The sequence below is a fragment of the Haliaeetus leucocephalus genome, unplaced genomic scaffold (assembly GCF_000737465.1).
Source record: "Haliaeetus leucocephalus isolate CR32 unplaced genomic scaffold, Haliaeetus_leucocephalus-4.0 Scaffold849, whole genome shotgun sequence".
Taxonomy (NCBI): domain Eukaryota; kingdom Metazoa; phylum Chordata; class Aves; order Accipitriformes; family Accipitridae; genus Haliaeetus; species Haliaeetus leucocephalus.
Genome location: NW_010973285.1, coordinates 5,204 through 68,152, shown reverse-complemented (window position 1 = coordinate 68,152; position 62,949 = coordinate 5,204). Strand labels below are relative to the sequence as shown.

General features: G+C 39.9%; 1 protein-coding gene across 1 annotated transcript; it reads left to right on the top strand.

Moving 5' to 3' along the window:
• Positions 1-15,530: 15,530 nt before the first annotated feature.
• On the top strand, positions 15,531-54,302 carry SLC1A1 (solute carrier family 1 (neuronal/epithelial high affinity glutamate transporter, system Xag), member 1). Its single transcript, XM_010582861.1, has 11 exons — positions 15,531-15,684; positions 34,509-34,601; positions 36,503-36,617; positions 38,875-38,917; positions 40,632-40,739; positions 42,146-42,330; positions 44,385-44,492; positions 49,230-49,352; positions 49,881-50,075; positions 50,591-50,725; positions 53,943-54,302. Exons 1-11 carry the CDS (start codon positions 15,531-15,533, stop codon positions 54,187-54,189), a joined length of 1,506 nt encoding a protein of 501 aa, XP_010581163.1. The 3' UTR covers positions 54,190-54,302.
• The last annotated feature ends 8,647 nt before the right edge of the window (positions 54,303-62,949 follow it).

Here is a 62,949-nt window from a genome sequence, read left to right as displayed (position 1 = left end):
CCTCCCACGGCGGCGCGCAGGCCGGCTGAGGTGCTCCGCTCCGGGGCGTCGCGTATCCGTGGCCGCGGGGAAGAGGTCCGCGGGGGCACGGTGTCGTGGCGGCCGGTCCGAAACGGGGTTTCGCGTGGGTGAACGCAGGGCCCCCCGCCCCCGAGCGATCGGGTCGGCAGGGGGGTGCTGAGACGCGGGGTGCCCGGGTTGCTCTGGGCCGGGCCTCCCCCCAGCATGTGTCTCTCCAGCCGGTGTGACGAAGGTCTGGTAATTAGTAAGGTAAAAAAAACGTGTTACGAAAAATCAGCAAGTACACGGGATGGCTGTGAGCCCTTCGTGCACGGGTGCTGCAGGTCTCCGCGGCCGCCAACCCACGGCGGGCTGTGCCCTGGGCTGCGTTGGCACACCCTGGGGGGGACCGCAGCATGCCGAGTCGGGACTGACCACGGGGGAACAGGGCGGACTCGCGGCGCCTTCGGTTAGTCTGCAGGTTGGAGCTCCGCTGAGATGGAGGCTGCTGGGCAGGAGAGCCTTGGTAGTGGCTTTGGGGCGCTTCTGATGGCCTAAGCGAGCAGTGCAGCTGGAAAAGTTTGGCACTGCCATCCAGCTTTCAGTGGGGTTTTCAGGGGTATCATTGTAAAGACAGGAGGGTTTATCCTCTGCTTGTTGACAAGTTTCTGAAGGAGAAATGAGTTGAACGCCATCTTGCTAAGAATAGGTGGGCAAGAGGGCGAAGAGAAGCTGTCCCATGACTTGGCCAAAGAGACTTTTCCATGGGACGTAATTTTGGTCGTAGTCACACGCCCTTTTAATTTTCTCCTGGTGATTATTTTGATGCTAAGCAAGGAGAGCTTCCTTCACATTACAGCTCCTGTAGAGAAGTGCTGCTTTTAGTACATCATTAACAGCATTTGCTGTTTGGTGGGTCTCTTTCAGATGAGTTTTCTGCCGATTTGAATTTTGGCTGGAACTTATCTATTTCTGTGCATGTTTGTTCAGGAGAGAATTACTCTTTTGGAATTCTGGCCAGCTATTTATAAGATCAGAGGTGTACTTATATATACATGTGTGTTTTCCTCCATGCATTCAGTACTTGACAGTTCTCAGTTCTTTTTCACCTCTTTAGTAAGTGGAAAGATTTTTGTGGAGTGTGTGTATGTGTTTGTGTTTGTGTGCATACAATTGCTTTTTCATGCGCTCCTGTCAGGTACACTTCTGTGAGTTGACATACTTACTTCCCAATTACAGAAGTGGTTTAGAAATATTCCCCTGTCATTATCTTCAATGAATATAGGTAGAACTGAAGTGAGTGATGTGATCCTACAAGCTGATCATTCTGAAACAAGATTTCCCTGAGAGCCACAAAGCCTGGCAATGTGGGAACTGTAGGGACAATTTGACCCCGGTCCCCCTAATATCCAATGGGAATTCACAGTGAGGGAGCGAGAGGCACCCAAATACCTCCTGAGTCTTTGGACTTCTCTAACTGCTACGCTGTAATTAACAGTCCAGAACTCAGGGGAGCTCTGTAATATGGCAAATAGAGTCTTCATAAATATTCCTTGAGCTTTGGACCAAATTACATTTTGCAATTAGCTATGTATCTGCTGCATTTTCCGTATTTCTTGGAGATGAAGTAAGTTATGCAAGGAGAACAGTAAAACCCTTGTAAGGGTGGCCCAGTTGAGCTGTATCTTTTTATTACAGCTTGAGGAACGTTTGTAATATACCTGGAGTCCACAAAACCTTCATAATTAAATTTATGTATTTATTCTTTTTTTTAATATACACTAGGAAATTGAGGTTTATTAATCTACTTAGTTTGGAGGAACAATTTAGCATTCATGAACAGAAGAGTGTTGCTTATCATTTTGAAGGCAGAAAATATGTTTAGACTTTTCAGAAAAGTATGCATGAGTGAGGAGTGGAAATAACGAATGCAGCAAGCTGTGGAAATCTACTGTGAAAGCTGTCCAGCTGTGCTGCAAAGTGCCTGACATTCCAGCACTATCATATGGAATCATGATTTTGCTCATCATTATCAGAGCCGTGTTTAGCATCCTAGTGAAATATGCTTATCTTTGCTGGTACCCTTACTAAGCTGAAAAATTTTCCTGATTAGTTGTTGTGTGCATCTCTGACAAGAGGAGAGAGAAGCAGACAGAAACCTCTCAGAATTCCAAACACTTCTTCCTTCAAGAGTAATTATTTTGTGTGTTGTATTTGAAGCATTCAATCATTTGCCTGTCATTTGCATTTCCAAAAACATTGCAATTTCTTTCATAGCAATTGGGGGATGGGGAGTGGAATTATTTAAAATCTGTACACAAAATATCTTTAGAATGTCACATCTTTTTGGTGAAAACACCTGTATGTATTATTCAAAGAAAACAAAACTTGAGACTCGAGAGGATATTTTTCTTACCTTAGTAGAGATTCTGATTCAGACCACCAAAGGGCTAATTCTGAGGCTTGCGGTTTGTATAATTTCAGTGATAGGTTTGCCTGAATACTGGGCCTGAGAAGCGAGTTCATCATTCATTAGTTCTTGGTGTGTACTTCGGGCATGCGGTCCGTCATCTCTGCTGACCAGAGGAGAGATTTGGGCTCATCTGCACCTTCCCTGCCTCACTGCCCTTCTCCGGGAGGCAGAGGGGCAGGCAAGTAGCAGCCTCAGGTAGGTAACTGCGAAAGAAGGGGTATCTTGCATCTTTTTGGTCCGCTGGCCTTACTGAGCCCAAAGCGGCCAAGCTAAGAAAAGGAATTTAAAAGTCAACTTACTTCAAGTGCTTCTTCAGCCTTTAATAAAGAGAGTTATATTGCTTCCACTTTGTACAATCAAGTCAAAATAAACCAGAAATATCCCTGAAATCTACTCACCCTGAAACAGATTTCCAAAGGACAATTGCAAAGGGAGGGTTTAAGTCACACTTCATAGAGCATCTATTTTTTATCATCACTTTGTCTCCAAGAGGTCACTGCTGCAACACAACCAAACCAGTCATGAAGGTAAAGGGCTGATGATGTGTAAATACTTACTCATTCATTAGTCTGTAGGTCATAGCCTAATAGTTTGTAGTCCTGGTCAATTCTTCAGCAGAACAGCTTTCTTCTTACAGTGGAAGTTAAAGTGTAAGTGATTGGAGTATATACGGTCTCGGGCACTGAGTTGCAGTAGCACACTGTACTAAAGCAGAGATCTTTTTACGTACTCAGAGAGTACACACAAATAGGTTGCTTTTTTTTTTTTTTTGAGTACTTACATTTTTCAAAACGATTAGACCAGTGTCTTTTTGTAATGGTTCTGTGGTTGGGGAACGTGATTCTGAGAGATTCAGTTTGCATAAATGTGCAGGTCACAAGTACTTTTTTTTGGTCGCTTAATGGGGTGTCTGTCTGTCACTTCCTAACCAAGTTCAGAACTTCAGATACCTGTGAGCCTGCCTGTGACCCTGAAGGTTTTTTTTTTTTCAACAGCACATGTGTGGGACACTGAAATTGTTCAGATATTCACGAGGGAGATACGAGAAATGCAATATTTAGATTGATAGAGCCACCAGTCACCAGAGATTGTGAATGGCAAGTATCCTTTCTTCAGGCAGCTGTAAAGCCTGTTTACCAAAGGTGTATAAATGCTGTTTCGGTGTGAGGCGGCGATGAACGTTTTTGCGCTCTGCCATTAACTTCCTGCTTCGTTCTCCTCTCCACGGGTATGCGTGGCTCTCGGCACTCCGCTGTACGTCTCGGACCTTAGGAGAAACGGGGCTTTGGTGCCACGGCCAGCGGGCGGGGAGCGGCGGGAGCTGTCCGAGGTGGCTGCGGGGGGAGCCGGCGACGGGGCGGCCGGAGCGCAGGCGGAGGGCGGAGCTGCGGGACTCGGGAAGCGGCGGTGTGAGGCAGCCGGGAGGTGACCGGGGGAGGGAGGGCGTGGGGGACCGCCCCCAGCGTGCCCCGATGCCTGATTTTTGCACCTCTGAAGTGAAGCTTATTCAGTCTCTGCGGGATCAGACATCTCGCCTGTGCAGTTCCCAGGTTGGAAGATTGAGGCTGGCCTCAGACCTCCTTTTCTCCCAGCATTTGAGAGTGACGTTAAAATATACGTAGTTCCTATCTGTAACACCAGCATTGGAGAAACTTTGAGTGGTGTGGCTATTGCTGTTTGCCAGGATTTGATGAGTGCAGCAGCCACTGGAGCTTCTGTTTTGTGCTTTATGGTATCACCGCAGCAGTCCATATGCCAAAAATTTATTCTCTTTAATTTTAATGAAAATTATTATTTTATATTGTAGTGTTAAGTAGTAATATCTCCCCACAAGAATACTTTTTGTTCACAGGTCTGTGTTGAAAAAAAAAATTGTCAGGTGCATTCACAGCTGCTAACTGAAAGGTTAGGCTCCCTCTGTAAACAAGTATGAGGGGATTTGACAGCTGCTTTTAAAAGCACTAGCGCCTTTAAAATTCATCCATGTCAGAGTAGTGTCAGCACATGCTAGCATTCCTGGAAGCACACTAGTGCATTCTTACACAAATGAATGTCTCACAGGGCGAAAGCAACAACAGAACAATTAGTAACCTATCACTCTGTTGACAGCCTCTCACCACGCAGAAGGCCACCCTGAATCCAGGGAGCTCACCATACTCCTGAGGGTGGGAATTACCAGTTGCAAATGTAGCCTGCAGCCTCTAAACCCCATAAACCTATAAAGTCTTTCTCCCAGTAAGTTGTTTCTGTCTCTGACAAGTGTAATTTACAAATAAAAATCCCAGTCTGGATATGGAGTAAGGCTTCACTATTTTTCATTTCCACCTCCTCATACCTTTATGGAAAAGTGGCCTATTAGCTTAGTTTAGGCTGCCTTTGCTACCATTTCCCTTTGCTTGCACAATACAGGGTGAACGTTGCAAACAATGAAGCAGATTAATTGCCCTTGAAATACACTAGCAAAACCAGACCTCTTCACAGCAGGAAAAAAATTAAAGGAAATATACTGAAGCAAAGGAATTATTACCGTGTCAGTTTGTGACAAGTATAGTTGGAAAGCAAACATGTGATTCCTTTCTTGAATTCTGAAGCATAACATTTTATTAATTTGGAGTTTATGACAAGTGAAGTCCTGACATTCCGAATCAACTGTGCTAGCATGGAAATTTAACAGAAGACTCTGGTTTCTTCCTGGTGTGATTTAGAACAGCACAGGTGGTACTTGTGACTTTTTATGCCTCTTTAGACAGTTGTGATGCTTATCTGTCTGTTTTGTCACACTGCATACAGCTCGGTACAGGATGGGATCTGTTCAGAAATGTGTGAAACCCAGCAATTCTGAAGGAATGGCTGAATTTAATTTTAAAGACAGGAAGTAAAATGCAGAATGGCTAACAGTTTCACCGGAGAGTTTCACATACTAGTGAGGATCTAAAATGCTCTGAGCCAGAAACTCAGCCAACAAAAGAAACCAAAGATAACTGAAGTTAAGCATGGTGCCTCTTTTGCTTTTGAGATGTTTTGAAGCAAAGAAAACCTAACTTTTATTTGTTCTTCTGGCATGTAAAGTGTTTTCCTGTTATCCATGTGTTTTGTGTCTTGTTTTAACATAAAGCCAGGGTTTCACTTTATGTAAATGAAGTGAAACTACTACTAGAGCTGAACTTTTAAATAAAGGGAGCTGTGGAAGGAGTGAGCCTGAGGTCAGTTTACACTCCACAAAGGCCCAAAGCTACCAAAGTCAATGAAATATTTCTTTCCATTTGAAACAATAACACCAATACTAATACCAGCAAAATATTTACTGTTTCTAATTTCCCAGTATTACTTAAGGGAAAATACTATAATGTAATTACAAAAATATTTTTTGTTTTCTGTTTATATCTTACAAAGCATAAAGACACTTTCTTCTTATAAACCCCAACAAATAGATAATGTTCAGGTTGAGACTACTCACAAACAACACTTGCACTGTTTGCATAGCTACCTTTTTTTTTTTATGAAAGCCTCATAGGATTTGTGGAAAGCATTCTTACTTATGGCTGCACAACAGTATCTCATGCTGTGAGATCACATCTCTATCATATATTATGCTGAAGATCAGGGCTGAATTGTATTTAGTGTTCCAGATTTATTCTTCTGCCTACCATTGTTCCACATATTGCACATTCCATGACAACCCTATCGCATGCCAGAAGATTAAATGTGACATGATAACAATTTCTATGGATTATATATAATCTAAGTATATTTATGGTATATTGCAAAACACCCATTTCTTGATCCTTTCATGCTTTTGGAACCACAAACAACCTGGCCTTGCTTAATCTGAAGTAATTTTCTAGGTCATATCTCTGATTTCTCAACGCTTTGATGTCTTCATTAGTTTCAGAATAATGATGTTTCTGCATGTCACTATCTGTCTCTCTTTAGTTGCCACTATATTGCCTTTCTGGCTGCTTATCTCAATTTATTACAGTCAGAATCATTCCACTGCCCTTCTAGCAAGGGAATAGCTAGAACAGTATGTCCTGTTTACTGTCCTTTCCTCTCATCATAGTTTAAAACAGAAGCTGTAACAAGGGTGAGAATCTGGCAGATATTCCCAATTACTAGCCTTTTACCTTTCTTATACCATTGCCAACCATTTAGTTTCTGGTGTGTTTCAGGGCTCTTAAATGAAGAGGTATTTTTCCTCATGTGCTCTATTGAGCTAATATCTCTTGGGCTATACAGGATGTACAAAGGTGCTCATATAGCTTTGGGATAGCAAGCAAATATTGTGGGAAGAGAACAGAAGATCAGTAGGCTTTTATAAGAAAGGATGAGAAGCTCTAATTTTTTTGTCTAGCATTGGAATGGTGCCATTGGTGTTGTAATATGTTAGGCCCTGTGAGCAAAATGTTAGACACTAGGAACACCAGAACTGGGGACACGACAGTGTCTGAAATGAGTGACAAAAGGGGTCCAAACGAAAGTACTATTTTGTAAAATTGAGTGGATTTGGAGACATGGAGGAAGCAACAAGACCTGTACATGTCTGGATGACTACAGAGGAGAGAGGTCACAATTAAAGAAGGCTCTCAAGTTGCAGATGGGTGGGGTGAAGGAGAATGGTAGTGGTTTTACGAGTCACAGCTGAAAGGGGTCATGGGGAAGGTCTGCAAAAGAAGAAGGGCAAGTTATCATTGTCATGTTACATTTCAATTTTACTGTAAAACACAGGAACATGAGATAGAAAGATACCTCCTGGGTTATCACATCTGGTCTACTGCTGCTTCAGGTTACATGATTTTAGATAAAGTTCTGTAACACACCATGCTCCACCTTAAAGCTGGATAGGCTTCTTGGTGCTGCATATCCTCCTAGGAAGCTATATTAATCAGTCTGATTGTTGAAAGCCTTACAATTTCCAGTCTAAATGCATTCAGGTTCAATATGCATCCATTTGTTAAAACACTGCTCTTTCTCTGCCGTTCAACCATCTTCTGTATTTCTAGCTCACTCATCCCTGTTGGACAAGCCCAACTCTTTAATCTCCTTTCAGAAGGTAGGCTCGTCATTCTTTTCATTGCTCTACAGACCTTCTTTGCCTGTGTTCCAGTTTGAGTTCACTTTTTCTGAAGCCTTAACAAGTTTCACACAGTATTCCCCAACAGAACAGGTGCTTTCACCAGGACACATCCAAATTCATGAGGACATGCAGATTGTATAGCTGCTGGGAAAGAACTGTCATTTTCCTCAGATTACTTAATTTATGACATAATCTTGATAATATGGTGTTTATTATGTTAAGGTTGTAAGTACTTAACTTCACAAATCTAATGAGTCACTGAGTTGCTGAAAAGCTGTAAAAGAGGCAAATTTTATCTCTGATACGACTTAATTTATCTTAACAGACTTAAGGACTTACCAAGGAGAGCGTTCTTCACAATACCTGTCTGTATTTTTTCTGTATGTTAATGGGCTGTTCCTGTAGGTGGGTTCTGTACGGCAGTTCTTGCTAGTGTACTAAGATACATATACAGATGAAGCATGATCATAAACTTTTTTTCTTTCCTTCAACTGAATTCTTTTATCTTGGCTTTCTCAGGTAGAATTTACATCTGCATACTAAAAATATTTGGAAAATACATACACATGAAATTAATCTACAGCATATTTAAATAAATGAGAGGAAACTAACAGTCTAATAGGAGACACTGTTAAATTATCAAACTGCTTAGCCATCTGCATGTTGCTGTTCTGGGGGAACACTGGTTCAGCATTCAGCAGAACTGTGGTCACTCATAGTCAGAGGAGAATGGCCATTATTTCCCTTTTCCTGGCTGAATGAAATAACTGCCCTTGGTTTGATTAAGGGTGGGGTGGGTCCTGTGCAGGACAGCATTGCAGAGAGGCCGCTCTGTGTTACCAGTGGCTGCTACAGGTTGCTCTGTGTTATAAGCCCTGCTACAGGTACCCGTGGCACAGAAAGTAGCAGGAGTTACATGACCTTGCCGGTTGCAGCAGCCTTCATGCCTGCTGTGAGGAAGGGGAGTACCCCACACTGGAGAAGCTGGTTTTTCCCCCTCTGGTCAGTGCTCCACCTTGCCTTCATTCCTGAAGGTGCATCACAGGGAGTCACTGTCCACCCGAACTTCCCTCACACTGCAGTCAGATGACAGCGTGTCATTGGTGTGAAGGAATTTACAACCGCTGCACCCTCAACAGGTTAATCAGAGAGAGGACACAGCGGGTCTCACCACAGCAGAGGAATGAGCACACCTTCCTCCAATACATTCCTACTAAATATTTTTCAGTAGACCAAGATCTGACTTAGGAGCTCTCTTCTGGAAGATTTCTGGAGAACTTTTCTTCACATACCTTTGTAAGCAAGCTGGTAGTCTGGGCAACACCAGCATCCAGAGAGTTAAGAGCAGTTGCGATGCAATTGTACCCCAGAGACTCTAAGTCCTACCTCAGCAGTTGCCTGCAGTTTTCTAAGAATCTTGTTTTCTTCAGTCAACATCAGTATGTTTATTGGAAGGAATATTAATTGTCAAATAGAGTGTAAAACAGTAAAATGCGTAACATTAAAAATATTAAAAATAATGCAAAGAGAGCTGAATTAATAAGCTGAAATAATAAGTTTATAAGTAATATTATACATAATAATTTCTCCTACACCCTCTATTTTAGTGTTTTGTAGGTGGCACAGTGTATTTCTTTGTAGTTAAGAGACAGCCAGTGATATTACAGAAGCTCTAGAGAGAACAGAATCAAAATGGATTTTATAAAATATTACTAAAGGACTCAGACTATATCAGAGACTGCAAAAATCTTGCCTGCCTGTCCTGCAATTTGACATGTTTATATTGAATGTTTTGTATTGTGTTTCAGATCAAGTCAGTGAACTTTGTTTGCCGGCCTTGTCAGTTCCGTGAATCATCTGCTGACAATCCAATTAAGACACACCAATATGATGGAAGTAGTTGTATTTTAGTCTGTTACATGAACAGCACGTGAAATTTTGAAGAGCTTAATTATTTTGTTAATAGCACAATCCATGTTGCTACAGTACAATTAAATAATATCAGGTTTGAACCATGAGACATGCCCACATTTTTTCTTCTTTCAATGCCATATCAAAACAAAATTCCTATAATTCCCCAGGTGTCTATCAGTATCAGCCAGAATCACTAACTCTGCTCCAGTGAAACGGAGTTTCTACATGCTAGAATTATATGAAAACAGGAAAAATAAACATCACTACTTTTTTCAGAGAGGGACATGGTATAATTCAGAACATATAATTTTACAAAACAGATTATTTGTTCTCAAAAAATATATGCTGGATTTCTTTTCTCATTGTCTTTATGGTTAATTCCTAAGGATCATTCCCATAATAAAGTCAGCAGGAGTTGAAGGCGATGTGCTGTTTCTGCGGTGTCATGCACACGGAGGGAGTGAGAGCTCCCTGCCAATTAACATCGTGCATCCCCTATCAGTGTTGTCGTCCATGAGTGCAAATAACATGTTAGGGAGTCCTACCTGTTAAATAGCAATTTTATCTGGTTTATATTCTCTTTCAGTGAGAAATAGGACAGGCATGTCTATGTGTACACTTCAGTTACTTGTTTCTAAATCGTGGTTTGTTTTACCAGTGAATGAAGGTAAAGAAAGTAAAGGTACGTAATATCATGCCATCTTGTTATCAAAGATGTAATTATGTTATGAAGACCAGCTAACCCACAGTGGTAATGATGTAAAGCAAGTAACTAGTCACATCATACTGCATGTCCTGAACTGATTCAGCTACTCAGGGGTTCTGAGTTTTCAAATTCAAGATCTGAATTGTGTTTACCACACATAAGTATACAAAAATGGCTTAAGGATTTAGCCATCACTCCCTGAAAAATTGTAAATAGTCTCCACATCTGGTTGCTCAGGTGGCTGCTGAGAGGGCAGCACATTTTTACAAGTTTACAATAGCTGTAGGACAATCTGTGACACTCCCCATGTGTGCCGGTATAGATAAGCCCAGAGATTATGCAAATTGTTTGAACAGGATATGTGTTTCTTTTCTTACTCATTTCCAAATCTGTTCCAAACTGCAGCACACTACTTGAAGAAAAATGTAGTAGCCCTGTAGTTGTTCCCATGCAAATAATTTGCCTTTTTCCTTAGGCAACATTTCAGAAACAACAGCAATATGCCAAAAGACATACTCTAGATGTAGGGCAGATTGTGATTGTCCTGGTTTCAGCTGGGATAGAGTTAACTGTCTTCCTAGTAGCTGGTACAGTGCTATGTTTTGAGTTCAGTATGTGAAGAAGGTTGATAACACTGATGTTTTCAGTTGTTGCTCAGTAGTGTTTAGACTATAGTCAAGGATTTTTCAGCTTCTCATGCCCAGCCAGCGAGAAAGCTGGAGGGGCACAAGAAGTCGGCACAGGACACAGCCAGGGCAGCTGACCCAAACTGGCCAACAGGGTATTCCATACCATGGGACATCATGCCTAGTATATAAACTGGGGGGAGTGGGGGCGGGGGGAATCACCGCTCAGGGACTAACTGGAGGTTGATCGGTGGGTGGTGAGCGATTGCACTGCGCATCATTTGTACATTCCAATCCTTTTATCATTACTGTTGTCATTTTATTAGTGTTATAATTATCATTATTAGTTTCTTTTCTATTCTATTAAACAGTTCTTATCTCAACCCACGAGTTTTACTTCTTTTTCCCGATTTTCTCCCCCATCCCACTGGGGGGCTGCGGGGGGAGTGAGTGAGCAGCTGCATGGTGCTTAGCTGCTGGCTGGGGGGTCGTGGTTTAACCCTGCTCACACTGGGGGTAAACCACGACAGTGATAAATGAGTGTTCACCAGATACCCAAATGTGACAGAGTTAGCTTTGCAGATATGCAGAACCTAAAAGATAATGGTTTCCCAAGGCACATTTTATCTGATTTCTGTGGTTCACTCACAGCACAGACGTACATAGGCCAGACTGGTTCTGCCACCTTATTACACACAGCCATCATCTCCTAGGCCCTGGAAAGCCTCAGGCTTGGCAGATGTCAAGTGCTACATGCAGTGCAGCCAGTTGCAGGTGCTATCCCCTTGCAGTAATTCCTCCTGCCCTTTCTCTGGGTAACACAATAAAAAATGGGTCATCCCATACAGAGGAAGCATGTATTCCCTCTAACTTTTTATGCTGGGACTCCTGGGACTACCTGAAAGATAAGTGCCAACAGATTTCTCTTGGTATGCTCATTTTCAGCTATTTTCTTCCACTCTGTTTTTCTTCTCTTGTTCTTCTCACGCTCACACCTCACTTCTCTTAGTCTGCATTTATGGCCTTCTTTGAAGGATTTTCTGTCTGTTACCAAGCTTGTAAAAAGACTATGTGCTACCTGGGAGAGTAATGTCAAGGAGTCAAGGCATGTGTTGTTTCATATGGGTTCAGACAAGAAAATTGTCTTGTGGCCTATTCATGTGTTGCTGTCCCAGGGACCCAGGCTGCATCTTTTGCTTTCTGTCTCAGTGGCTGCTGGGAGAGAAAATGTAGACACCATGCTATACAGTGTACAGGATGTGCTGTACTATGCACAGTTGCAAGGAGATATTTGCCTTAGAAAATTAAATTAAAGACATGGGATTATACTGGTTTTTCCACCTTCATTCTTCCCTTCTGCCCAGTATTGCAGAAACCTGGACCTTAAGCGGTACTTGCCATTGAGCCATGAGTAGAGGATTGCTCTTGTGGTAAAATTCATAACCTAACTTAGCCATGTGGGCAAGAATGAAAAGCAAGGAGAGGGGATGGAAAAGAAAGAAAAACAATTTGGCATGGACAAGATGAAAGGAGGAATGGTTGAAGCTGAGGAAGGAGGAAGGGGACAAGCAGGAAAAGTGATGTTTTACTCTTTGAAAAAAAGCAGAAGTAACTTAGTCCACAAATGAAAAAGAGAGAAATGAAAAGAAAGGAAAAATCCTAATATACAATAGAAGCCTTGCCTACTGTAGGGTGTTTTGTGGTTGTTAGAAGTAATTGCACATGTAAGAATTAGTTTCAGAGATGGTGGAGTATTAGTAGCATTCATGTAGAAAAAGTAACATTTCATAAGACTTTCATCTATACTTGCTTAGGACCGCTGTAATCATTGTGATGTTAAAAGCACTGGTGACTATATGAAATATGTTTATGCTGGGCCACACTTCTTTCTGTGCGTTGTAATTCCCAGGAAGAAAAATCCAGTTGAACTTGGTTATTGAGAGGAGGATCAAAAAGTTCTATATATGTTCATTTCCAGTACATAAGTAAATTAATTCTGCTAACTTTCTAACCTTCTCTTGTTACTGTTACAAAATAAAGTTTCTTCTTATAATCCCATGCTAAATTCAAGCAGCATATGCTAGATGCTAGCTCAAATTAAAAGGTGGCTGCATTTTACTGTATTTTGGCATGCTTCACAAGTTAATATGGATATAAGTGCTGTGTCTGGTAAAGGAATAGCATGGACAAGGAAGTGAAAGCAATGATGCAATTTCAAGAGGTTGTTGGAATGAGGAAATCTATTCTCAGTTACTGCCACTAGATAAATAATATCCTTTTTAAAAAAAAAATAAACTAAATATCTAAGTGAAAAAGCTTAAGGAAACCCTGCTAAAATTTTGAGAGCATGTGGGACGTTTTTGTAGTGAAATCTAAAGAAGTGGAAAAGAGAACTCCGAAGAATGAAAGTGAGGGTGAATCTTTCTACCTGCTAGTAATCCTGCTAAATGTACAGTGATCAAACTTCCCAGCTGGTCAAACAGGTCAGTCACCACCTGGAATGAAAGGCACATTGATTAGAACATGTCCTAGTCACACCTGCTCAAAGTACAGTGGCATTACACAACTTTTAATAAACATACAGTCCTGTCTTGCTGCAATTTAAGCATATGCCTACCCTAAGTTGTGTGAATAGTCCAAAAACATGGAGATTACCTGCATGCTTAGATTCAGCTATTTGCGTTGGTGTTTTCAGGATCAGAGCTTTAGCAACTTACTTCAATACATGTAACCATTTTATAAACAGAGATTTATTTAGCTTGGTGACTTTATCTTAAAGTGTAGACTAATTATTTTCAACATATTCAGTTCAGTCACTAGATTAAAAATGGAGATCATTGTCTCTTATCATTCACTGATGAAGGGCTTTTACATAATATTGCAAATATCTTCCAGGCTATTAAGTTTCAAGATTGTTGCAAGAAATTTAAACTGTCTGTGTTCACTGGCACAGATGACACCTAAATCAGAAATCTTAATAGTTGCTTAGAGCCGCCTATTTGCATGAAAGTTAACTTGTTCATTTTCCATGTCTTTATTAACAGGAAAGACTTAGTAGGAGTTTATAATCTACCTTTATCTTCTTTCAGCTTGTTTTGGCAGGTACAGATAGAGCACAGAAAAGAGTGTTCATTATCTTTTCATGCTCTCAGAGGCAAATTCTGTGAAGGTAGCTAGAGGTTTACATGTTTGCATCAACTAACATCCAGATAGCGTGTGAACTAGGACAAACCACAGCCATGGTGAATCTTTAGGGAGGATTTTTAAAAAAATCCTTACTTTCTAGAAGAGGATGTTAATGAGTTTCTTGTTTAGTAGAGAATTGGATATAGGATCTCTGTCTGTTTCCTTCAGTATCAACAGTAAGGACCAGTTTTCTGTGGATTTGCCTAAGTCTGGTTTCAAACCTGCTGGCATTGTCTGCCACCACTTCAATCACTTAAAATAAGGAACATATCCTATAAGCTTGTTTAGTCAAACTTTACACCAGCTTCTTGAGCAATATCTAACTTTAATGCCGTCTATACCATTGAAAATAAAACTGGGGGAAGAGGTACATTTGGCTTGGGCACTAACAGCTTTCCTGGCACCCTGCAAGTTTATGTGAGCCACAGAGCCTGGTAAAGGTTTACTGGTAGCACCTTCTTGTGCTGTTGTAACAATGCTGCTGCAAAATACACACCACTGATGTCACTAAAATACCACAGGATGTAAATAATTCCATTAACTTCAGTGAGGCTATTCACATGAATAGGACCTTTCAGCACTCAGTGGGTAATGAAGGGTTCTGAGTTGCTGTGTCTCTTACTGAATCCAGTTAGAAATTGGATCTCTCACTACTCAGTTTAGCCAGGACTGAAGCATTACAAAGTTTGTATGTGAAACAACAGTCATAATGCTTTCTGAACACTGATGAACACATTTCCTATACCAGTGATTTTCATTTGAAAATCATGTTGAAATGGAAAGTTAAGGTATTGCCTGTCAAACTGAAGAAATTTGTCTTTTGGCCTATGATTTATTTTCTTTTGGTAGAAGTCTTATCTGTGACTTGTCTCAGAAGCTAGAACTACCTGATAATTCATTTAATCCAAAGATAGGAAGTACAAAGGTGCCTTGTGCCATCAATCACTGATTAAACTTACAGTCTCGTATTTTGTAGGTCGGTCATGCAGTGGAATGAGTGTGAAATAAGCTGAGTGTATTTTTGTCGATTAATTTCCTGGAAATTATTAAATTAATTTAGTGATTGTAGTCACACTCTTTTCTAATTATGTAGAGCAGCAATTACTGAAAGTATTGCACTGGGTAGACATACTTTTGCCAATACAAATTATTTAAAATATTTATATTACATCACTTTATTTAATGTTTGCTAGTGTTTATATATTATATTGATTTTTTAAATGCCAGTTGTGGGTCTTCTAGAGCTAGTGAAAGCAGGTAAAAAGCCACTGCTGAACTGGACTGAAAATCAGAGGGCATAATCAAGATTTTTCCAAAAACATTCCTAAAGACATCCTCCAAGTTCAGAATTGTATGTGTTACTACTGTGCCTATCATCAATATATAGAACAGAAAAGGAAACATCTCTTCTCTAATTTGCTTTACAAGTTCCACCATGGCTGTGAAAATGTGTCTATTGCTTGCTCCTTTTGTTCTACTGTTCTCCTACTTTTCTTCCTTTTTCCCCATGTCTCTTACTATAAATTACTGCTAATTTTTGTCACATTTTTTATGTGCCTTTTAGGTATTGGAGTCGGCATGCTGGTACGGGAATATGGCAAACTCTCTAACTTGGATAAATTCTACTTTTCCTTTCCTGGGGAAGTGCTGATGAGAATGCTCAAACTCATCATTCTACCATTAATCATATCAAGTATGATCACAGGTATGACTGGAAATATACTGTTAGCTGATGAGATTATCATTGTGGTTTAGCTTTCTTTCTAAAAGAAATAACCTTTAAAAATGATTTGATGGAACTCTATAATGAAAAGTATAGATTACATATATTTAGGTTAAGCTTTTCTATATATAATGAGAATGAATTTCAAAGGATTAGCATCATTATCTGGTAATTAAGTTATAAAGACTTGTGAGATAATAACTTACATGTTTATAGATTCTTATATCTCTCCCTGTTTTCAGCAGTGGGTTAAACAGTTGCAAATTGCAAGCCCAAAGCTGCAACTGCGTATTCTCAGGTACAGAGTTAACTATTGTGAGTAGTCTCGTGCTACCATTTCACAAGAAAGGGAGAGCTGATCTCATAGCTTACTGTCATAAAAAGAGGAGATTCCTCACCTACACTTCCCTAGTCTCATCAAACTCCCATGAGGTACCTTGCATGAGCTCTGGTGTTTGCTAAATCCTTCTGTGAGTCCATTCAATTCAATCACCTGACAAAAAACTATATTGGGGGAAAAAACTAATTTGGGGGGAAAAAACCCAACCATCTGTTTGGTATGCTTAGTTCAAAAGAGTTTTGGAGAAGTGCAAGAGAGTGGGGAGGGAGACTGTGTGGCCAGGAAGGGGTTATGTAAAGCAGAGCAAAGCTTCCCTCTTTTGGAAGAAGCAAGCAATCTGTTGGCTGGAACCCCGCCATGGCATGCTAGAATTTGTTAACAGCTCACCCGGTAGGAAAGATTTGGAAAGAGTTGCCAGAACAAACCCAAAGCGAAGAAACAGAACTGAATGTCAAATAGCCTTTCTGGAAAAAAAAAGAAAAAGTAAAGCAAGCCAAACAAACTTGTCTTTATTCTTTAAGCCTTTACTGGGGGAATAAGGGTTGTGACTATTTTCTTTTAGCTTCCTACAATGAATCAGGACACATTTGTAATTATACTGTCCCCTTACATCGCCACAAAGCCTCTACATTGGGAGTGTATTCATGTCCAGGTGTTTGTTGTTTGGTTGGATGGTCATGGAAATACATCAGACATTTGACTGCAGAAAAGGAGAGCATGTTCTGATCAGAAAATGAAAGGGGATTTTCAATCATGCTATGAAAGTGCTTTCAAGAATAGGATATTGAATACAAACACCAAAGCCCCTCAAAGTTCATGGCCAAAAATACCACTAGTTTCAGCAGCACACCCTAAAGTGGGCCTATGACAGGAAGAGCCTAAGAGAAGCTGCCAAGGCCTTTGGGGCATATCTGTAATGCAGGGTGATAGGAACCCAGTGTTAGAATTGAAATGGAGAATGTCAAGAGCTGCAAGATGAAGATATCCAGAAAGGAAAGCTGCAAGAGGCAGAGTGAGAAATGACAGCAGAAAATAGTCAAGGGCTGTGTCCAAAGGAATCAAGGGAGGTGAAACAGGTGTTAGTACATAAAGGAGAGAAGAACAGAGAGAGGAATAAAAAGGGCTTGGGTGTTTTAATTAATATACAGGACAGCATCATTTTTATATAGAGGAGGAAATCAGACAGAAAGCAAAGGAAAACTGAACTCTACTTTTCTCATATTGAACTTTAGTCTGTGACAGGAGATCCAGGAAAAGGTGCCAAGATAAGACTAATACATTTCTTTTTTTTGAACAAGCTTTTATTTCTGACTGAAGTTGGGCCTGTGTCTTCAGAAATAAATGATGTCATTAGGATAACCATGAAATGAATTATTTATTAAATGTATCCCTGTCCAGCACTTGCAAGGGGAAACAAGAATCATGCTGTTAAAAATATTATGCTGCTATTTAATGTTTAACATTCCAGTATGAGTAAACTGCATTTGTAACTAACACAAGCTTGGATTTTAAAGATTGCAGATTACAGGAGTTAAATTCATACACAGAGATGAGAATAAGATGCTCCGATTCTGACCTTGGCATATCCAATTCACATAGAAAAAATAAGCCCTTCTTTTCTACACTTCCATGTTAGGTTTTTAGGCAAGAAAAAGGAAACAAGAGTGAAACAGAACAGAAGCTACTTCGATGGAATATAGCTTTGTGACTCTTGAAGGCAAAAGCACTAGCTGCCTGTGTGCAAGTAGTGCTGAAATGTGTGGCAAGCAAATGGACTAGGCGTGTCTGTGCATGATGGTTTTCACTGTTCACCTGCATCCTTCTTCAGGACATTGATGAGATATTTTGCCTCTTGTAAAATAAATATGGTAACCTTCCAAGCATCAGAAATGTGCATTTGAATTGAATAAGTAGGCTTGTGTATAATCATAAAGCACACGAGTCATTTTTCCTCTTTCACGCAGAGTCATACAGAATGGTTGAGGTTGGAAGGGACCTCTTGAGATCATCTAGTCCAACCCCCGGTGCTCAAGCAGGGTCAGCTAGAGCAGGTTGCCCTGGACCATGTCCAGTCAGGTTTTGAATATCTTCAAGCACAGAGACTCTACAACTTCTCAGGGCAACATGTTTGACCAGCCTCACAGTAAAACAGTGTTTTCCTGTTCTGATGAAATTTCATGTTCTTTAATTTTTGCTTATTTTCTCTTGTCTTGTGTCTGGGCATCACTGAGAAGAGTCTGGCTCTGTTGTCTTCATTCCCACCCATTAGGTATTTATAGACATGAGTAAGATCCCCCTGAGCCTTCTCTTCTCCAGGCTGAGTCCTGGCTCTCTCAGCCTCTCATCATGTGAGACATGCTTCAATCCCTTCATCATCTTTGTGGCCCTTTGCTGGAATGACTCCAAGTCCATCTCTTTCTTGTAGTGGGGAACCCGGAACTGGACACAGTACTCCAGGTGTGGCCTCACTGGTGTTGTGTTTAGGGAAAAGATCACCTCCGTCCACATGCTGGCACTGCTCTTCATAATGCTGCCCAGGAGGCTTTTGGCTGCCTTTGCTATCAGATGTTGCTGTCCTATTGTCAGCTTGTTGTCCACCAGGACCCCCACGTCCTGCTCTGCAGAGCTGTTCTCCAGCCAGTCAGCCTCCAGCATGTACTGGTGCCTTGCATTATTCCTCCCCAGATGTAGAGCTTTGCATTTATCCTTGTTGATCTTCATGAGATTTCTCTCAAAAAAATTCTCCAGCCCATCCAGGTACCTCTGAATGGCTGTATAAGCATCTCATGTATCAGCCGCTCCTCCCAGTCTTGTATCATCTGTGAACTTGCTGAGAGAGCACTCTGCCCCATCAACTGGGTCATTGATGAAGATGTAAAACAGTATTGGCCCCAGTACTGACCTCTGGGGTACACCACTAGTGACTTGCCTCCAGCCAGACTTCTGCTGGTGATCACAAACTTCTGGGCCTGGCCATTCAGCCAGTCTTCAATTCACCTCACTGTGCAATTATCTAACCTATGCTTTGGCAGTTTTTCTGTTGGGATGTGACAGGAGACAGTGTCAAAAGCCTTACTAAAGTCAAGGTAGGCAACATGACCTCTTTGCAATTCTGAATTTTAGCACAAAAGCAAAATTCACACTTTCAAAAAATACTTTCAAAAAAAGAATAGAATAAGGGGGGGAATGAAAAATTTAAGGAGGATCCAGGATGTGTCTTCAGCCATGTCTGTAAACAAGACAAGCACTTCACTGTTAGTGGCAAGGGCACATGTCTCTGCATTTGGCTGTGAACCTTCCCTGGAATGAGACACAAAAGCATTTTGCTGAAAACTAACCTCAACTTTATTGACTAAACGCAGGATATACAAGGATAGCACCACAACCTGCAAGCTGGCTGTCTTTGGTGGGACTAGGTGTGTTCTGAGTATGCCCAGCTCCTCAGGATTTGCATATTATGCAGAACCCTATAGGGCTTATACCTGATGATCACAACTGTCAGACCTGTGTACATGTTCACATGCTCAGTGGCAGACATTTAGGGCCCCAATGCATATGAAGTTTCTGCAGTAAAGCTAGTGACAACACATCAGCTGGGCCTGAATGACTCTTTTTAGTTCACAAGCTAAGGGGATGGTACTTAACTCACTGTGAGAGAAAGTTAAACATTAAGTCATGTTATTGTGCCTTTGCTGCAGGCTAAGAGGGTGCACAGAGACAATTGCAACGGCTTATTTGATGCATAATTGTAACCAGACCATGATGCTGGGTCCAAAGTCATCTAGGAAGTTTTGATGCTTACAAAAGGTTATTTTGTGAATGTATGTCATGTCAGAATAATGGATTTTGGTGACTAGTAACATTTTTGTACAAGAATCACCAAGACGTTATTGAACATAGAATCTGTAGTTTTCTTTTTTAGGATTATAGTGTCTTAAAAGGTAATGTCACACCCTGAGAAGCATCAACTTACACACATGCTTTTGAGACAGTGAGCTATGCACAAATACATGTCCCATGACCAGATCCCTGTCCATTTGGACATAAATAAATCAAGCCCAGAGCAAAGACAGTGATGGTGGACATCACTCCTTGAGATTGCAGGAGTTTCTGCAAAATTTAAACTATTAATAATGTTAACTTTGGGGAAGAAATCCTATCTTAGTGGGAAAACTCTCACTGACTTCTTCAATTAGAGGAAGAATACAGTCTATTTTCAAACTGAAAGGCAAAATTCTCCCTCTGGTTAAATGGAGGGCTTTGTAGAATGTGGTTTTCCTTCACAAACCCAGTTCCTCAGAGTATAAAAGAGGAAAGGCATTGTTTATGTACTTATTTTACATAGCGTACAAGTTGCAATTTGTGGAATTTTTCCACTGACCTGCCTAGAGGCTGAACTGTAATGTAATAAAAAACTAACATAAGCGCTAAGCATTTATTTGTTTGGAAAAATTTGAAAAGAGTGTTTAATAGGTCCTTGCTTTGTGGACAGAAGAGTGTGAGTAGTGCCATGCTCTTAGATTATTCTTAGTCTACCCCAGAGCCGAATTTTAATTGTTCTTTTCTTCTCATAATTACTTTAATGGATGGCAGATGTAAGTTTAATTTACTCTGACCCATAAGCCCACTACTGATAATTCAGTTCAAAATATTTAGCTCTTTTGGATCTCCATGAGATTTCTATCCCTTAAATTAGCTAATAGTACACTAATGCATCATTCATGTGAAGGAGTTATTTATATTTTCTGTTTCCTGCTGTAGTGGCATAGGAAGATTGAAAATGAAAATCAAAAACCTAGAGCGTTACTCAAGACCATTGCTATGACATCCAGACCTACACCTGTATTGAGTGTAATAATCCACACTCCAAATCCACTTCTTTGAAGTAGTGCTCTAAAAGAATAAATTAGTAGGCAAATACCAGAAATATATTATTTTTAGGAGCCCTGCAGGGAGAAAGAATTGAGAGGGATCTCTTGTGTGCTTCCTGGGAGTTTTGAGGCTTAAATCTAGTAATTCTGGGACTGCTTAAAAGCCTATAAAATGTCCTTGAAAGTCTTGGAAATCCACAACTCTAATGTAATTCAGAGAATGAAAATTCTCTAGAATTGTGCAGTATATTTCATCACATGTCTGCATACTGGGCAGACTAGTCCACTTTAATCACTTTTAGCCTTCTTTTTCATGAACTGAGGTTCACAGGATATGTAATGGCAGTAAATGTTGGCAAATCTGTTTTCTGTCTAGACTGCAACAGCACTTAGGCTGGAGACAGCTGTCCAGTTTCCTGAACAGTTGTTCCCCTCTACTTGGATACAAGCTGAGGAAAATTACATGCGCAGCTTGGAACTACTTAATCCACACAAAGTGTCTGGCCTTCTTTCCCATCAGTCCCATGTTAGTAGCTAGTGTCAGGAGATCTGGAACTTAACCCAACACCCCCAGCCCTCCAGATACTACTGAAGTGCCATGGCTCTGCTTCCCATCTCTCCTCAATCAGTCCTTCTAAACTGGGCTTATTTTAGATTGCCTGTCTCATAGATTATTCAGACTACAAGCCATGGACCATGATGTGGAGGTCTTTCTTTAGGGCTAGAATATTTTCTGTCAAAAACTTCCCCTAAAAGTTGGCATCACATATGTGATAAATGACCCTTCTTTGATGATGTTTCCAGGGTTACCCATAAATGCCAGAAATCTCAGCTGTGTAGCAGTCATGTCTGTTCTGTTTCCTGCATCATGCTTTAGGTTAAAAAATGTGACACATAACACAGCAGGTCCATGTCTCAGATCTCAATATTGATGACAATTTTATCAGCTGTTCAACATCTCTTATAAGTTCTAAAATAACCTCTCCCTCATTTCTTATCTTTTCTCCCTGACAAAACATTAATAAAACTTTTCTTTATGTTTGTGACCTTCCCTGCACTTCCAGCCTTCACAGGCAGCTCCAAAGAGGCTAGAACAGATGCATGGGAGTTTTCTGGCTCATGAATTTGTGCAGGGTCAGCTATGGAGAACACCAAAATCCCTTAAAGCAGTTGATGAGGTATTTGTAGGTTACACACCGCATACCTCAACAACAGTGAAGAAAAGACAGTATCAGTTGCCTTTCTGAGGTCAGCTGTATGTGACCTATAAATACAATATCTGCCTTGCTGCGGGTCTGACAATGCTCCAACCGCTAGGTTTCCATGGCTATAGAAATAAACTCTTCCTTTACGCCAGGACCTGTTTTGATAACTGCTTCGGTACTGTCTGAAGCATCCTGCCAGGTCCACCTTTCCCAGTACCAACTGCATACTCTTTTATTTGCACTTCCTGCTCATAGTACAAAGTTAATGGTTCCACAGCAAATCTGGCTTATTCTAGCTGACAATGGCCTATTACAACTGCATGAGAGAGAAAAATGTCCCAGTGAAGTACCTAGGCCATGTGACTTTTCCCATTTGCAGAAACCATTGCTTTCCCTGTGGAAAGAGGATGTTGAGCCGTGGCTGATGGATGGGTATCTTGAACAGATTATTTGTTCTTTTGCATTGTTCAAAATTAAAGTGTCAGTTTCCTACCTTGGATCTATGTTTGAGAAGTTACTAGTTTGCTTTATCACAATGCCACTGAGTTTGGTGAATGGAGACCAAATGTACAAAATGGGAGACAAAAGAGCTGGAATGCAATGAGAAAAAATCATTAAGTAAAGTATTAATCAGATTGTTCTTATTTCTCATGTTTATCTTTGAATGTCAGAACAGTTCAGACTTAAACAAGCTTTTTTTTCATCCACTGTATTAGTAATCGAAGTTAAAACACACTGAGGCTGTGCCTATGCTCACGAATAGACCTGCCAGTTCCATTAGATATAAAATGTCCACAGATGTAAACTACTGTAAAGGAGAACAGACAAGGAAATGGCAGGAGAACAAATCTATTTTATTTCCTATAATGCAGGGCTTCCTTTGGTATCACAATTCCTGGAGTGGCAGCTGCATCAGCAGTTTCCATTTCTGCAAGTCCAAGAAGCACAGTTACTGAGATGCTGTGTGACTGAGGCATCCTTAACAGGCCCTGTGCATTACCAGAAGGCACACTAGTTTCCAGTCCTTGGGGAATCCCTGATCTAGCTTAACATACTCAGAGATTATCTCTTGAGATACCTGCATGTTCTTTACTTGCTTTTCTATGTTTCTGAAGCCAAAAGAACCTCCAAGAAAGCAGGTCCACTGTATAATATTAGTAACCTAGTTTTCTGGGCTCAGGCAGGAAACTCACCTTGTCCCTTTGTATTATGTACGTTGTGCAAAGGACAGAAAATGTTTCACTACTGTTAATGAGTTTTGCCTTCAGTTGTACTGAGGGATGCTGGAGGTCCTGTCCCCGCTGTCCATGTACAGTCACTGAGGCAGGGAGGACTGCAGAGTCATGGGCTATTAATGGACAAGGCTTTGTGCCATCCTCTTTGGATTACTTCTGTCGCAGTCATCTACTCCTTTCCCATCAATATCAGTTGACCTTATGAAACTGAGACAGCCCCTACATTATTTAAGGTTTTAAATTATAGTAATAAAACTCTGAAGTGTGCTTCTGGTTCATGGAGCATGATTATCACCAGCTCTCAAGGGCAAAGAGCCCCAAAACACCAGCCATTCTGCAGCATTGGCAGTTACTGCCTCATGTGCCAGCTGTATCACTGGTAGCACCACTGTGGATGGGTCTGAAGTGAGTTAGTGTCTTCTGCTCTTCTGTTCTGGAGCTCAGGATGCAAACAACTCCACTATGTAAACCAGATTGCATTTACTTTTTTACTCCATTTCCCTGTCTGTGGACACCATGATCAATTAAAAAATGTAGTGTCATGTTAAAGTTTTCTTTTTAAGAGTCTAGATGCTAAAACTTGTTCACCTATATGTTTTACCACCAGTAGTTTTGAGGTAAATTCAAGTATTGTCAGTACTCCAGGTTTTCTGTATTTACTTCATGCATATTTCACCTGCTACAGTGCAGAGGCTATATTTCTGCTTCATCCATGAACTGAATCTGATTTCTGTTACGAATCTTGCTAGCCTGTCCATCTTGGCAGATTGATGTGTCATCTTCCCTCCTTATAAGCTATTATTATATTCCACCCAAGGAACATCATATCTCCTGAAAAGGCATTAACTTGAGATTATATAACCTCTAAGAGATTTCTAGAGGAAAATTAAAATTTGCCTACAAGTGATATGTTTGCAAATAAGAGGAATGGAAGGCAGTACTAATACCTTCTTTCTATGCATGTAGTCCAGTAAGGTCTCTAGGGAAAGATCATAATATAACACTGCAATGCTGTCTGTGCCAACTGCCTACAGGACAGCACAACAGTCCCTTAGCAAACTGATACCCAGGCTCAGAAATTTTTCTTTACAACTTACCTGAACTTCCTTCCATTTTATAATGGTTTTGCCTCTTTCATTGCCATAAGCTATTCATCTCCCGTTTATTCTTCCCTTTCTATCGTATTTCAAAAGGTTCATAACTACTTTTTCAACCCCAACTTAAATTATCCAAGATGTCCCCTTTCAGTATTTGGAATATTCCTTGTAACTATTATCGTATTCCATGCTTTAGGCTGTTGGTTTTTTTTTTTTTTTAAATCTTTTTTCAATGCCTCTTCCAAGTTAGAAGACCAGTATTTATCATGCTAATCCAGTGGTAGTCTCACTAGATCAGGTAAGTAGGAATTGAGAATTTTCCGATTTAAGTTTTTTGTGGTATTTAAAGAGCACTAACAGATGCTTATTCATTACCTGCATGCATCTATCTCTCTCTCCCCACTCCCCCAATTTGTTAGGTTTTTTCAGTTCATTTGTAAGACATTCTTCTGTTGCATATACACAACAATACTAGTGGAATAACAATCGTTTGCTCCAAAGAAAAGAGATTAATTATATTTCTATCAAGTCTATTGAAAAGGTAATTGCTACAAGCTGTCATAGAAATCCTTTTCCTTTACAGTAAGTAACAGTGAAATTTGAATACACAGAATAACTGCTGTTATAGAGGGACTGACAGAATAGGAATGGAAGACTTCTAATAACAAACACTAAAGACAGAGGTAGTGGGTCACCAAAAATCTCATTTGAGAGACTGCATATCTCAATGTCTTTGGGGCTTCCATTTGGCATAGATTCTTCATTACTGATCTTCGCAGCCAACATCTTACTCAGAACTGTCCGCCTAATGAGACTTACCTATATATGTCATTCAGTTAGCTAGAAGACTAGTTACAAAAGATAATTCAGAGCCCCATGACACAGTAAACAGGAGGAAAAAATAAAATTACATGAGATGCATATCAAGTGAAAGATGGTTGAGAATGATCTATAGGTAAAAACAGCAGCATCCGAGTCCTGCGTCTCAGGTGAATAGTGAAGTCATGCATAGAATTGTGCTGTCTGAAGTCCCGAATGTGGATGGTATTTCAGTAGACAGTTGTAGATTACTTGTTTGGTCCTGACAGTCATGTTCTTATGCAAGGGATGCAGTATTGCGTTTCCTAGAGAATTCCACAGAGCAAAGGGAAAAAGAGCAAAAGATTCACCATTTAGCCCTTGGAAGGAAACAACAATAATTCCTGTTGAACCTAATTTGTAAACTTAGATTTCAGGGAGAAAATGAAGAAAGTGAGCTTTCAGGGGATTAATCACAGTCAGGGTAAACTTGTACTTCAAGATTGTTACAACTAAAAGGGCAGAACAGGAAAGAAAAGGCTCAGAGTCTGGAATGGGAAGAGGGAAAAATCACAGATGAGTCAAAGATGGCTTCAATAAAGTACAGGCTCTGAATTCAGCAGTTTTACGGTGATTCCCCTTGCAGCAGTTATTGTCTGAAGTGTATACAGCATGATTTTCCTTTCAAAAAGTGAGCATAGGCCAAGGACAAAAGGACAGATGACAGCTGGCTTTGGTACTCTTTCTTCTTTTTCAGAAGCTCTGAGAGGAGCATTCTTCACACAGGAAATGAAGAGGTAATGGTGGATTGGCTTGCAAAAGCAGACATCCAAAGTGGATGTAGCCATATCATCAAGAGACTGAGAGACTGTATGGGTGAAAAAAGTTCAGATTAGTTGGTGAATTAACATTTAGTCTATTGTCTAGTCTTCCTTTCTGAGTCTCAGGGAGTGTAACTGCAATATGTGTCCCTGTTTAGGAAGAATCGCTGTGGACTGATGAGTCACAAGGGAGATGGCATAGATGATGCCAGGCACTGTGAGCACAAAGATCTCTCCAAACCTGACTTCATGTTCATGAACTGTCCCGAATTCACAGGACAGCAGAGAGGGCCTTTCCCTGCTCTGTAAAAGAAACTTTTGCCTGCTCTGAAAAGGAAACTTTTGCCTGCTCTGAAAAGGAAACTTTCCCACTTGTATCCGTCACCCAACTATCAAACAATGATAAAGTTTACATGGAAATAGGATGAAATCTAATCTTATATGTGTGAGATTCCTCCCTTTCCTGGTAGTAGCTGACTAGAGCTGGCAGTAGCCCATGGAACTAGAATGCAAATTTGGATTCTCTTAGACACATAGAGGAGTAAGAAAATAAGCAATAAGCTTGCTACACAAGTCAGCACTGGAGCTAGAATTTTGTGTTCTGTTCCTCAAGCAAAAATCATGTGTCACTCTCTGAAGATATAGGCCAAATACTGTTTTAGTATTAGTAGTGTTTCCCATTGCAAGTAGAAGAAAAGTATAGCAACTAATTCAAAATTGTCACTTGCCTTTAAGATAGATTGCTGTTATGACTTGACCACCAGCTCTGTGATGATCAGAGGATTAATTGAGAATGGTCAGTATGAGGTAAATGACATTCCAAAAAACAAACTAGAATGGAGAGGTTATACCACACAGTTAGATGCAGTTGAAATTTTTTAAGCCAAGGAACACGCATTTCAGACAGCTATCCATTTATCAAGAGCACTCTGTCTGCACTGCTTCATTCTTTCCTCCCCACCCCATCCCCATCCCCACCCCACCCCCCGCCCTAGTATTTTTCAAAGATCTTGTATTTTTGCAACAACACATAACATAGTGCACCCCTGGCAATAAAACAACACTACTATTTTTATATGAAACATTGTGGTCACTTTAGAAGGATTGCTTACTGAAATTCTGTATATGCATTTTAAGATTCTCCTATGTTTTTCTATTTTCATATGTCTGTTGCAACATTCTGTAAAAAATTTTTAAACGGACCTGACTGTCCTGGATGTCCATTGTATCACTTCTATGACCTAATGACTGCACATTGCATCCAGAAGAGCCAAGATGGAAGGGAAGAATTAAAACATGTACGCCTGGGAGAAATTGAGAATCCTTTTGTGATTCCTCTAGCATCTGCAGAAATTCCTCAATTAAAGCAATAAGGCTCATGGCAGTTTGGAGCGGTTTTAGAACTGCATTTTGTCCTTGAATCAACATCTTAGTCATAGACAAGAAGGTATAAAAGCCATAGCATTCTACTCTTCAGGAACGTTTGTTGCTATATTTTTGTTACAATAGTGAATTAGATATCAGAACCCTGAGAGAATTGTGTACTGTTGATGTGTGCCGTACTTCAGTTATTTCTCCTCTGAAATATGATTAGCTCCTAAAACTAATGGAGAAAGCTACAATATGTCTGGCAGTTGTGTGGACATGGAAGGCCCTTGAGCCAGACTCTTCTCTGTGGCTCTGAGTCACACTTAAGGAGAAGAGCCTGCCACCAGTGCTAGGAGCTGGCTAAGTGGCATCGATCTTTGTACAGAGAAGACTCACATCTTGATCATCAAGTGTAGCAGCGTTGGCAGAGGGAGGTAAACAGCCCAGCCTTTTGCTGTTTATACTTAATGATCAATTTGTCGTGCAGATGAAGTGAGGTGGTGAAAGAAACAGGTCCTGTCAGCTTCTACTGATCTTCAGACGCTTTGAGAACAGCTAAGAAGTACTGCAGGAGATGCACTTGATGATGACACTGAAATTCGTAGAGCAGAAGAAAAAAATGCCAAGGCCTCTAGGTATGATTGTGGCTGCTGAGCAGAGTCAGTCACAGCAGCAGGTTGTAGATATAGTCTCGCATAATGTGTTAAAAAAGAACACCTGGAAGCATAAATCTTTGTGCTCAGCTGGGACACCTCTGTAGAACGGTATGACAAACTCTAAGGATGTACGTATTATCCCCTAGGGAACCAGTAAGATGATAGTCACTGGGAGTCAGAAGAACCCTGTGATTGTTTTCAGTCCTTAAATGCAACCCTTTTCAGTCCCACATCTCACAGGACCACAGGATTAATGAAGCACAGTGAACAACTCTAGAATTACACTGTTACACCTCATGCCAAAGCCATTTGGACATGGGCACATTTGTACAGGCCTCCAAAGTGAATACTGATGCAAACCACACAACAACACAGTGCAATATTATCTTGTACAAAGAGCATTTTGCTTACTTGAGTTTTAATCATGTTGGGTACTGATTTGCTTGTTTCAGTTTGAAATATTTATCCCAACTGTACACATGTCAGGGAGGGATGGGGGGCGGGGAGGGGGAATCATCTATAATTCATGGATCACTCAGTTTCAGGTTTTGACCAGGGTTGGTACCTGTGGTACAGAGCAAGTGTTCTATCCCGGACAGTAGATCTCTCAAGTGTTGGTAATTTTTCAGTGATGATAGCAACTGCAGTCAGTCACTTGGCTATCCACTCCATGTTGTATAAAAATGTAGTTCTATAATGGATTTTATTATGAGGCTCCCAAATGTTGATACCAGCATAAAATGTCTATTTTATGTGGGAAATGAAGGTCATTCTAACAGGCAGGAACAAAATAGGAGGAGGAGTTAATGGGGTAGTAACCTTTCAACATCTTTGAAGGTTTTATTAATGCACTGTAAGTGCTTCCGTCTCCTGCACTCCATTAAATAAAACAAAAAGGTTAATATTAACAAATACTTGATTCTTTTACCTGACTTCATAGGTTGGTCCTTAGGAACTGCCATCAGCTCTTAAGTCTGTGTTAATGGCCAGCTTCAGAGAAAGATAAAAAAGCTTTATAATATCCAGATACAGAATAACTTCACATCACAGACGTTTCAGTCTGATCTAGTAGCTTGATACTGCTATAAACTGAAAGAACTGGTTTCTTTATCTTTCATGTTATAGTAACTGCTGTGAGTTTGGGTATTTCTACAACCTCTGTACAGGTTCAATACATCAGTCTCCTACTTAGCTCTTGGCCTGAGCAACGCTGAAAGACAACACAGGCTGCAATCTAGTTACACAGGTGATGAAATGTATTTCCTTACAACTAGTTTGAATTGCTACATGGCAATGTAGCTAGTTTGTGGCACTTTCCACTCCTCTTGTGTCAGGAAAGGAAGAGAACAGGAATTCCCTATTTTCTGAATAAATGCCTCAGACACAGTGAATGAAGCATGTTGCTGTAGGATTTGTTGCAAAGTCCACAGGTCTTTACCAGATGCAGAGATATATAATTACACTGCTCCATAGCAGTTTTGCTGGCACACTAGTGCAGGGTTGAAAGACCTCAGCTGGATTTTTATTCAACAAATCTTGTGAGTATTTCACATTTCAGGGGCCATTTGGGAGTCACAGACAGGTCTGGTTTGTGATTATGAATTTGTCTGAATGATTTACCTGACTCGAGTACCTGCAGAGTTTTTATTAGCTACTTGGTTTCTTTTACCTGAAACATTAGGTGTTATTCGTATTCCCAAAGATCTGAGTAACTGTTTTTGAAAACTGAAGGGGAAGTACAGAAATCATTGAGAATCTTATTACATTTCCTAGGAGACAATGACAAAGCTGTAGACCAGTCTGGAAGCAGTGAAAAGATATTGACTCTCTTGGTATTTGTATTAAATGGGAGTGGAGTTGTCAATAGCAGCAGAAAAGAGGACAAAGAAAGAAAACTTGAGGACTGGTTTGTGTTCAGAATGTTCCAAAACAACCTTTCCAAGCAGGAAGGCAAAAAAAGACAAGTGTTTATCACAAAAAGTTTAAAAAATCAATTTCCTGGATTTGAATGGAGCTTCAACAGCATCAGTACCATTGAAACATATATTTCAATGATTTTTCAAGACTTCATTATAGCTTTTCCAGCACTTTCAAAAATATAGCTTTGTTTAGGAACATTCTCTGTTCCCCTGTGACACCAAAATGGAAAAAAAAATCACTCTTGCCAGAGAGAAAATGTACAAGTAAATATTGGTCTTTCATGAAGTTGCAACCTTGTGTTATACTAAAGTGTCATTTTTTTAAGTCTGTGAGAAACTGAAAGAATAATTAATGCTTCCATCAGTGGCTACTGGTAAAAATCTCTGGAATACTGTGTTTCATATTTAGGCTGTTTTGTTTAAATCAGACTGGTCCCTTAGGTAAAGTAGCTTTATACAGTAGCATTTCAGGGAAGCATAAATAGGTACAGCAAAACAAGATTATGAAAGAAATTTTAGAGGTACTTCAAAAGTTGCAAAGGACTGATGGTGCCATTATCCAGTCTTAACAGGACTCTTGGTTTGATGCACTTAACCAGGTAGACAGGGGCTCTAAAGAGTCAGAGAAGCTATGTGTCACAACTTATTCCACATGCAAAAATCAGTAGTTGCACTCAACACAGGATTAAACTGGTCAGTTGTAATCATTCCATTTTTCCACTTCTGATTTTTTGCAAGTTTCACCATGTCCTCCTTTCTGGCTATTTTTTTGAAGAGGAAAGTCCTGGGAATCCTCCAGTAATAGAGAAGAAATAACAGCTATAAAAATAAAATAAATTAAATTGGTAGGCTTCCTGGCAATACCAAGCAAAAGATTCAAGTAAAAAAAGACTATGCACAGAATTTAAAAAGTTATCGCAGTGTGAGGAACAGCTGGATTAGAGTTTTCCTTTTTTCCTCAGCATTTAAAATGGGATGTCTATGTATCTTATCCAGAAGTATGTGCCTCTTCTGTTCTGTTGAGGGCCCTGTACCTTCCTTATCCCTGTTGTGCTTTGATGCCTTTGAATACTCTGTCAAACAAAATTGTTAACATCAGTCTTATTATTTATCCTCCCATCCTTTCCTCAAAAAAAAAAAAAAGGTGCATATACAGTGCAGCATTTCATTTTGGTAGAGTTTTAGGTCCTGGGACAAGAAAGAGATGTGAGAGACTTGATTTCACTGATTGTTTCCTTTTTTATTCTTTTACAAATGTATGTGTTGCAAATTAGAGAAAATTGGGCAAAAAGAGAAAAACAGTACAAAGTGCTTTGAGAAAAAATGGAAGCTGAATTGCAGAAGAATAGGCAATTGATTCTGAGATTTGGCTTCAGATATTAAAACCTTAACTCTGTTCTGCTGAGATGATATGGGCAGAGAGGTAGATAGATTAACAGATTTTAACACCAGTTGGTGTCATTTGTGATCATCTCCCTTAAGTCTTGTGTATCACAGCCACAGAATTGCATTCCATGCTTCAGTGGCTGTAGCTGAATTAGAATATCTCTTGCAGGAAAATTTAAGGAACTAATCTGAAATACTGCAGTTTTGAAATGCCCAGGGAGGGAGGAGAATCCATCATGCCTGTTTAAATTCTGTACAGAAGACTACATTTACAGTTTATCTGGTCAAACCTGTTCAAACAATTTAAAACTTGGGGAATAGGCTGAGGGAGGGAAAGAGCAAATACTTATAAAAGTTTAGTGGTAATCCACAGTAGATACTCAAGTTTAATTACACTGGGTTTGTGATCTTATGTTGACTTACATTACTGCAGGCTTTCCATTTTGAATAGCATGTGTGCCATCTTAGTTTGAGAATTAAGTTTTCTTAGGAACTGAAATCAGTGTTAGTTGTACGCTTTGTTTAATACATCTTCCATTAACTCTGTCAGTTATATCCAAAGAAATTATAAAGCCATGATGTTATTTCAAAGGAAAATTGATTTTCAGTTGGCTTGAGAAGGCGGCCAGTAGCTATTATGAATTGCTCACTAATGACAGTAGGATATATTTGGAGGGAAATGATTTTTAAATATTGTGTTTTCCTATGTGTAGCAAGCTAACATGAAAAAAATTTGCTTAGCAGCATAAAGAATGCGGTGCAAACCTGTGTCTGTGGCACTTGTAGTGAATGCTACTGCATTCTTTACATGGAAGCATAATCCTGATTGCAGTTTTATTTCAGAGTACAGCAGTTTTAAAAAAAAAATCAAACCACACCTTGTCATCGTCAGAGCATACTCATTCAGTCATGTCTGCCTGACTGATTTGCGTGCTTTTATAGCTACTCACAGAGAAGCACCAACCTGACAGTGGAAGCACAAGATGGATTCTAGCACAGCTCACTCACTAACAGGATCATTATCCAGTTTAAAAAGGCAGGGGCAAAGTTTTTCAATTATACCTCTGTAACTCGAGTGAGTGTAACAGTTTGCAAAGGGATTTAATTTGAAGCCATAAGAAAGGCTGTCACAAGAACTTCTTGTCATACTACTTGTAGAATCTTTATAACTGAGTACTCTAGGGAAATAACGTTGTATGATTATTAGGCTCTTGGCTGAGTCAGCAAAACTGTCAGGCAAAAAAAAAATCTTAAGGCAAGCTTTGTGAAGCATTCCCTCCCATGAAAAGATGATTATCTTACCTCCACTGTCTGTCTAACCACTATTGACAGTTGATACAACAAGTTTTAGAATAAAATTCTGTGACTTCTAATTTTTATGAACCTTATATTAAAAGATATGATACTGTGGCAATACCAGTTTGCTCTCTTTTAAAAACATGATGTAAAGTCTTCTAAGTTAATAGCAGGTGCAAAAGTTTCAACACTGACAGCCTTTGAAACCAGCTCTTCTATTGTCCACAGAACCCGTTATTTATTACTATCCATTCTCAAGAGTTCTCATTGCCATAATTTCCACAGCTGACCCCACAGCAATGCAAAAGTCCTCCTTTCTACCTGTTTTTTCCCAGTTCCCAAGGTGAGAAATAAAAATGATGGCCCAGATTCTGTGTCCGTTCCGTTGTTTGTGCCTCAAACAATATCCTTAGGGCTGACAGCCTCCTGTAATAGCTGCGGCATTGCTTTTTTCTGTGCATTGGTCTGTATTCCCCTGCCATATGAATATTTCTGTTATTATCCTTATCTGCTGTACAAGTGAGATAGTCTTTACATCATGATTTCTGCATGTATATGTAGCTCTTCTGTACTCAGTCTGATGATACGCTATCCCATGGAAGACCCCAAAATAATCAAATAGATGATGAAATAAAATAACCTTCATTCTCCTCTCCCAGTACTGTTCGCATTTTGAGTAACAATTAACAAAACAAGTGAGGCATTATATGAGTGCTCTAGGCACAAGTTGTTACTGCTGTTAATACACCTTCTGAAAGAGACATGAACACATGGTTGAAGTATGCTTGCTAAGATGAGCTCAAAGATCAATAAGTTATATTTGTGTCAGAAAGATCTTTTTATTTTTCTTCCTTCATTTTTGAAACTTCATTTTTTTTCCTATAAAGTCATGCATCTCTGAGGTTAAATATCCTTGTGGTATTTTTGCTTTCCTATACAAGGGAATCTGGCCAGTCTTTGATAATCTAACTCAATAAACATAAAAATATAAATGGATCACAAATGTATAATAAAGAGATAGCAGTGACTTATTAACTAGTGTGGTTACAGACAGTCAAGTTTTACAGTCACAATGCTCATTTTACCCTGGTTACTGAATTGTATGTGTACAGAAATAACTGTAAATCTTTTAAACAATTAAAAAATACTTCATGAGCAGTTTGATATAATATTGTTGCCAGAAGTTAAGTTGGCCTCAGTATAACACGTGCCTCAGCGCTTTCCCCACCTTCATTAACAAAAGTTGTCTTCAATTCCTGGCAATGAGGGATACAAGCACAGGAATGGGAACAGCCCAGACTTCAGAAAAGCTTTAGTCAAAATAAAAAAGTGAACCTGTTAATGAAGGCAAGCCCACCAGGAATGTGCCTTACTTGTTTGTATGTGCCTTTGAGCAACCTGGGGTAACAGCCCTGAGCAGCTCCCTTCCCTTGGCTTTTAGTTTTAAAGCCAAAAAATTACAGATCTGAAAAAAACAAAGCTATTATTTAAGTGAATATGGAATAAATTGTAACATAATTTCATAAACCAAAGAAGTCTAATTCATCATGAACATCAGGGAATTAGAAAAGCTCAATTATCTTTTTCCTAGAAAAATCCAGGGAAAATGGATTTTGCAAAGAAGCAGAAGCAAATATGTTGGTCAGCTACAGACATTTTTCAGAAGTGCAAACGGCAATTAGGTATTTAGAAGGATCTTGAATAAGGAAAGATTTCTTGCATAGAAATAAGAGACAATAAATAATTGTCTCTACAAAAATAACAAGTTTATTGTAAGAATGTTTTTTACTTTGTTTTTGTGGTTCTTTTTGCAGGTGTCGCTGCTTTGGATTCCAGCGTTTCCGGGAAGATTGGTTTGCGAGCAGTCATATATTATTTCTGCACTACAGTCATTGCTGTAATACTAGGTACTCTGTGATACTGTAACTTTTAAAATCCTCAGCATCACCAAATTACAAGTATACAGCACTGTGACATTACTAATTTCCCAAGACAGGATGCGGAGAAGAGACAGGATTCATACCAAACATCTTGACATACTTGTAGCCAGATACCGGGAGAAGTTAGTCCCCCTGTTCACAGTTGGGCTGTATTAATATCCAATATGAAGCCACAGGCAATTTCACTGTACATTTCAGCTCAGGGAAGATGAAGAGCTGTCTGCTTAGGTAATCAGTGACCAGCAGTGGGAAAGCTGAATGAACATCAAAGGCCACCCTTAACTACAAAGTTAATTTCCTCAATAGCAGAATGATAGATTGTCACTGATTCTCAGATGCAAGAATGTATAATGTGTCTCACCTGAAAGAATGACAGAAAATATTGCTTTCATTGTCATCTCATTTCTTTCTTAAAAGGTTTTTGTCCCCTCTGTCACTGTCAGGCTCTACTCCTACCTCTCTGAAGTCCACATCTCCTCTTGCAGGAAGTTCATTCCCTAAAAGCAACCTTGAAATCTTCCCTATTTGCTTAAACAAACATCTTCAGCCTGCCTTCTTAATAAAAGAAGGCCTTCTTTAATAAAATTAAACCCTTCTCTATCAGCTGTCATGTAGTTTGTGGTTTATTTTTGTATTTTGTTGAGCCTGAGTGAATACTGTGCCTAGGTATCACCCACTAAAAAGAAACATGTATTTATTTGAATGACAAAATGTACATTGTATGTGGCCTACTTGTAAAGCAAAGCAGTATTTAACAATAGAAAAAGAATCACATACAGGCGTATAAGGCCGGATTAATTTCTAGAGGTTGCATCATTGAGAATAATATATCACTGCAGTTACACCATTTAGGCTATCTCATCTGTCTGGGAATTTTCTGGGAATACATAGTGAGGAAAATTAATAAAGACTAACATTAATATCTATCTAACTTTGAAATTGTCCCTACCCTGAGAGAGGGGTTAAACCAGACAATCTCCAGAGGTCCCTGCTATTCTAAGTTATTCTATGATGCTATGATATTACTTGTTTCACGCTGCAGAGTTACGCAAATTCAGTTCTGCTTTTATTCACAGCTATCATTAGAAAGCCTTGTTCCTGGCTGGTTGGAAGAGTCATCCAAATGCCTTTTTCTCCCTACAGTGAGACGTAGTAGTTTCACTTGCTTTAGGTTTGTTTGGATTTGGGGGAGAAAAAAAAAAGAAAATAAAAAATAACATACATTTGGAAAGGCCTAGTATATCATATAATAGTAAAAATGCCTAAAATGAAGCCACTAAAGTAAATGGAAAATTTGTCATTGATTTTAGTATTCACAAGGTCAAAGCTAGTATTTCTTGCCCATAATTTTTTATTTTAGTCTGTTTCTGAAGCCCTTCTCTTACATAACTTTATTGCTAACTAACTTTACCAAAACATCCTTTTGTACTTTGAGGTCACAGGGCAATGCACTTGTATTCATATCTGAAAGCTAGTTAGTAACAAGAAGAGCTGCATAAGGGAAAAGGTAAACAGCAATTCAAAATACAACCATGCAAAATGTTGCAGACCACTTCAGTTGAAGCCCAGCTGAAGTAATTTACCCTCTTGGTGAGCAGTAGTGATTTAGTATCATACTTGCAAAACCAAAGCTAGAGTGCACAAGTCCAGTGACAAGGCCACAAGTAGCTCCTGTGTTGGGGGAACCCACACATTTAAGGACACCACCTGTAGACTTCTCTTTTCTGAACAACCCTGCATGAGCACCCAGGGAAAGCATTTGGTGAGTTTAGCTCATGAAGAATTTAGCTACACGGGATATACTGAGGCAGGATGCACCAGTGCCTGTGCTTGCACTGTGAGCTCTTCTTCTGCTTCTCTCCCTGCAGGGATTGTCTTAGTTGTGACCATTAAACCTGGAGTGCCTCAAACAGCAAATGAGATCGACAGAGTGGGCAGTACCCCAGAAGTCAGTACGGTTGACGCCATGCTGGACCTGATCAGGTGAGGTTTTCTTTTATAGTTTCCATACCCTTGTTGCAGAAGTCCAAACAAATACAAATGAAGTTGTGATGTGTAATACAATAAAAATGCTTTCTAATGTTGCATGGATGAATAAGGAGAGAATAACTTGTATTCCAACAGGTTAGACATTTTAGAGTATATTCAAAGCAGTTTGTTAAAATAATTTCTCTTTACACCATAGACTTCGGTCAATAAACCAATGACAACAAAAATTCCCTCCTTCGCAGAAATTGATATGCAAGATTTACCTATTATGAAGAAAATATTCAGAAAGGATTGAATCGTTGGCAAGTTACTGACTGGCAGCTTCTGTGTCATCCAGCATAGACAGCCACCTGAAATTGCAGTGTTATGTTTCCCTTCCACAAGGCAGGACGCAGAGTAACAGATGCAGTATGCAGAGGTTTCTTAGGGTTGCATCACTGGTATCTAAGACAACCTTATAATGAGTCTTTCCCCATCACCATCCTAAAGTGGTTAGAAGAAGGAAACCCCTAGAAAAGTCTGCAGAAGACTTGAGCAGGTTTTCAGAGCTAAAGTGCTTAATGAATTAGAAAAAATTCACAAAGAAGGGCTGCATTTCCAGTAGTGGCTAAGTAGTTCCCTAAAAAATGTTTCTGTGGATTATTTTTTTTCTCTAGCTGCAATTAGTCTCTGTTTTGTATCACTATTCCTGCCCACTATTTTCTTTTTGTAGATTTTTTACTTAATCTATAATGTAAGAATCAACTGCCACATATCTAAAATTGGCTTTCTCAACATTTTTTATTTCAGGAAATGTGACTGACATTTGCAGATGAAACTCCAGATACACAGTTCTTCAACATTTGTAAAATATACACACACATATATACATATATATATATATGCCCTGAAAAAGTCACTGTCTTATTTAATAGCAAATGTCTGCTGTCATCTGGGGCATCTCTGCCCCAGCACAGATCAAGGTAGACCCCTTTAAGAACAGCTCAATTTCTCTGAGGTTTGTTTGTGAGATAGTTAACAGTCCTCAACCCTAAAGCCCCCCACAGCTCTTACCAGCCTCTGTCTCCTCCTGCCTGTACATGACCAGAGTGGCATCTCCTTAGATAGCTCATCTCATTCCTCATGGTCACTTGCCCAGGAATCAATGAGGGAAACTCTGCAATCTTCAGCTGCATTATAAAACTTAATGCAGTCTGTTACCAGTAACTTCCACGTGAACATCTCCACAGGTATTCACAGGGCTGATGTAGTTCCATGCACAAAAAAGTCTTCCTATAGTAAAAAGCAGTGTGAATTGTAATTCAGAGTAGTTTGAGTTTTTGCTACGGTTTATAGCTCAACTTCTTGTAAACAAATTTAAGACTGTAAATTAGGAGTTTGAGATCTGAAATTCTGTTTTAAAGGTATAGTTACTTTTCCTATTTTTTTATGTTCATTAGATTTAAGATCCAAATCCGGACAGGCTTGTAAAGATTAAGGAAAATCCCAGGCTTGTACAAACTACTCTTGCCTTTGAAGAAATTTTGCTTTAAAAACTTGAAAAATAAAGGCAGGAGTTTGTGAAAGATCTGGAAGGGAGATAAAGCCTTCTGCTTCAATATAAAAACTGCCTTTTTCTGCACTGGACTGGGTATTCAATAAATACCTAATTAATGGTTTTTTTCTGCAATCATTTGAATCTGAAACTGGCAGTTGGAAAGGAGGCATACAACTGGATTGCACTGCTTCTGATCCAATTTCCTAATTTTTCAGTGTGCGAAAATGGTTCTTGACCCTGGAATAACATGGGAATCCTCCATCAGCCAAGATTAATTTCTGAATTCAAAACTACAATAGAGCACATCAAATATCTGATTCTTCCAGCACAGCATTTGGGGGGGGAGGGGGAGGTTGGTTTTGCCTATATTTGACAAATCCTATAAGAATGGTATGTCCTATATTCCTCATGCAAATGATGGAGATGATGCCTCAGGGAGAAATCCACTGGGTTTAGTAGCTTACCAACAGAAATGTCAAAAACTGAAAAATAAACTTAAAAATTCAACAGCAGGAAAACAGTCAACTGATCGTCGGGAGTCCTGAACCCTTAATTTCTTTGGACTTTATATCTGATGGTGCTAAATACACTGCTTTCTTGATAAAGGAACACAACCTGATCTGGTTTTCAAGCAGCAGATTTTAACATTTTGTTTATATGAACAACTTGTTCTTAGTATGCTATAATGTTGAAATGCCTCTACTTTTTTAACAGGAATATGTTCCCAGAAAACCTTGTCCAGGCCTGTTTTCAACAGGTATGTTTGAACATTCCTCTTCGCTACTGTATTTTTCATTGCAGACTAAAAATTACTCTTCTTTTATGTCCCGCAAAACTATGTCAGCTAAGAATTATTTCTGAGAAGTCCAGGGCTACTTAATCTCCCATAAAAATACTTTTTTTAATGTATCTTGGTTTCATTGCCATTGTGATAAACACTCTGTTATCAGCTATTAAGTCCTTGATGATCCCTTGCAAAAAGACACTGTTTAGGAGCTGGGTGCAGAAACCAAGCAGTGTGTAAGACAAGATTTTTCCTTTTGGGACAGGCAGAGGTAGAAGAACCATGTCGTGAGGATCTATTTCCTTGTTCTTAAAAACCCTCAGTGTCTGATGAAGTCCCCATAACTTAGCCCTCACCCCAATGTGTCTTGTGTCTAATGTCCATTGCCAGACCTGAAGATCCACCTTAAGGAAAAGGCAGCCAATTGGTAGAGTCTATGTGAGACATCTTTCAGAAAAAGTGAAATTTGCAAGATTAAAGAGGAAACTGCTGTTTATATATCAGATTTAATTCAGATTAACTCATCTTTATCTGTAAATACTGGGTTTTTCTGCTTCCTTTTTTTGTCTTCCCCAGCAGCTGCCGACCAGTTTATCTGAGCTTTGTATGTGAGGTAGTTAACCTTTCCTAGGAAGTGATGTTAACTGTCCTGCTGTGCACAGTACTGAACATATTTCCAGTTTATAAAATTTCTTCATGTAGTTTTTCTCATATGTTAATTACTGTCACCCGACACTAAGGGGACAGACAGGTTCTTTTAGGGATCCTTGGCAGAATGATGACAGCACTAAATCGTAGTTAAAATTAAAGCTTTATTTTCTTGATAGGATATTATCATTTGTATAGCACAGAATTTATAATCAGAATAGCACAGAATTTCTATAGGCAGAATCAGTGTAGTACAATTCTACAATAGCACCACTTAGCCTATGGTTTCTAATCGCCTGGACCCTCTGCAGATTGGGTCAAATCTTAATAGTTGGTTTGCTGTATCAATGTAACAATCATGATCTAGACTCAAAAAACTTATAAAAGAATATGAGTCACTCTCTCAGTCCTCAGAGGAAGCAGACGATGGTGGAGGTGTCCCTGGCCATCGGGGGGTCCCGGGTCTCACTGTCCGGCAGCAGCTCCGGTCCAAGTTGTCCCTTAGGATTTGTAACTGCTTGATTTTATGGACAGTGCTTTGGGTGCTGTTACGCTTTCCCTCTTCTGTGATGGGGTTGTCACCACTAGCTGGCTGGCCAGGTGCCTGGGAACTTCAAGGCCAGTATGGAGGGAAGTAGTCAGGCTGGTGCCCAGGAATTTTGAGGCTGGTAGGGAGGGGAAGAAGAAATCTGTTTGGTTCATCTGCTTCGTGCACAGGACCTTCAGGGACTCATAATAAGGGGATATATCTTATCACCAACAAGACTACACCAGGTCCACAGGGCATCCGAATGCCTGGGGTGCAGAATTCATAGCATATTATCTGTGAATCACTTGTTTGATCTACAGCATCTGAAGCACAGAACCGTGATGGCTCACATGAATTGAGAAATAACCTGTTCGTCTATGTTTGATACGTTCAAGTCAGCTTGGTTCATTTTTCCCTTATTTTTACTGGGCAAAGGCTATGCCTTTGTCCATTCTTCAGTTTCCTCATGTTTCTAAATAAGTTCTTCTATTTTTTAAAAAACTTTTCCAGTATAAAACCAAACGTGAGAAAGTTGAACCTACAACTGGCGTGGATAAAAATAGCTCCACATTTACAGAAGAACCTGTTACAACTGCTACGACAGCAGAGGCTTCAGAGGTGTGACCTTTATTGTTGTATTCCTTCATGATATATAAAGTGGGGAGAAAGAACATAGAATAAATTTGGTTTAGGTGATGTGGTTAGTGATTGAGAAAAGGAAGGAAATGGTACATAGATAGATTTTACCAAGGGCACAAAACTTAATAAGTAAATACTAGAGGTGATTATGAAGATCTTCAAGTAGGTTTAAGCACACCAGAGGACTCCACTGGTAATTAAGCAGTCCAAAGATAATGTGAGAAAATACTCCATTCATATACTCCATTAAATGTATATGCTAATGAACTGTCAATTTGCTGAGAAATTAGAGAAAACAGTCACTGTGGAAAGGCTAGATGTATATCAGCACAAGATGTATGAGCAGCAATGAGATAACTGTAAGCACTGCAGAAAGAAAGGAATGGAAAATCATAATTTTTTTTTTAATGGAAAGCAAAACATTGGTAGGCATTTGTTAATTAATAGTTTGTTACTCTGCAAAAAAATGTAAAGAGACAAAAGTGAAGAAGAGGTTTAACAAGCCTCTGATTAGAGGTCTGGAAAGCTTATGAGTGTTGGTGGTCTATAGAGCCTAGACTTACACTGGAGGAGAGGGAGAAAGGAATTTGCTAGAATATGAACACAGAACTGTGAACATTACTGAATCAATATGCATTTTATTATACTTCCAAATTTCATAGTATAGCTCTCATAGTAATGAGAGCATGGGAACATGAGCTATATGAAAAGACATAAATTAAACCTTGAAGCAGCATGTAGTGAAGAATTACACCCTTTCCTTCACATGTTCATACTGCACAAACACAGAGGAATGTGCGAATACCAATCTATTTAGTAAGATTTTTACATTATGTGCATCCAGTTCTGCTGTAAATTGTGCCATTTCACTGATTTCAGCTGAACAATAGATTTTAAACTTGGAGCAAAATTGGACACCATTGTCTCAGTTCTTATGCGACAGACTATTCATCTTAAATCCAGGCATAAACCCTCGAGTTCCTCAGAAATAACCACAAGGATTATACATCAGCTGTGTTTTGTTCTCCACTGTAGGGAGTATGTCTTGAGTATATTGAAGACATGACTGCAGATATATAGACCTTGCCATACTTTGTGTCAGAAGTCTATAGAAAGGGCAACATAAATTAAGGGGTGCTTTATCCCCTGCTAGGATTTGGTCAGATCCTTGCATAGCTTTAAAATACAAAGCTTTCAAAGACAATTTAGTTCTACCTTCACTCCTGAACTTGCCCACTTGGCACTGCCAGAAAGGGAATAGAATGACTGGGGAAGAGCTCCGTGTCTTTTCAAAGAAAGATCTAAATATGTTTTCATTTAGAAGTCTTTAAAGTAAATTCAGTGTTTTCAGATAGTAACTTCTTTCTCTTGAATCTCATCTGTAGAACAAAACCCAAGAATACAAAATCGTGGGCATGTATTCTGATGGCATCAATGTGCTGGGGTTGATCGTCTTTTGTCTTGTTTTTGGAATGGTTATTGGGAAAATGGGAGAGAAAGGACAAGTGCTGGTGGATTTTTTCAATGCACTGAACGAAGCTACAATGAGAATAGTTCAGATAATTATGTGGTAAGTCCAAGGACATATTGGCATTTTCTAACAACTTCTTTAAGTGGATTTTGTGATTTAAGAGGTAGGAGCAGACTCATGCTTCATGTTTGCTTTGTTATAGTGCTTTACAGCAAACAACTTTAAAAGAAAGGCTGGTAAAAAGTTTCCTTTCTACAGAATTTGATCCTTTTGAGGAAACCGGAGACAGGGCTTCCACTTACTGTATACTAAAGAAACAGTCCTACTGGTACACAAGAAACCTGAGTTTTTCAGGCATTCTTGCTAGAAGTTTATATCAAACCAGTACAACTGCACTAGTGATTTGAGGACTGTAGAAGCATTAACACCCACATGCCCTTCTCAGTCTCGAACACTATTCCCTGATAGCCATTATGTTACGGGATAGCTGTCCTTGGAGCTAAGTTCCTTTAGAAATATAAATTAATATACAAGCCACAGCACAGAGCAAAATCCAAAATGGTATACAAAATACAACTTAGCATCATTTACCTTCTGCTAATAGGCTTTGTGAGACAATGTTCTCACAATATTCTCTTATAATATTCTCAGACAGGAAAAACAAATTAATAATGTAGCAACTCATCTGATAGTGTTTGGTTGGACTCCACAGCTGTTTTGTCCATGGAGATCACAATTACAGGATCAGGACTACAAGCACACACAATCCTTTCCAGAGTTTGATCCTGCATATGGAGCACCTTGTGCCATTTACTACAATACTCTGCTCATATCCATGTGTTCACACAAATAGTAGCTTATGAGATCTGTCCCTTCCATGGATTTTTCTTCCATCCCAGCACACTGAGATGCCTGTAAAACAGTAAACCTGTCCAAGGTTTAGTTACACACTTCTTGCTGCCTTTAAAGAAATGTAAATTAGTTTCTGCAGCTTGTCCTATACTAGGCAGCTGGTTCAGTCCCCAACTGAGTTACAGCCCCATGAAATAGGCTGCCTCACTCTGCAGCAAATTACCGCTAATGACACCTGAGAGTTAGCACATGCTACAAATACAGGATCTGACCCGTAAGCTGACTCTCCAGTGTCTTGTATGTGCCTGAAGCTGTGGCTACAGGCTCCCTGTGTTTCTACAGATGTGGGAGCGGTTGTCTTGAATAAGGTAAAGTTTGATGCTGGTAGTGTGAGGAATTAGTTCTGCTTTTACCCAGTTCAGGGCTCAGAAGGAACTAGGAGTCCTTGCTTTGGACAGGGACAAGGTACTATTTTATTTGTGACATAGCACTCACACATTTTATAAATTTATAATTTATATTTTCAAATAGATACATTTTATATTTTCACAAGTTTGTAAATTAATTTATACTACTCAAAGCTCTGAAGTGGCAACTTGTCTCTGTGACAGCCTGCTCTCTGGTACTAAAAGAAATGCAGTGGAGCTGGTGCTAGCATAAGTCCTGATTTTTGCCTTGAGTTTTCTGTAGGCAGTAGCCCATGCAGCTATTCGTGTCTGTAGGGCATGGCCTTGTGTAAATTTACTGGGGGATGAGGACCCCCCCATCAAGCAACACACTGATGACTGTGCTATCCCAAGATACTAAAATCACTCTTATTCTGTGCAGGAGGCCCACATGTAGCCCCCAGTGCTGCAAGGCAGCTGCTGTAAGCACAGGAGACCTTTCCCATCTGTGTGTGATTGCAGAATGCACAGATATTGGTCTCAGCCCTGCAGACTTCCACCACCAAGTAAGCTTATAGCTATGCATAAACATTTGCTGCAGTAGGGTAAAGCTCACACCCCTTCCCAACTTCTCTATATTCTGTGACACCAGATCATACAGCACTTGTTAGACTATGCATAGGGCTACATTTACTCTGATTTTCTAATCTTTTTTCATCACCTCTATTGCAGTCTTGTTGCAAGTGAATAAAGTTAGTTGTATAATAGAATATAAAAAAACCTTCAGTTGTGTAATAGAATGTAAAAAAAACCTTCCATCTGTTGTAAAAAATTATACTGTGCGAGAAATTATTCCGTTGTGAGCATGCCATATTTTCAGAATGCATTTTTAATTGCTTTATTTTTGCTTTCTAGGTATATGCCCATTGGTATCGTGTTTTTAATTGCTGGGAAGATAATAGAAGTTGAGGACTGGGAAATCTTTCGTAAACTGGGCCTTTATATGGCTACAGTACTAAGTGGGTATGTAATTTCTCAAAGATTAAATTAAACACTTGCAGTTTTTAGAGCTCAGTTGATTACAACTCAATTATCTACAACACCCAGCCTCTTCTAGGTCAGACACAAAAATTCTTGTCAGTGAAAATTATGTGAGGATGTGTGAGGATGTTTTGAATGCATGTTTTGCTGAATGCACATTTTTGTTTAAAAAGTCACTGCTTTGCATTTAAAAAAAAAAAAAAGCAAAGGCTGTTCTTGTGTTTGTTGTTTCATCTTAGCTTGGTGCTGAAACAGGTAATATCATTGTACTTTTGAGAGTAGTAATGCTTCTGTTAGATACTAGAAGAAGTTGGAAAAGGGTGAGGTTGTGAGTTACATCTTATTGGGAGTTGCCAGCCTATTGAAAATACACAAGTATCTGGATTAAGTTGGGAACCTCCATGGGACCAGCTCCACTGCCCCGTACAAATGCATAGTAATTGCAGTGCATGATAAATGATGCCAAAGAGGAAACTGATCCCTTCCCACCACAGTGCAGAGCTGGCAGCTGACATCAAAAGAAGCCCTGGGAATTGCACTGTTTGTTAGTTACTCCTTTAAGGCGAAGGTAGCCGGTGAAGTGGCAAAAGCAGCAGTTGCTATCCGAATAACTTAGCCAAGCATCAAAACATTTTTTTCTATTCTTTTTCTAGACCCTTGGCTGTGTAGAACAGTCTGGGTGGAGGCAGTTACACCTGCACAATGTGGAGCCTTGCACATGTGGAGCCTTAGAAGGGCCAACTTAACTGCTCCAAGTCATATAGGTTATAAATATATCTCTGAAAGTATCCTACAAAGAACCCTTTTGATAGATAGATGGATTTTACAGTCCCAATAAGTTAAATGCATTTACATTTCTATTTCCAATTCAGTGAAGCATAACTTCTAGGCTGTCTTGGTTCATTGCCTTAGCATCCAGTCCTATAATTCCTTCAGTATGCTAAGGATTTATTCATGTTTTGTCTAGAGGCTAGATTCAGAGTTGTTCAAGAGCTTCCTTCCCACCACTTTATGCATATGCATGCTATTCCTCAAACATCATTCACACACTTTCTGATGAGCAAGCAGAGAGAAGGGTAATATATTAGTCTTGAATGCAAACTTCTCTATAAATAGTCCAGAAGGATCTCTTTTTTCTGCATTAATCTTTGCTAGATAATCATATTTATTTCAGAGTTGTTTTGGTTTATGCATAAGCCAGTATGTTTGGACTAGCTGTTCAAAAATCATTTGAGATATAATGACTTTCTAAGTAAAAATTACAGCTCCAGAAATAGCACTGAATCATGACTTTTGCAAATGTTACAGAGATGAGTGCAAGTTATGTTTGTTTAATGCATAATGCAGTTTTTTGTGAGTTTCCATTTAGAACTGGAAAAGAAATCAAATTTTTAAAGGATGCAAAAGTTGGTGTTTACCAAGAGACTATAAATCAAGAGACTAATATTTTCTATATAAATTATAAATGAGACCATGACCACAGGTTAGGTAGAAGTCATTTATAGAATGACACTATCATTTCTGCAGGTTTTCTATGTTATTAACTCCAATTAACTCAGAGGAAGAATATGTTGGATGGATTGTTACTGCCCTTTGATTTCCATTTTAGATCAGATAGCAAGTTTTACAGTTTTAGATCTGATAGCAAGTTTTATAACTGTTTACCTATTAATGGTTACTATTTGCACTGTGACAGGGCTTATCTTCCTTAAGATGTGTGTGAAGACACAGTGCCTTCTCCAGAGAACTTTGATTGCAGAGTAAACTACCATCATATATAGTCTCCTGTTTAGGTGGTAACCATGAGCTTGACAGGCACAACAATTTTAAGTAGGTTCCCAGGTGCCATCAAAAAGATTGTATATAGTAAGGGTGCCTACTTTTACATCCCTGGAGATAAAAAGTCTCTTTTCCACTGTACTCCCTTGCACATGCCACAGTTTTCCCTGATGGGTGCTAGGGTAGATCTCTGCAGCTTTCTGTCTCTTATGGGACGGCCTACAGTGGGTGATGCTCAGGGTATTGTGGAGAAGGGCTAACAGCAGCACGTTCTCTAAAAACTGACCATCAGGGAGAGCATGTTGTAATCAGATCACAGAAGCAAAGATGATGATGTACACACAAGGCCATAGGCTGCAGGGAAAAGGTGCTTGTTCTGCGTTTTCCAGCCTGCGAGAATACCCTTTTTCTCACCTCTTGGCAAACAGGAGAAGTTGTGCTCTTTCTTTGTCTTTGTTTCTTAAACACTGCTATTCCCACCATATTTTTGGGTTTCATCCTTATTTGCTTGACCTTGTCTGTTTACAGTGTGTTCTGTTCATCAGCATCTTCTATAGCTGTCTATCATCCTCCTCTTAAGCTTCATCCTGAGAATTACAAGTTATCTTAAACACGTTTCCTGTATTCCGTATCAGGAAAAATGTGCAAGAGAATGAGGGCTGGTGTGTCTTATCCTCCTCTTCCTTTCTTTTACCTTCCCTTTCCAGCCTATCTTCTCTCTCACCTTCTTGCCAGCTTTATTATTCATGACCTTTTACATTCTCAGCCCTACCAGCTCTCACCCACCATTGTCTGCAACACTTCTCAGTCTTTATGTCTCATTCAGGTCACCGTGAGGGAACAGACTTCCCCCAGTGCCTCTGCTCTGGCCACTAAATATCTTCACCCTCTCACTTGTAATGGCTGCCGTGTCCAGATGAGGACATGTTAGCAGTCACAGAGGAGGAAAATCAAAGTAGGAGGCATAGTGCAAGTGTCAGAGGACTCAGAGTCTGAGGTGGAAAAAAAAAAGAAGCTGCAGCAAGCAGAGTCTCCCTTGCCTATGCCTTTGTCTCTTCTGAAAGCAGCAAGGCAACTGCATCTCTGGACGCTATAAGGGATTCCAGTTTGGAATTCTGAGGGACAAGAGTCTTCCTATGTTAAAATTGAATGCTATTAGAATTTCTCTTTTCAGTTGCTGATTACGATTTTTGGTATAAAAAATTTCGGCAGCTTGCTGTGAGTTGCATTTCATGCATGAAAATATATATTACTTCAAATTTGTTTCATGAAAATCAGTAGTAGCAAAGCAGTATGCACAAATACTTTATTTTGGATAATGCCATGTTCATGATGCCACTAAAAAAAAGTGCAGATCTAAATTTTTCAAAATAGCTATTTGGAAGTCAGTATGCTTCTAGACACAGACATACTTGAAATGTTTGCTCTCGTCAACATTTTGTTAAGAGACCCAACAACACGCATACCACTTTATTTTTCTTTCTATATGTTCTGAAGAATTCAGTTTGTTCTCAGGCACCGTTGTATAAATTATTAGGTTTCTTTCTAGAGTTCTGTACAAAATTTTATCAATACACGTTGCATGCTGTTATTTACATTCCACTAAATAAATCATTTGTTCACATACAGAATGAAAACTTTATGCGTGTTGTTTTTAAAAAGGTAATTTTTCCAAGGAAACAAATAGTTAGGTTTTATGGGTGATCTTTAGTGCTGTTGTGGATTTCTGTACTGTGGCTACTGCTCTCTTAATTGCCTATTTTTGGCAGAACAAATGGTACCATGATTTATGGCTATCTTTATCAGCTACTCTGAAATCACAAAGCACTATTAAAATGCAGTGCCATTCAGAAGAACATCTTGTGAGGACAGAGTAAAAATCCCAAGGTTATACATGACAACAGTTCTGGGCTTTATGTTTCCAGGCTATGATGATTCACAGGAAGGTGATGTTGCTACAGCTGCTTGCAACCTTGGAACATAGGAAATATTTCACATACCCTTCACATATATTTCATTTCAAATATACTCACAGCAGGCTGTTTACCTCTAATCTTAATGCCCACAAAGCTCTGCATTCATATACATTCAGGATTAATGCACAATGTTCAAAATTAATGCACAAGTTGAAGGAGGAATTTGTCCCTGAGACCCACCCAAATATCCAGGTAAATACACCTAAGCAGCTGAAGTCAAGAGGACAATTCGATCTTTTGCATGTCAACACACTTAATTTTAAAAATTAACAGTTTCAAAAGACAGTATTTCAGCATCTTACAACATTAAAGATGGCGAGACTACACATATCTCATGTGTACGATCTGAAATACCTCACTACATTTTAATTGTAGACCTAAGCTTACAGAGTTTTCCACAAAGTAAGTGCGGATTTTTTTATAGGATCATGTTTGAAGTTTCTGCAGAAAGATGTGGACTTCATGTTTCCCTGACTGGGAACCATATTTACCTTTAATTCCAAAATGTGTTCTATAATAAAGGCAGATAAACTTAGAAAAATCATTTTGTTTTTCTGATTTGTCTGTAGTCTGCATTGTAAGGATTTGGCAGGAGAGTGGAGTGTTTTAGCATTATTTCAAATCGCCCTCTGCATATCAGTTTAAATACTATTTATTACTTTAGTTTTCTCATCTTCATCAGTTTAAAATTATTTCCAATATATTAGTTAATTCTTGTTGTACTTTGGAAAGAGAGACAATTAATAATTTCTCTCTCCCTTCCAAAAGAAAGTGTAGAACAGCATTAGTCTGTGTTTTGTTTAAGATTGTATACTCTAAATTGTGAACATGGGTGTCACTAAAGTCACCTTTAGTGTTTCATAAGCGTATGTGAGGACAGAACTAGATACCTATTATCACTGTCTTATTAAAACAAGACAATGAGATGGATCCATTTGTTTAACTAGAGCATTCTATTTTGCAGACTTGCAATCCATTCCACTATAATTCTGCCACTGATCTACTTAATAATAGTAAGGAAAAATCCTTTTCGGTTTGCCATGGGTATGGCACAGGCACTTCTGACAGCCCTTATGATTTCTTCCAGGTAAACAAAAGAAAAATTTATTTTCTGTAATGTTCTTAGTAGTAATTGCATTGTTTGCACTCTGATTTTATTGCTACTTTGTTACATACCCTGATTTCACCTGTACAATTCTCAATCATCTGGAGGTTGAAATATTATTTTCATCATTACTTCTGTAGTACCCAGAGGGGCACTATAGATTGTGCTGGCCTTACACCAAATGAGAGCCTGCCTCTCCCAGGAGGAGACAGTTCTTTGCCGTTCAGTTCATTAGTCACAGACTTGCTAAAGTTTAAGCTGTTGCGCTGTTTCTGTGACTGTGTACGTCATGACGGTTTTACTATGTTATTTTGAGGATAACTAAGACTTTGTTATTTCTTCCTGTAATTAGAAGAGATAACAAAAGTTACTTTGCTTTTTCATGGTGCACGCTTCCTGCCTGCCTTAGATCCTAAGTCTTAGAGCAGATCAGGCTCTGAGGAAAAGGAAAGATAAGGGAAACGATATGCTGTTGCCTGTGCTTACTTTATGTGTTTATCTGTGTGCCAGTTCAGCAACTTTGCCTGTCACCTTCCGCTGTGCGGAAGAAAAAAACTTCATCGACAAAAGAATTACCAGGTTCGTTCTTCCAGTTGGAGCTACCATCAACATGGATGGCACAGCTCTTTACGAAGCAGTAGCAGCTGTATTTATTGCACAATTGAATGACTTAGAACTGGATATTGGCCAAATAGTTACCATCAGGTAAGACTAAAGCCATCACATGCATTTTGTTGGAAATGGTTTTTTTTAATGAATGGTACATTAACTTTGGTTACCCCATGGGAAAGTTGAAACTATCATTCACAGCACAGGAAGTAATGTTCTCACTGCTTGGTCCGAGGCCTTGCCTGTGCAACCTGATGAGGAAGTGGGATGGGCCAGGACATGCAGCTGGTATACAGCATCGTTCTGGAAATTGCCATTATTCTTCCACTGCAAACACTTGCAAACCCAACTCAGCCTCTATCTCTGATCAGTCCAGTTTGCTTGTTAGTCATGCATTGCCTGTTACTCTGCAGTGTAATCATAACAGTATCTGTACTTGACTTGTCCCATAAACTTGTCACCAGACTTTGAGTTGATATTGTTCAGGAGGAAAACTGGAACATTTGGGCTTGCTTCTTGCAGTGAAGTAAGCCTATTTGTGCCATAAAAATAGATTTTCTGTGAGCAACATGTATTCTGAATGCCTTTTCTGGGCTTTATGTGGGATTTAGTGTCACAGCTACAGCAGCCAGCATTGGGGCTGCAGGTGTCCCCCAAGCCGGACTCGTCACCATGGTGATTGTACTGAGCGCTGTTGGCCTGCCTGCTGAGGATGTTACTCTGATCATTGCAGTTGACTGGCTTCTGTAAGTTTAAGGCATTCAATAAATATTTTTCTTTTTTTTTAATGTTTACATAAGTTGTGTGGGATCATCTGGGTCTGAGAAAGAAAGCAACAAAATCATTTAGGACTGTTGCAGGAATTGGAGAAAGATTCTTCTTATGGCCAGGTTTATTCAATATAGAGTTGAATGCAGTAGTGGCTTTAATTCTGAAAGAAGTCCCACTGCATGGGATGGCATTGAGTAATCTCACATCCAGAAGTGCTGTCAACCTTAAAATAGTGGCCACAGCATTAATAAATCATGACCATAATACTCGGGAAAACAAATTTGACAGTACCTAGGAGTGCCTCTGGAGTGTCAACTGCCACCATGTTATGCTAAATTTGTACGCTATTCATAAAAATGAAATGTAGCCACAAGCTGGTTTCCACAAAGCACATAAAATCGATACACTGGTGAATAGGTAGTGGAGCACAACATGAACTGAGAAAAGCTGGTTCTGGACGCCACATGCACACGTGGCAGGCTGTACAGGGGTCTGTGCTGCCAGCATTACTTTGCTAGGGCTTTTCTTCACTAAGAGTTTTTTAAAGACCCAGCCCCTTAATCAACAAGCACACACATGCAAGCTCAGAAAGCATTCCTTGTGCCTGATCCCAACCATCTCACCTCAGAGCACATCAAAATCCCTCAGTCCCATTAAGCAGCTCTCTCTGGAGAAAAGCATTTTCACCAGAAATCTTTTCTGTTCAACTTACACAGAGATGTTTCTCTGCTACTTTTGCAAAAGCCCAGACAATCACGGAGTGTATTCTAGAGTTCAGAAGGACATCAGTATTCAGTTTTGTCCCATGATTCACAGAGAGAGTAACAGGATTCACAACTTAAGGAGTATAGCTTTAGTTGTAATACAGCTTTTTTGTCTCCTAAACTGTGAGCTTTAGTGCTCAGACCAAGGTCTTGTTCACCTGCAGCAACTCAGCATGGATGGTAATTCATTAGTATCAGTGAAGAGATCTTAATCATTTCATAGTCTCTGCATGTCTTCTTCTTAGGCTCATATTTACACTCAAGGTAAATGCATTCCTGTTCCTCCCCCACCCTTCCCAATCATTTTCTTGAAGGATATCTGGCAGCAGTCTATGTATTTCACAGATATATATATAATTTATTTGATTATATAACTCAATTTTGCAAGCTGTAGAGAGATATGCCAATCTCCAGAAAATCAGGGCTGTTCAATGGATCTAAGAATGAATTCAATTTCTGTATAAGCATTAATTGCTCCAAACAAAACAGCTCCAGTACGTTCTCCCCATCAGCTGTCTGCAACAGGGTCTAATAGGTTTGTTTGCTATGTTCCACAATAATTTCGTTTTCTCCAGCTCTCTTCTTTGCCCAGTTGGCATTTAATTTCGCTAAGAATGGGGAAGATCAGTACAAACTGCTGGCTCAGAGCAGGTATCTGAAGAAGAGTGTAAGAACAGAACAAAAGTATATTGGTTCTTTTCCCAAAGTACTTTCCTAGCCTTCTGCAAATTGCACCTCACAGAATTCCTGAGCTAGAGGTGGGTTTTGTTTTAACAGTTCTCAAGAGATTTCTTCTTCTTCCATGAATGCCTCACTGCTTTTGGGACCCATATAAACTTTTAGATTTCCACAAGTCCTGTGGAGAGGCGTTCCACAACCTAACAATGTGTAGCACAGAGACATATTTAATTTTGTTTGTTTTAATCTATGTCCTAATCATTTTATTTGATGCCCTCTCTTTTAGGGGAGTGAGAGAGAGAAAGGGAACAGTAATTCCCTATTTCTCATAGAAATCATAGTTTTACAAATCTGATCTCATCTCCACTTTGAAAGTCCACAATTTATATGATTCTTAGGCACAGTACAAATACATGGAAGCTAGCTTTTCCACCATGAAACAGACAAAGAATTCAAGCTGTTTCTGATTCTAATTGAGATATTTTTCAGATTAAAGTGTCTTGGTGTGTAAAGCAAATTAAAGATTAATTTCATGTACCAGGGATCATTGCCAGTGCATTTTGCACCTCAGCAGATGGAATGCACATCATGATGCCATGTAGATTATTAACACTTTCGCCTTTTGTACTTATTGCCTAATATGTATTATTTTGCAACCTGCTACTAGTGGCTCATTAACAATCCTCTAGTTAATTCTGAACTTACCAAGGTTTTATTACATAGGCTTGAGGAGTACTTCCATGTTTTTAAAGAAGAATAGAAAAATTTTGAGAATAGAATCAAAGTATTATGAACATGGAGAATACATGGGCACTTTTTAGCACTGGAGATCAGCAGTTGTAGTTGAAGAATATGTATATAAGACATGCTCATTTACTTCACTTTTGGTTTTGCAGTCCCTTCTATTTGTGAGTATATCCACCTCAACATCTCTCCACAGGCAGAGCAACTCATTCTGCCACAAAGCCCTTGCAGTGCTGGGTAGCTGAAAAGAAAAACAGGGAAGCATGACTTTCCACTGTCCCTACCTTACTCCCACACCAATTTTCAAACTTTGCTATATTGCTTGGTTTTGTTGCTCCTCTGACAAGTAGTGGCAAATTTTTAAGGCCTACAAGTCACATTTCTGTTGGAAGAAAAATCAACAGTACAGAAGTATCATATTCCTCTAAGTGACTTGTTCAATGTGATTTCATACTTCAGTCCATTAACAATGAGAAGCTAACAGAAGATAGCCTTTCCCATTTCCAGGGTTTGGGCCAGAATACTGAAGATACTGGGCTGGGCAGGCTTCTGGCTGAGGAAATGACTCTTAGAAAGACAAAAGGCACAATGCAGACTTTTATGCTGCACCCCATAGTCTCTCCGCCCAACAAAAGCAGTCTCATCACAAAGAGAACAAGCTGTGTAGCATACTTCAGGGCCTGAGAAGTGATCCCTACAACATTTTTTTAAGGCTATGCAGAGCAGTGTGATTACTGCTTTAACAGACTAGTGATGTGACTTGCAGTTTTGCACACCCTGTACAAATTAATTTGTTATGAAAGTGACTCCAGGTTTCTTCAAATACATGTGGGGAAAATTCTATTTCTTGTTCTACATGATTTTTTTCTTTTAATTGGAGAATTACACCAAATCTACACTGGGGAAAAAAACAGCTCTGCGTTTGCTGGAGTAGCTTACTTTTTACTAAAGGATTTTCTAAGTAACTTACAGAGTGGTTTGTCTAACAACATTTTTTATTCCATAGGGATCGATTCAGAACAATGGTGAATGTCTTGGGAGATGCCTTTGGTACAGGGATAGTGGAGAAGCTCTCTAAAAAGGAGCTGGAGCAGATGGATGTCACCTCTGAAGTCAACATAGTCAATCCTTTTGCCTTGGAAACAACAATACTTGATAATGATGAAACAGAGACCAAGAAATCGTACATCAATGGAGGCTTTGCTGTGGATAAGTCTGACACCATATCCTTCACGCAGACATCTCAGTTCTAAAGCCAGTAGCTTTCAGGTAGAACAGGAACACTAAAGGACATGGCCATATGCAATATCTCAAAAAGCTTAAAGGATAATTGAGAATGAATTGCATCTCACATGCATTTGATTTATTACACAGACTCTGATTCTCCTTACCAGTTCTGCCCCCTTCTCATAACCTCTCCCAACAATTGGAACTCACCACTTTTAGTCCTTGCTGATAAGTTGAAGAAAAAGACAGTTGTAAAATACTTTTTTTTTTTTTTTTTAAAAGAATATACACTATTGCTGAGGCTATCAATTGCCTCTTTGGAATCAGCATGCTCATAAATGGGTATCTTCACTGGAACAGCCAAACATGTTTTACTCAGGAGTAGCACAGCAGTTCACATCTTATCCACATTACAAAGCACCTGTATGAAATCCCTTTTAACATCCTTGCCTTCTGAACAGATTGCACTGTACTTGACACCTACTGTAACTTGATCATGTGCCAAAATACTCATTTCTGCAGCTGAGAGGATACCACTTGGGTGATTCAGGAATGAAGAGACCAGAAAGGCCTTGTAATAAGTGTTTTACTGTGAACAGGGTTTCATTGTTCTTTAATTGTGAAATAAATGGGCATGCAAGGATTTCCAGTGTTTATGTAGCTAGGTTTCCCCATGCCTTTCACATGAATGCCAGCTGCTGCGATTGGCCTTCAGATGTGATGTAGATTGTTGTGGGTTTGCTCTTCTGGCATTCGAAGAGTTGTTGTAAAGTGATGCTTCACTGATTTAGGTCCACTTTGATGGCCTCCTAGTACTTCTCCATCAGAAGCAGAAATAAGTCCATTTACTGTTGTTCACCTTTGACTCTAACCAAATATTAATCAGCCCAAAAGTAGGCAGAGGTCATGAAGATGAAAATAGACGATATAGCAATGCATAGTGCAAATTCTAAACCTTTCCTCCTTGGAATAAAAACAGGTATAATATCAAGAATATAGGAAGCATACCTTTTTCTACAATGAAGCCACTGTCACTACACTTTTTACACAGACTGGTTGGTTTTTTGCTCCTTGGTTTAGTTTGCCAGTTGAACATGCAAGTTTGTAGCTGCAACGCTACTACAGTGCCAACGTGTCAGCTAAACTGTATCTTATGAAGCATTTCTGGACCCAGAAAGTCATGTCTTCAGGTGGCTTGCTATAGGATAAGAAGCACCAAGAACTTCCTTGTAAGAAATCTCCATTTTCTATAACATTTTGTACAAGATTTCCGTGGTGCAGAAATCACTCTCTCAAGGGAGGAGTTGCTGTAACAAATTTTTTTTGCCTTGCACATTGAAGTTGATAGCCATTTTCTATGTAAAGTAAACTGAAATTCATATACAGTTCTTTGTTTGTAAATAAGCTTGTGGTAAACCTAAAATTGCACTCATGCTAACAAAAAACCCTTCAAGTTTCTGCAGTGTTATATACTCGATTAAATCCTACACTTTTGTATTTAAATAAACCAGAAGCGTGCCAAAGAGGACTGATTAAGAGAAGAAGAAAATATTTACTGTAGGTTTTGATAAATTGCACCTTAAGTCAACAAGTCAATGAGACATAATACTGTATTTAAATTAAACATTGTAAACTGTATGGAAGTGTTAATCTAAGTATTGGTATGTTTATACAAAATAAAGAAAATGCACAGATTGAGTAAATCAATCTTTTACCTGTGCAGAAATAGTATGAGATAAGTCTTTATTCGTACAGCTTTGCTTATGGGAGGGAAAAAAACACCAGTTTCCACAACTAGCCTATAATCTATGCTTTGTCTTTTCTTTGCTTTAAGTCACCCTTTTATGATCATCCCACTATGTAGTCAGCCTGTTATGATGTACTGTGAACAGTGTTCCTAATGTGTTCTAAATAAATAATTTCTCTCTTTACTCTTGTGTTAGCCTACCATCCTATCCTCACTGTAGAATATTCAGTTCCTTCAGCTATAGCAAGAAAAACAAAAACAGTTGAATTTAGGATTTATGTTATCTTCAGTAGTGGCTCAGCTGTAGCTTTGGCAAGAATTGCTGTCTTCTTCCAATCAAATAAATGCTTAAGAGCACAGTGCTGAGATTGCAAGAACATGCTCTAACTATGGATGATCTGCGTTGGGAGTATACTGTTAAAAACACACTAAGCAGGGGATTATTTATTATTTATTTATATGGATCAGATTCAACTAAGCAGGGGTTGATGATGCTATTTTGCCATCTATTCACCACCAAGAGACCAAACCATATATGAAAATATTGTTAAGTCCAAGGATGCTTTTCCTGACATAGTATTCTGAGTATGTACCCTCTATATATGTGGAAACATCCTGCATGGGCAATGCATCCTCTTCTTATAGCCTCCTGGTGTGGAAGCTTTGGGGGGTGGTGGAAAGTCTCCTTTCAGAAAAGCACCTGCAGGTTTTGGGCTTTTCCACCACATTGTTATGCTCCTGTAGGGTCTCTAGGGCTGCAGAAGCTATCACAGGATTGGACCCTGCATTTTGAATAGTATGTGGGGCTTTAAGTCCTGGGAGACAAGGTTACCCATTCACACATTCCTGCTGAAATACTCAGGGACTTGTAGTCAACTCTTAACACTAAGAAAAGAAAGCACCTGGACATGGACATACACAGGTCTGTCAACATGCACACATAGGTCAGCTGTTCCAGCTCCACCATTGTTTAAACTGCATAAAAACAGTCATGATGTGCAGTTCACTTGTTCTTTAATCTTTCCTGCTAAGAACAGAAACTGCCCAGTGTGAGATCTTCAGAGACACAACCAATCACTCCCCCAAACTCATGTTCGGTCCCTCCTCAAAGTTACAGTTTAAGGCCCTGTTTGACAATGTACAATGTACCTTGGAGCATCTCCTGTCATCCAGCAAGTGAGATGCCAAACAATGGAGAATGCACAGCTGTGCAGAGCTACAGCCAGGCAGAGTTTTCCTGGTTTTCCTCTTTCCATGTTTTCTGCCTGCAGCTTTTCCATACCCAACACCTGGCAGCACTTGGTGGACTGCAGAGCACAAGGAAGGCAGGATTCCCAGGGCATAGGAGGCAGTCCTGGCAAGGAACAGCAACCAAGTCATAGCACCTTGATGACCAGAAAAGTATTGCATGCTGAAAGGGTGGAAGGTGTAATGGAGAAAGGCCATGACCTGTCTATAAATACTCTTTTTGGAAGCCAGTATCTCCATTGGCTGTTGGCAAAGGCAACCTTGAGTAGATGAGATTTTTTTTCTTCTGACCCACTGTTCCTCATAGGGCTTATCAAATGTTGCACTGTTCTTGACAGTCTTAACTGGCCCCCAGAAACCTACATCATCATCACAATTCAAAAAAATGTGTGAGGAGAAAGGAGCAGTGGGGAGGAGCTGTTACAGACTGACCCTAATCCCCATCCCCCTGTGCTGCTCGGGGTGGGATGAAGGTAGTGGAGTCAGCAATGAAGGAGTGAAGTTGAACCTGAAGAAGTGGGGGATTGAGTGGGAAGGTGGTTTAGATTTTGTTTCTTACCATCCAACTCTGGTTTTGGTTTGCTGTAAATGAAATTAATTTTCCCCAAGTTGAGTCTGGTTTGCCTGTGACAGTAGTAATTGGTCAGTGATCTCCCTGTCCTTATGTCAACCCATGACCTTTCCCATCTTATTTTTCCCCACTGTTCTGTTGAGGAGGCATGAGAGAGTGGCTGGGTGGGCAGCTGGCGGCTAGCCAAGGCTAACCCACTAGAATAATATACATAATATATACATATATAGAATTATAAATAGAAAGGAGTGTATAAATGTTTATAAATATACAATTTATTTATTTATACATGGGAACACTATACATTGTACTACGATAGAGGTACTATGACTATCCTACAGTATATAATAGATAATGTACACACATTTATCAAGATACAGAAATATATGTAGCCCTAAAAGCAAAGGTATAAAATGGGTAAAATATTCTTTAATAAGAGCTAATGAAATGAATAGGCCGGGTCAAGGTCCTGCACTTCACCAGGCTGCAGAACAAGTACTACATATCCGGTGGGGGGGGGGACTTGAAAAGGGCAGAGGGATGCCAAAAGGGTGGTGGGGCACAGACATGTTGGAATGTGCCTAAGGGCTACAGACCCCTCCCAGGAGGCCACCAAGGGGCCCCTGGTGCAAAGCCTGTCACATGCACAGACTGATGCTATGAGCTGGACCAAGAAGGAAGAGACCTTAAGGGAATCCCCCAACTGACCACGTGAACCAGATGAACCAGCCAATGGGCTTGTGAACCACAAACTGGATTTGGAGGTGTGTCACGCAGAGAGGGTGTGCGGCAGGGAGAGCTCCCTTTGCCCATGACTGGGGGGGATCTTCCAGCTACCTGTAAGACCACTGCAGGGTGCAGGCTGCTGCTATATATGTTGCCTTATTCTTAGGTCAATGACCTTACAAAAGGTTTCAGGAAACTCTGTCTGACTGAATGAGGGGGAATCGGGAGCATGCCATGACTTGTCTGCCTTCCTGTCTGGGCCTTCAGCCGCCAAAGTAAGGAGCACGGGCACAGAAGTGACAGCGGTGTTCAAGTAAAAAAAAAGGAAAAATCCTGGAGAAGTCTGACTGCTAACCAGCTCTCCTCATACCCTGTTAGCAAAGTTTCTTTGTAATTGAGTTAAATTGATTGTCCAGTGTTTCCTTTCATAAGCAGGTGTAATAGCATGGGAGTAGACCTCAATGCCACAGCTTCTGCTAGCAGAGATCTACTGTCCTCCTGGGGAGGTGGGAAGCTTTGGGGATATATATCCCCTTTTTGAAGCTTCTAAAAGGCAAACTGCTGATCTCTACAGAAGCCAGCTGACAACTGGCTTGCTGCAAACCAGGGTGCTTATAGCTTAGACAAGGCAGCAAGAAAGTACTTTAAAAGAAACAGGTGGTTGTGGCAGAGGTGGATGCACCATGGGCAGCAGACTTGGTGGATATGAAGTTTTCCATCATCATGATGGTGTTTAGTACATCTTATCAATAATAGACATATTATCCAAGCTTGCCTCAGCCATTGCTCCAAAAGGCAAAACATGTTCTGAGGTAGCTGGGGCTTTTAAAACAATCTCAGAAGACAGTGCAAGCCTGAGAAATTACAGATGGACCAGGGAAAAGAATTTTTAAACCAGGCTTTAAACATGCTGTTAAAGCAGATAATGTTCACCATGTTATTACTAATAATGAAGTAAAAACCTCTGTCATAGGACCCTTTAACAGGATGCTCAAAACCAAAGTGTGGAGATATTTTACAACATGCAACACTTATTGCTATGTTGATGTGTTGTCAAAGTTCATGAAGAGCTATAACCATAACTTCCACCAAGCTATCAGAGCCAGGCCTATGGACATGAATATTTTAAACTCTGCAAGGGTTTGGAAAACCTTATATGGGGTTGAGTTTAAAGAATCTGCGCCTGTGCTCAAAAAGGGAGACCGTATCAGGGAGTCTAGAACAAAAAGGAGATTTGAGAAAGGTTATGAGCAGATGTTCACAGATGAGATTTTTGTAGTAGCTGAAATTGTGAAAAGGGGACAGCTGCCTGCATACTACTTAACAGATTGTGATCACAAAGCAATTGAGGGGACATTTTACCCTGAAGAACTTCAAAAAATGAATCCTGAAGAGGACAGAATCTACTGAATTGGGAAGAACATCTCTGCAAAAGGGAAAGGAAGAAAGAAAACAGCTGCTGGAGGAGTGTCGGGGCTGCCCCCAGAAATTTAACAGTTGGACAGGAGCTTCCCATGTCCAGAACATCTAGTGACTGGCAGCAGATCAGGGGAAAAAGGACGGGTGGCAAACAGGGGATCATAGAACATCATGCTTGCCAGCAATGGCATCGTTCCACAATACACCAGCATGAACTTTCCTGTAGAGCTAGTGAGGCGCCTTGAGTCCTCAGGCAGGTGGGAGATGGGGCTGGTGGAAATACTGTACCTGCACAGCTGGGATAACATCAGCAAAGATACTACCTTTGAAATACCACTGCAGGGTAAGATATGGCAGTATACTTTGCAGAAAGGCTACTATCTATCTGTCCCTTTCATGTTGATGGAACATGTGAACCATCATATTAACCCCCACAAGAGAACTTCAGCCATCAACTCTCCAGCAGTGGACTTGGTCGGTGACCCCATCATAGTAAAAACAAAGCTTAAAGAGGATAAAATGCTTACGCTTGTTCCACAAACAGAGATCTAAGACATATTTTGGAGGCTTCTCTGCAGGTTGCTGCTATGAAATTGCCCTGTCTGATGGACATCACTGGAGGGTTTAACTTGCTCCATCACTACACGCATCTTGCAAAGCACCAACTTGTTGGGGGATTTGTGATTCCATTATTAGTCTGTGTTCGACCAGTGATAATAACAATGAGGTCATTACAGTGACATATGATAAGCTGCACTATGTGCTGGTAGAATGCCAGCACATCAACACAATCAGCATTGAAATAACAACTGACCAGCATAAACACATCTCATTTTGCTTTGGGTAAATGATTGTGACCTGCATCTTCAACCCTGGAAGTATCTAATATTTTAAGAAACCACACCAAAATGGTAGTGGTAAAAAATTATGGCAACCCATCCTTGCATGTGAATTATTACAGAGCCCAGGCTGACAACGGTCTCCCTGGTTTTCAAGCTGGTTTGTGTGAAGCATGGTGTTGGGTGTTGTGGGTAAATTCTGTAGCCTGTTTAGAAAGATCATCCCATGACTGAAAAGGGGTTTACAAATTGTTAAGCAACACATTAACAGCACCACTCAAGATACTGCAAAACACACTTGGACATGTTTCCAAGGTTGTCCCAAACAAGTTGGAAATGCCAGCAAATCAGGAAGGCATGGGACTTATTTGTGTTCAAACAAAAAGCCGTAAAAGAAAGCAGTGCATATCGTGCCCCAGAGGGAAGGTCCACCCAGCCCCTTAAAAGAAAAAGGAAGGGGGACACCAGACAACAGCCTGGCCAGGATGAAAAGAAGAAAAAGAACAAGAATCCAGGCTGAACAATGCAAAAGAAACAGAAAACCCAGAGAAAGAGGTCCCATTCTGCCTGTAGAAAAGGAAATATATTTTTAAAGGCATGGCTTTCAGTCATGGCTGCTCAGAAGAGCATACCAAATCCATGCTGGGTTTGTTTGAAGTGTCCGCAACACAGACTTGCTTTCACAAAAGCCTTTTTATTGAGGTGCCTTCACTTTTTACTGTTGCAGAAAGTTAGTACCTCTGGACTTTTCATAGCTGAGAATGGGGAAGATTATGCAGATCTGAACAACACCCTGCTGTACCTTTGCTGCAAGATTGTAAAAGCTGACAGGTCCAACCCATGTGCTGGTGAGACTGTGGGCCTTGTGAGTTACCCACTAGACTCTGTTTGCAGCTAGCTGGAGGTTACGCTGGGGGACCAGCTGTCACACCCTCATCAAGGTGCCTCTTGATTACAGCCATGACACATTGTCAATGCATTTCTCCATGGGATTGTTCTCCAATCACACAGCTGGGCAGCAGGAAGTGGGCACACTGGATTGCATCGGTAATCAGCAGCTTAGGCAATGGTTGGTTGGCTCTGATGGCCCAGAGTAGCACTGAGCTATTTGGACTGCTCCATGGTGATCTGTTCTTTCAAGGCAACCTTTTGTTGAATAGTGTGAATGTAAAAATGAGCTGATGTGCATCAAAGACAGTTTTTGTTTGATCAGCTCCCCACCAGCAGGGACAGGTCATTATGTAGGCCTTGCTGTTTGTAAAGAAAGTGTGGGTGGCACCTGGAGCATGTTTGGGGCACACTGGGGCATTACTAATGTCTAGTGCAAAATAGCCAGTGCACCAGATGGGCTTGAAAGTGTGCAGCATACCAGCCAGCAGCTGTATCAGCAACCACGAAAATTTGTTTCTGGAACAGCTGCACAAAATTCTTGTTATTGGGTTCATAGATTGCAATGCTTTTAAAGAGCTGTTATGCTAAGAACCCTTTCAACTTAAAGCATTATGATATAAATTTTGTGACCCTGTAGGTGGATGGTGAACTAATGCCAGTGAAACCCAATGCCAGCACTGCATTTTGAGAATGTCTGTGTGAGAGACTACATACGGCTCATTCATATGACTGGCAGCTGTATGAAACCTGATGGTTGACAGGGAAGAGCTCACCAGTGGCTATACCAAGTTTGCCTTTGACCTATCTCCAGACAAAGAATCTGCTGATTGCTATTTTCAGGTAAAAACAGAAAACCTGAGAGAAGAAGTACAGTTTACAGGGCCCTCGATCACCACTGTTAGTATGATTGTGTACAGGGTATTTGACAACATGATAGAAATCAGTGGAGACATGTGGTCGTTGACTGCATGTGAGGATGGACACTTAACAGCTTCCTTGAGTTTTTTCAGCAGACCCCTATGCCAAAGAAACATTTCTAGGTGTTTACCTGAGCAACTGGCTCCCTGGGACCTGTGTTTCTCCAGAACCAGTGAGCATGGTTATGAACAGCACAACTTCCCTGGCTGTCCCAGGAAGAAATATGCTTGTGTTGCCCTAGTGTACTTGTGCATTCTTCTGATACTGTGTGTGTACATAATCCAACTCCTCCTGGTCAGAGGTCTCAGGAGTCTCAAGGGGCTTGTCCACTTCTGTCTGCGTAGGAAGCACAGGGAAAAAACAGTCCAAGAGGCAAGCACACCTTTACTTTGACCACCCTAAAGCAGGTTGTCAGGGTGTCAAAATT

What these genes read in the sequence shown, in the direction of transcription:
- SLC1A1 (XM_010582861.1), top strand. Translation starts at nt 15,531, where the DNA reads ATGTGCCTTTTAGGTATTGGAGTCGGCATGCTGGTACGGGAATATGGC. An exon ending in GCCATGCTGGACCTGATCAG is followed by an intron (nt 36,618 to 38,874) that starts GTGAGGTTTTCT and finishes CTTTTTTAACAG; the next exon opens with GAATATGTTCCCAGAAAACC. An exon ending in ATGGCTACAGTACTAAGTGG is followed by an intron (nt 44,493 to 49,229) that starts GTATGTAATTTC and finishes TCTATTTTGCAG; the next exon opens with ACTTGCAATCCATTCCACTA.